This window comes from Chanodichthys erythropterus, chromosome 10 (assembly GCF_024489055.1).
Source record: "Chanodichthys erythropterus isolate Z2021 chromosome 10, ASM2448905v1, whole genome shotgun sequence".
Lineage (NCBI taxonomy): Eukaryota > Metazoa > Chordata > Actinopteri > Cypriniformes > Xenocyprididae > Chanodichthys > Chanodichthys erythropterus.
Window position 1 is genome coordinate 53,856,188 of NC_090230.1, and position 62,091 is coordinate 53,918,278.

Genomic DNA, 62,091 nt, shown 5'->3' on the forward strand with positions numbered 1-62,091 from the left:
GACCTGCTCAGAGGGTAACCTGGAAGCATTTATTTTATGGAAAAGATGTTTAGTTAAGTGCAGAGCTGTGGTCTAATGAGGCTGGACTGGGTTCTGTGATGAATATGATTGGTGAAAGCTCTGAAGGCTGGTTCCTGAGTCCTTCCTTCCTTGCGCATCAGGTTACAGATTAGTAGACTTCCTGTCCACTCCATGCATTTACCCTCGAAAAGACAATCCTTTTTAATGAAGCTTATCATGTATTCGACTCAGATGCATTAATCCTTTTTTGTGACTTAACGTTTGATAAGAGGGGCTCTGTAACGTATCATGAGTCTGCTCTCTGATGTCAGGAGCACATATAACTCATTAGCATAGCATATAGCATTTTTGTAATATCAATTAATTTATTCAAATATACATTAAAAAAAAAATTTATAGATAAAAAAAACTTGAATACATCTCTTCTATTAGCATGTATCAAAAAACATCATTGATACAACCATCCTTTATATCATAATGAAGAAAAACAATTAAAATAATCAAATTCAGTGCATTCGTGGTGTGAGGAAAATTTTATTTTTTACTTGATGGTTACACCACATGATATTTTTAGTCATTGTTGGAACATGAATATAAAGAGTATACATTACTAAGCACTTGGCACTTAAAACTGGATTTTTAAAAGACCTTTCCAGACAAAAATTTTACTTGCGAAATCTACACATTTGTGCCAGTTTCTTCCACACAAATATTAGTGCCACACCATATTTAAAATTTTCCCACAATGGTCAATTATTTTCATGTCATTTATTTCAGATGAACCTCCCCTGAAAGACATAAAATTTATGTGGTTGGTTTCTTTACTTGTTCTTGTGTAAGTAGGCAGATCTTGACCAGAATAAGGTACAAACCCTGCATCCGAAATGTAATACTGCCTTACTATATAGTACGCGAAAAACAGTACGCTAAAGGAGTAGTATGTCCGAATACATAGTATTCGAAAAACAGTATGTGAAAAGTTCCTACTACTTCCACTGAGATTCTGAAGTCTGCATTCGATGTACACTTTACTATATCATGAGGCCACAGGAGAGGATTTATGAAGCGACACAACTGACTCTGGTAGTCTACATCACAGTAACAATATGGTGGATGCAGTACGTCCAAATTTAATTCATACTACCCATATTCATACTATATAGAGTGTGCTTTTTTAACGGTTGCGAAGTAAATTCAAATTCAAATGTAGTACTTAGAGAGTATGTGATTTTGGATGCAGCAAAAGTTGACCAGACTTTATGCCACTCGTCTGTCTATATGTGAGACTTCTACCTACCACTCTATAAACTCCCGAAATAAAAAGTGTAATTTTACATGCTACTAAATGAAAAATGGATGCTTTAAAGGGTTAGTTTACCCAAAAATGAAAATTATGTCATTAATGACTCACCCTCATGTCTTCCAAACCCGCAAGACCTTCGTTCATCTTCGGAACACAGTTTAAGATGTTTTAGATTTAGTCCGAGAGCTTTCTGTCCCTCCATTGAAAATGTATGTACGGTATACTGTCCATGTCCAGAAAGGTAATAAAAACATCATCAAAGTAGTCCATGTGACATCAGTGGATCAGCTAGAATTTGTTGAAGCATCAAAAATACATTTTGGTCAAAAAATAACAAAAACTACGACTTTATTCAGCATTGTCTTCTCTTCCGGGTCTGTTGTATATATCTGCTTTCAATCCACAGTTCTTCTTCTTCTTTCCTGTTTTACAGCGGTTGACATCCAGCTTATTGGTGCATTACCGCCCCCTTCTGCTCCGGACAGTGACGCTGATGACGTGTTATCTTGTGCGCCCGAGCTTCGTTTACAGTCTGAGAGAGATGCATGCTGTATTCAAGCTATAATACATTGTTTGTATTTTGGTATTGCTATATTTTTTAAAATGGTGTGTATGTGTGCATGTCGCAGATGTCCTAATTGCATCACAGTCCGGAGCAGAAGGGGGTGGTAATGCATCAATAAAGCTGGATGCCAACCACCATAGAAGAAGAAGCAGCAGCGTCACTGTTGATTGAAAGTGGATATACACAGACCCGGAAGAGAAGACAATGCTGAATAAAGTCGTAGTTTTTGTTATTTTTGGACCAAAATGTATTTTCGATGCTTCAACAAATTCTAACTAACCCACTGATGTCACATGGACTACTTTGATGATGTTTTTATTACCTTTCTGGACATGGACAGTATACTGTACATACATTTTCAATGGAGGGACAGAAAGCTCTCGGACTAAATCTAAAATGTCTTAAACTGTGTTCCGAAGATGAACGGAGGTCTTACGGGTTTGGAACGACATGAGGGTGAGTCATTAAAGATATCATTTTAATTTTTGGGTGAACTAAACCTTTAAAGGGGCTATTCAAATGCAAGATGCAGGTGGAACAACAACAAAAAAACCCTCAGTCTATAGAGATGCAAACTTGAGCGCTGCGCTTTTAGAACGCCGGGTCAGGCATGAGACGCTGCAAAAGATGTGAGCGCAATGGTCAAACACATCCATCTATAAAAGTGTATGCTTACATAGTAAAACAATGGGAAAGCAACAAAAATGGAATACAAAAACGTGTTCTGTGTGAATGGCCCTTATGGTAGTCACACCGCTACCCAATCTTTAAATCTGTTTGTGAAACAGAACTGTGGTCCACTTTCATTCCCTTCTGTCACTTGTGATCACATGCTCAATGAGAGGCCTCTCACCCCAGTCGCGTGTCCCTCTAACTAACTTGCATGGCAGGTGCCTCCCTTCTCGTTTGTGCAGTAAAGGCTTATGAATAATATGCGCTCAGCACAGACAGCTTTGTGCATGTGCACATGTATGCCATGACCCGCACTCGCCTCATCTTGCATCTCTCTGTGCTTTGAGCCGTTGATTACAGTCCTCCCGGGGGGATATCACAACTCCGTGGAGATGGGGGTATCTAGTGCTCCAGTCACTTAGGATCAAGACAGGGGCAGGAAATCGCTACGGACTTAAAGCTAAATATATAATTCCTCCCGTGCCAGTAATCACAAGGTCCAGACGATTTGAAATGACAGTTTAACCACTTCAAACTCAAAGACGTTTCTGTTCAATAGGATTCATCTAATGACTGCACCCTGTGCCGGGATGTAATTGCATATATAGCAGGTTTAGGTCGTTCAGGTTGGATGGAGGGCAACCGGAAGGAAACTATTTCCACAGAATAAATTCCCAACTAACAGATTTCATTTTGTATTAAAAACTAGATTCGTATTTGTAGTGCAAGACAGCAAAATGTTTAAGTTTTAGCTAAGCTAAATTAAAATACATTTTAAAAAATTCACTTATTTCCACTTTATATTTTATTCAATATTGATGACTCATTTTGTCCTATCAGATGCCCACAAAATGAACATGTCATTCCCTCTAATGCCACCTGAAGCTGACTAGCAACAGCAAGTAGTAAACCATGGGCTGTGTTCGAAATCACCCCATATACACTCATTCACTATTTCTTATACTCCACTAATATAGTTCACTTGAGGGAGTCCATGAAAATGAGTGAGCGAATTCGGACACTTAATGCACCAGAAGGGCTGCCTCTTTTGCGTAGTTTGTGCTTTCTGTTTTAAAATTATTTGAAGCTTATAGCAAAATGGTACAGTACTGTGCAAAAGTCTTAGGCACGTCAGTATTTTCAACCCCCCAAATAGATTTTAAGCCAGTTATTTATATCTTTTGCTGTAGTGTGTCAATAGGAAATATCCGTTCACATTTCCAAACATTCATTTTGCCATTAATTGTAATAATCCAGTGAGATTTTTGAATACACAATAAGACTAATAACAGAGATCAGAGTTCACCATCATCAAATCCATCTGTGATTACATGAAGAAACAGAAGAAACTGAGACAAACCAAATCCAGAAGAACTGTGGCCATGTCTCCAAGAGATTTTAAGAAATCTGCCTCCAAAGCTACCTGAAAAATGATGCCCAAGTGTACCTGGACAAAGGGTGGTCACACAAAATATTGTTTTGATTTAGTTATATTAGTTGATAAATAAAATCTGTTTATAACAGTATTTTTTAAAAACATCCTCACTTTACAGCATTTTTACACAAGTGCCTTAAACTCTTCACAGTACTGTATCTTTGCAGGCAGGTTTCTTCAAGCATCTTAGAGACACGGCCACAGTTCTCCTGGATTTAGTTTGTCTCAGTTTCATCTGTTTCTTCATGTAATCACAGACGGATTCGATGATGGTGAGCTCAGATCACTGTGTGGAGCACTGGCTGTTGTTAGACTCCTTGTGTATTCAAAAATCTCACTGGATTATTACAATTAATGGCAAAATGAATGTTTGGAAATGTGTACGGATATTTCCAATTGACACACTACAGCAAAAGATATAAATAACTGGCTTAAAACCTTTTTTGGGGGGTGAAAATACTGACGTGCCTAAGACTTTTGCACAGTACTGTAGCACAAGTAGAAAAGATTTATCTTGAATTATGTCATGGAAACTATGTAGGAAACCTTAAATGTGCCCTAGAACTTTTTTTAAAAGATGTAATATAAGTCTAAGGTGTCCCCTGAATGTGTCTGTGAAGTTTCAGCTCAAAATACCCCATAGAGTTTTTTTTTAACTGCCTATTTGGGGCATAATTAGAAATGAGCCGATTAAGGGTGTGTGGCCCTTTAAATCTCGTGCTCCACGCCCCAAGAGCTCGCGATTGCCTTAAACAACATAAAAAAATTTCAAACAGCTAATATAACCCTCAAAATGGATCTTTACAAAGTGTTCGTCATGCAGCATGTCAAATCGCGTAAGTACAGTGTTTATTTTGATGTATACATTGATTCTGAATGAGTTTGAGGCTATGCTCCGTGGCGAACGGCTAATGCTACACTGTTGGAGAGATTTATAGAGAATGAAGTTGTGTTTATGAATTATACAGACTGCAAGTGTTTAAAAATGAAAATAGCAACGGCTCTTGTCTCGGTGAATACAGTAAGAAACGATGGTAACTTTAACCACATTTAACAGTACATTAGCAACATGCTAACGAAACATTTAGAAACACAATTTACAAATATCACTAAAAATATCATGTTATCATGGATCATGTCAGTTATTATTGCTCCATCTGCCATTTTTTGCTATTGTTCTTTCTTGCTTACAGTCTGATGATTCAGCTGTGCACATCCAGACGTTCTGCCCTTGTCTAATGCCTTTCATAATGTTGGGAACATGGGCTGGCATATGCAAATATTGGGGGCGTACACCCCGACTGTTACGTAACAGTCTGTGTTATGTTGAGATGTCTTTTAAACAAATGAGATTTATATAAGAAGGAGGAAACAATGGAGTTTGAGACTCACTGTATGTCTTTTCCATGTACTGAACTCTTGTTATTCAACTATGCCGAGGTAAATTCATTTTTTGAATCTAGGGCACCTTTAATTAAACAATTTAATAATTAATTAAAAAGGAATTTATACATCTATAATATTACACTGTGACTGTACCCACATTGGACCAGCGGTTTGGAAAATGGATGGATGGATGATTCAGCTTCGGGCTCCGGCACATGACTCTCACAGTGGTTATTCTCTAGCTGTTGGTTGATTGGTTTTAAGCCGGCTACATTAGTTGTACACTCATGAGCACATTTGATAATGTCCACTATGGTTTCGGACACAACTATAAATGGCTGTCCCCTCTAGTACCCTATTTAAGGGTATAGAGGGCGATTTCGGTCATGTGAGTGACAGGTTGTCCCGCCCTTGCGCCAGTAAACACGTCATCAGGGTGAGAAAAAATGCTGCAAGAGGGAGGGGAAGCCACTTGAATTGAAGATTAGGAGAGCACAGAATTCTCAAATTTCTTTAAAAAAATAATTAATTAATAAATAAAATAAAAACAGTTTACAAAAACACTGCAAATATCCACAAAATGAAGGGAGACTCGTTTAGAGATTCGAGTTTAATTGCAGAAAACTAAAGCAAGTAAAAAATAAGTCAGACAAGAGGGATTTCAGTATACTGTGCTTTATCGCAGGCAGCATAATAAATGATCACGGAGGAAAAGTTTGTTAGGCTGATATCGAATAACAGCAGCAAGCTCGAAGTCCAATTCAAGTGTGAAGTGACATGAGCATGCAGCGGTTAAATCTAACCGCACATTCATATGCTAGGCTATCATCATGCCTACATTTCAATGCGTTTCAAAACCAAGCCACATATTAAGTTGTGTAATTCTTTAAAAAGCGCTCAGATTGACCTGAGATCAAGAATGAATAATGCATTCGGTAGAAAAGGCTTCGTTCTGAACTCCTTACACGCTCCCCTGATATATGCATGACTATCAGAGGGAAGAGAATCCGTGCTAATTTCCCTTCCACTTTGCATATGCAGTGATCATGCCCTTATGGCACCGACATCCCGACGGAAAAGCTCTTTTCATCTCCAGCGAAGTGCATCTCGCGCTTAAACTGATTGGATTCTTGATGAGGCGGTCGGGGTGGCTCACGCACTTCAGGCGAGGACGCGTCGAGCTCGCGGGAGCCAATTCGGTGCCGCTGAAGTGATTAAACGCGCTCTCGAGGTCCCCGGTAACTATCTCCGCGTACGGATGCGTGCGTGGACCGTAATCAGCGCACGCGGACAGGCAAAGTATAATAGCGCTGCTCTGCTCCCGGAGACCCCGTTGTCTGTAAAGTACTCATATTCCCACCTAACCAGCATATCAGTGTTCTAGCATTGTCACAAGAGTGAGAGGATGAATAATGCAGTGCAGTCCTAAATCATTTGCATGCAAACTAGGCAGGAAATGTGCAAGGTTTTCACACATTTCCACATTGCAGGACAAAAAAAGACCGCTGGACACTTTTAAGTCGGCTATTATCAGATGCATTGTTGTTTTGATTTTGCGCATTCACTGACCCCTTTCTGACCCAGGTCAAGAGGTGACGGTCCACAAAACGTAGAGTATATATTTCTGCGATGCGAGTTTACTGTCAATCCAAGAGTTTACAGAGCCAATTTACATGTATATATTTCCAGTGACACAGAAGGAAAAACATTTGGTCTCCCTGCTGCTATCGCAATCCTCTCCATCATGGTAGTGGTAAACAGAGAAACACACAGTAATCCACTTGATAAATGTCAAGTGAAATGAAGCTATCAGCTGAAAGCAATTTTCGGGGCAATGCGCAGAGCCAGAGACTCGGGATTTTCACCCCTCCATCGATCATGAGCCTCTCTCTCAGGCCAAGGTATACAATGCCCCCAAATTGCTGACATATGGACCGGGGGAAACCTGCCCATTTCCTCTGTCTGCGAACTAGCTCCTCTAAACTTCTGTTTATTTAGTGACCCCATGTTTTCATCCATTAGAGACAATGCTTTTTCCGTTACCAGCACTAGCATGCAAGGAACAGTGTTGGATATGTAAGGAATAACTGACGACAGAATGTTGTATTATTAAAAATTAATGCGGCCAATGCAACCACAAAGCTGTAAGACCATAAGTGAGTTCATTTTCTTACACATTAGAAACAGCCGAAGTACATGTTTACTAGTCACGTTATTGCCATTTTTGGTTTTCAGCCAAGTAATTGAGAAAAAAAAAAAATCTGATTTTTATGGTTCAAGTTAATTTTAAATTCTGCATGAAAGTAAAGTTGCGACGGTCTTTTCTTCCCTATTTAGTGAAATGGCATCTCAAACAAGAAAAATTTTCTTGATTTTGTTCATGGGGAATTGATTGGATGGTTGGGGATTGCTATTGGTGGATGTCATGTGAGTGACAGGTTGCCGCGCCCTTGCGCCAGTAAAGGTCATCAGAGAAGAGATGCTGCAAGAGGGAGAGGAAGTTATTTTGATTAAAGATTATGAGGGCACATGAATTCTAGAAAAACGATGTGCAGAGATAAGTCATTTATAATAAACACTGCAATCTTCCGTAAAACAAAACAACACAAACTAAAAAATAAAAATAAAGAAGAATTGTCAATTTTGATTTCATGGTGACTTTAAACTGTAACAACTCAGAAAGCACATGCTGAAGTTATATGAAGTCTAAAAAGGTTAGCATCTGATTCCATGAAGAACCTTTCAAATCCATGGAACCTTTCATCACTTAAAGGGATAGTTCACCCAAAAATGAAAATTTGATGTTTATCTGCTTAACCTCCCGGGCATCCAAGATGTAGGTGACTTTGTTTCTTCTGTAGAACACAAATGATGATTTTTAACTCCAACCGTTGCCGCATGCGCATGGCATCCGGTGTGCGAGGTGTGTAACTCTGGCATAGTTTAAATATGGTGCCTGTAGTACAACAGTTGTTATACAAATGGAAGAAAACCACTAAAAAACATGGATTTATTACATCAAAACTTCATTTTATTTTGTTACTTTTAGTGAGGGCAGCTTTACAAATAAAAAGGACACATACAAAGATCTTGTTCACATACCTCAGTTGGATGTGGAAAAACCATAGGCACAGCTCGTGAGTCGTACGTGATCCTCTCCTGGGTATGTAAAATCATCAGGGGAAAAATGATCGCTGCAGACCCTCGACAACTTTAGTACGCTAATGGGTGTGTTGATATCCAAGCCGAAGAGCAATCAACCATAACTTCAGGCGAGCAGGCTCAGAAGTTGGGAATATGTGGAAAGTCACCACTCCCGAATGAGTTTGAGTGAGAGAACGTAATCTTTTAGTTTTAAGTCGGTTTGAACTATCCGGATAAGCTCAAGTAAGTACCATTTTGATTAGTCGTCGTACCTACAATGTTTGTGTACTGTGTAAACAATGAGTGATACGCACAAGAGATAAAGGTAAAAAATTATATAAATACTGTTTGGTTTCTCACACAAACCGATCGTTTCATGTCTTAGGACATCAATGTGTCGTCACGAGCCGCAGGGTTTAATTTGGATTTGTCTGTGCATGTTTTTTTTTACTCTCATAGATTTTGTTACCATTGACATGCATTATACAACTGACAGACGGCAACGGTTGGGAGTTTAAAAAAAAAAATCATCATTTGTGTTCTAGTGAAGAAACAAAGTCACCTACATCTTGGATGCCCTGGGGGTAAGCAGATAAACATCAAATTTTCATTTTTGGGTGAACTATCCCTTTAAAAGGTTCTTTATAGTGGAAAATAGGGCCTTTTGATTGTTAAAATGTTCTTCACACTCAGAAAAAAAGGTTCTCATGAACTGTTCAGTGATAAGTGAAAAGCTGATGGTAGCCAAAACACCTTGGAATATTCGTTAACCAAATCAATAATTCAGCATGGAAAACTCAGAATCGTTGTGGTAAAATAAAGCATATTCTAATTGCTATTCTAGAATAATCTTACGCATTCAGTTTCAACATAAATAAATAAAAAAAACAGCGGATGTGGAAATATGATTCAAAAGACAAAATGCACACACACACACACAAGAAACAGAGTGGGCTACAGCACCAGAATACTAACCAATGCGTTTTATTCGGTTTACATTGCTAGATCTGACTATATAGATGAAAATAATGACTATTTTTAGCTTGGTGGCTGCAATAGTGATTGGGAAACAAATGTTGGCAGCATTTTGCCTTGTGCACTCTTTCTCCACCCTGTGTGACTTTCACCATCCTGTGAAGACCACAGAGTTTACATTCAGTGCGGTGCTTTTTACATAAACACCCCGTTTGTGGCATCGCTTTGATTAGGAGGAGTACCCCAAATCACATTAAAACTTCATTTGTCCTCCGTTTGTTTGTTTGGAGATGTGAACACAAGGAGCACCATAAGCCACTGGCGTGCCACGCCAACATTTGTTTATGCATGAGAAAAACACCCAAACACCATCCAAAACACCACCTTCAGTGCTTCCATCACCACCATCATTAACTGTTTTACTGTTTGGGGGATTTTTGTTCCAGTCAACAACAGCTGACTCCTTTTGACCTGCGCGAAAAACAGGTCAGGAGCGTTAGTTTGGAAGGCCTTGTTGTCATCCAAGTAACTCCTTGGTTTTAGTGGCCAGCTGTTTGTCAATGTCTGCTGCATAACCATCTGCCATCTGTTGAACCTGGTGATATTGGACAAAACAAATATATATTGTGATATGTTATACATATTTACTTTACAATATTCACACATTTACATGTTCATGTAACTGCAAAAAAATACAGTGTGGATAGTTATTTGTTATACAACAACAATAATTATTAATAATATTTTTATCATTATTATTAATACTACTACTACTGATAATAATATTTTATTATTTATTACTACTACTACTACTACTACTACTAATGACAATACTTTCAAGAGTTAATAAATTACAATATTATAATTAATAGTTTTTAACATAAAAGTTTGTGTATATATATGTACACACACATTATATATTTACAAACTTTTATGTTAGATGCAATTAATGTATTCTGTCATTTTGTTGTTATTCTACATTTATTTATTTATTATTAATTAAAAACTATTATTTTTATTATTAATACTACTACTACTACTAGTAATAAATTATATTTATTTATTAAACACTGGTGTCTATTAGATTTCTGTCACTTTGTTGTTATTCTACAACAGTATTTTCAAATTAGTGTATTTATTTATTATTAATACAAACAATTATTAATATTTTATTAATAATACTACTATTACTACTACTACTAATAATAATAATTTATTATATTTATTTATTAAACACTGGTGTCTTTATTAATTTTTTGTTATTCTACAACAGTAGTTTCAAATTAATATTTATTAATATTAAAATATATTATTTGTATTTATTATTAATACTACTACTGTTAATAATAATTTATTATATTTATTTATTAATCACTGGTGGCTTTATTGAATTACTGTCATTTTTTTGTTAGTCTACAACATTTATTTAATTATTTATTTTTAATAAAAAACAACTATTATTTTTATTTACTACTACTACTACTACTACTACTACTACTACTACTACTACTACTAATAATAATAATAATAATAATAATAATTTATTATATTTATTAAACACTGACATCTTTATTAAATTTCTGTCACTTTGTTGTTATTCTCCACCAGTACTTTCAAATTAATATTTATTTATTTATTATTAATAAAAACAATTATTATTATTTTATCATTAATACTACTACTATTAATAATAGAAATGTATTATAGCATGTAAGAATTTTTATTCTGGTGGCTTTATTGAATTTCTGTCATTTTGTTGTTATTCTACTGCACTTTCTAAATACTTCATCACTACTCCAACTGATAAATCCAAACAACTTTTTCTATTGATCCTCTTTTGTTTGACCTGTTTTTCAATCAAGTGAATGGTATCATCAGAGACGCCTTCTTTGGATTTCTTCACTTGAGTGATGGCGTTGGACCGTACTCTCCTCAGCGAGTCCTTGGCCTTGTTACTGAACTGCTTTGCCAGTTTCACCAGATTCTCCCGGTGTTCTCGCGTCACCCTGGCAGACAAATACATGGTTAAACTAACTCAGTACACAACTCATTTTAGAGCATAATAATTTTCTGAAGATCAGACTTATATTTTTAGTCCAAAAGACACCAAGAGGAAATCTGACTGTCCAGACGCTTATTTACACTTTGATATTATGGCGCTTATGATAGACAATGTGTGTTTATGAAATGGTTTCAAGCCAGAAACAGCTACAATCTCTTTTTTAAAACAAAACAAAAAAAGTTTGACAATCAACAAACTGTTGTTCTCGCCCAAATTCTGATGTAGGTGTAGAAGTTTCCCCATCTTATAATTGGCATTTTGCTGCCAGCCATTTGCAAACAGTCCAAGAGTACTGTCTGTTTACTGCAAACAATGTTCATAATTACTGATTCCGAGCCAATCAAGCCTCCCGCTCTCTTTAGAAATGCAAATGCATGCGACGAGGCTGCGCTGATTACGGGCGAGACGTTCGGCCCCTCCATACACGCTGCCAGACAAGCACCTGCTGCTGTAGCTGTAGTGCGGCCTCGTAATCAAAGAGTTTTGTGGTTTCTAGAATGAAGGCCGTGCAGTGAGACTATTTGGCTTGGCAGAGAAAAGAAGCGGTGGTCAGAGATTGAAGACCACTGAGTTTTCTTCTTTGCATCAAATATAATAGAGAGAGTATGGAGCACAGAAGGGAACATGAAAAATAACAATACAATGTTACCTTAAACACTAACAGAACAGACAACAGATCCATTTTGAATACATATTTCAAATTTAAAAGAACAGGATACGACTGAAATGAAATAAACTTCAAGAAAAGCATGCAACCCTTGCTAGAGTGTTCTGGCTGGTTGTAAGGTGCTGATATGCAGTTGACAGAGTGTTCTAGGTGGTTACTAAGGAGTTCCTATGCAGTTGAAAAGTATTCTGGGTGGTTGTTAGGGTGTTACAATGCTAGGTGACTTTTGTTAGCGATTGTTTACTGCCTCAAGTGAAAAGAGGCCCTCCTTCATTAAAGGTGCTACAGAGGATCTTTTCGTCGTCTGAGAAACCAAAGACTGTTAGTGAGTTTTTGAAATGAGCGCATGCGTAAGAACAACCCCCCTCCTTCACAGCTCATTTCGTGGGAACGGTAAATGAGTGTTTACCAACGGCTCTCGCTGTGTCGTGTTAGTGGATTCATTATGTCGGACTCACCGCAGGTGACTCATAATCTGCAGTTGTTACTCCTGTCTCCTGACAAAAACATTGCATGCAGCGCCTGTGGAGTGTGGAAAGTTACTGGAGCGCGCAGCCGCACACGTCTCTCACAAGGAACGTCACGGCAGTGATTGACAAGCCAGAGGGCCAATCGTTTATGCGATGATCACGTAAACGATTGGCTGATGTTTTTAAGGCCCTACCTCGTGCACAGATGATGTATATTAATATTATTATATTAATAATTAATATTAATTATAATAATTAATATTATTCCTTTCAGTGCACCTAATAAATAGTCTTTTATCAGTTAGTAAAGACAGTTTCAAGTAATATTGTATAAAACAAAACATCCTCTGTAGCACCTTTAATATAACTCAGATTGTGTGTATCAGAAAGAAGAAAGTCATATACACCTAGGATGGCTTGAGGATGAGTAAATCTTGGGGTAATTTCCATTTTAAAGTGAATTAATCCTTTAAGTTAAAAAGACAAAAGACATTAGCACTGGTAAAATAGCATTGAACAGACAAACAGGAAGAGAGTGAGGTGAAGTGAAGTGAAAGCAAACATACTAGAAAGTGATGTTAAAAGGAAAGGTGAGAGTGGTCATGAGGATTCAGGCCCTGGGCGGTAAAACACTCACTTGGGAACAGGCACCCTGATGATGGTGCCCTCCACCTCTGGGTTGAGTCCCATGCTGCTGTCTTGCAAGGCACGGGTGACGGCTGCCGTGGCCTGAGGACACATCACACAAACACACACACACACATACACATCAGAGTTAATGACAGCCAGCTGGGCTTGCGGTACCTGCTGCAAACTTTCACGCACCCTTTGCATCTCTCCAGCCCTCATATCTCACTAGACCACCCTCTTCCAGATCAGTGGAGTACCCCGACCCCAGGCCCTTTGATCCAGAAGGAGCTGGGCAGCATCTCCCCATGATGGAGCTCCAGAGAGAGGGGTAGAGGGGTGGAGTGTGTGCTGTAGGAAGCGCCGCGGGGTGCTGTCAGCACCAGATCCCGTGGGATGGAGCTGAGAGGTTGCAGTGCAGGGCATTGACCCACGTGACCCTTTGTCAGGGGTTTCTGCCTGTTCACCTCATAACCTATTACAACTCCTGTGGCTAGCCTGAGATTACACTATGAACTTGTGTGCAGGCAGTCTAGTATGTATACATTATGGGGCCGCCCGGATTCACGAATAAGGATTTAGGCTGTTTGGAATACTAGTGTACTGAAATATATTATTTATACATATTTATACATATATTAAAAACCTTATAATATTAATTGGCCAAAGTCTGCAAAGCTTTTTGTGCGTCTTTATGTAATTTCATCAGATATCATCTTAAGAGTGCACAACAGTGTGATTTCTGATTAGTGAACAAATGATTCTTATGAAAAGATTCTTTTTAATGAGCCATTAAAAAAAGATTCACAAAACTCTCACTGAATTGTGTCATTTTTTTCGGCCTTTAGATTCATGCAGTTTATTTACTGACTGGTTGTTCATGACAATGTGTAAATAAGATACATATTCACAACAGAATTTTGTTGTATAAATTAATAATGGAATACTAAAAACATTCAAATATTTCACAAGAGAATTATTCATTACTATCCAAAGGTAAAGTGGAATCATCTGTAAAGGAATCGGTGTTTGGAATGCCCATTGGAACTATAATCAACATAACATTTTACCTTTACACACACGCACACACATTGTTTTTTAAGCTGTACACACATTCCTCTTATGTTAAATGCATTTCTTGTGAGGTCTGACTCAGTGACTCACAGCCTTTGTGTGCGTGTGATTCCTCTCTGAACGTCATCCATCATTATTTCCTGGTGGTTCAGAATTTTACGGTAAAACCAGTATTGTTCTGGTTAGGAAGTAAAAATAAAGTCCAGATACCCTCTGTAATTGTGATTAAAAAACAAAAAACAAGAGGGTTCAAAGTCAGCTTGAGAAACAGTGGGCAAAAAAAAAAAAAAAAAAACACTTTCTTAATGATTCTGGATACCACACAGGCACACGGAGATCGAAAGCTAATGACTGCCGTCTGCACTACAACACATAACAGCCACTGGGGTTTCTCAACAAGACTGGACCTTCTCTGGCCCTTGAATGAATGAATGGAAAACAACGGCGTCTTCTCAAAGAGTGTGTAATGGATTAGAACAATCATGAAGCTGTTTATTTCTGGGCCAGGCCAGTCACCTCTGTGTTGTTTTTTGCAGGCCTGTTAGGTAATGGCCAGTTTTTCATGACACCCTAAACGGCCGCATCTGGCATTATGGTCATTCGAGCATGAAAACTGACCTCTTAATACTGTGCAGGGTCTTTTTTGTATTATATTAATATAGAGGTGATGAATAGAGGCAAATCCATTTGCAAATGGTTAATTATTATATCAATAACATAACGTGTCACCCTGACCGCTGTTAACACAAGGAAAATTACATTTGGTCATATTTCTGTATTTATTACATTTATTGCATGGACCATTGCAGCATTCAGCAGCTAAATATTTTTATATAATGACTACTTACAGTAACTGTATATTTCAGTCTGGTTATGCCATGCAATGTAATGTAATAAATGAACACTGTAATATTCATTGAGTGTTATTGATTGGCTAATATGTTGTAATGGACTATTAAAAGAATATTTAAGTCAAAGCTACAAGTGAGAAAGTGTCATCAAGGTGTATTTTGCAATAACAGCTGGCTGACTGTACATGAACCCTTACATGCTTTTTCTTGACGTCTCTCAGGATGGATGATGAAGGTAGATTGGTGGGTTTTAGAGCCACCAGGAAACTAGAGCCTTTGGTATTGAGTGGACATAGGCCAAGAGGAGAGAGCATTAATCTCATTAGGGTTATCTGAACATCACGCAGAAAGAACTCGTATATATCAGCGGAGAGTGTGGTGACGGGAGAAGGAGGAAAGGAAAAACAGAAAGACAGCATGTGTGGAGAGGCAAAAAAGACACAGAAAAGAGAGAGAGATATCACACATTAACTCAGGTCTAAGTTCCAGAGGGCACTTTGCGGTCATTTCCTGGCCTGACAGCTAACCACAGACTCTTGGCCTACGTTTCAATCGTTCTCCAAGAACAAAGGGCTTCCCCCAACAATCAATCAATTTCTCTGAAACCAGGCTGGAAAGAGTCCATCACACTCAGGTTTCAGAAGGAGAAAGAGTTTGTTTTTGGTGTGTGTGCTTGACTTTGCATGAAACAGTATGAACTGAGAAGTTCTGCTAGGAAGCCATCTGTAGTTTGGTTCCATACCTCTGGGAAGCCAGTCATGTTGACCACAAGTAGCTGAGGAGACTTCATGGATATCTGGCCCAGCTGGTTGAGGGGAAATTTGCCATCTTTTGTGGTGACTATAATGTGGTCCAGCGCACCTGAACACAGAACACAATCCTTCCTTAATCAGTGGTTTTCTCCACAGTTATTAGGAGAGTTATTCAAAAAACGCATAGCAATAAAAATTGCAATATGCCATATAAAACACCATAAAGAATCATAATACCTACTTCTTACAAAACATGATAGGAAAAGTTATTTTTCTGTCCTCAATGAAAGCAAAACACATAAAAATCAGAAAATGACAAAATCACAATCAATCAGAGAAGAACAGTTATTTGCCATGGGATACTGGAGCAATGAAATTTCACTGTGGTGTGGAGTTATCTAGTGAGTCACGACAAAAATGGAACGCAAGAAACCAACAAGACGTCTTGCTGCTCAGTGCTGCTGACAGTTATAGCTAGTTTGTCCAAAAACTCATTTGAGGGGCATTCCTGCAGCTTAAAAAGAAAAGCATGGTGCTAGCAACACCAAGGTTGTGGGTTTGACTCCCAGGAAATGCATGTTTCTGAACTGAAGAATGTTGCAACTGTTTTTATCCTTACAATGAAAGTCATTGGGGCCCAAACAAACACAGAATCCCATTGTACATAAAAAAGCTGAAGCATTCATCAAAATATCTTCTTTTTCCATTCTACAGAAGAATGTTTTACAAGTTTAAGGTTAAATTTCCACTCTTAAGTGAACCATCCCTTCAAGAAAAACAATGGAATAACTACTTTCACTCTGTCTGAGAATTAGACATTTGCCTGCATTCTGTATCTTTTCCCAACTTGTCTCAAAAAATGAAAGGTTGCAAAAGAAGAGGCACCTTTGGATGACTGTTGTGACGACACGTCTCGCTCTCTTTGAGGGATGAAAGCACCCTCTCCTTTCTCTCCAGACAGAAAACCAGAACATTTCACCAGCATGTCTCCTTCCCTCATCTGCCTTACCTCACACAGCAATGTTTCTGTCTCCCGCCCTTTGTCCCCGGTCTTACCTTACTTTATCCCACACTTCTGAGAGGCTGGAGAACAGCTGAGACGCACTGTACTGCACTTTGATCTTTCACAAGAGAACCTGCATGTGCCTTTTTGCCCAAAGAAAACACTCAAGAACTTCAAATTCTCCATATATGTACCATTTAGTCAGCAACATCTAAGAAGATCACACTTTGCAAACCAGCTTCTGTCCAATTTCTGATGGGTTCAACAGTGCATAAGGGACTTTGACCAAACTTCGACCAACATCTTGTCGTGAGCAAAGGTATGGAGAGATCTGGCCCTGGAACCCACCTCAGATTATGTGTGTGCTACCTGGAAGCGTTCACATCTGCTAACGCTTCCATGGAACATATTGCTGTTTCCTCCACTAAAAAACCTTGAAGTTTAACAGGGAAGTTATTAGCCAAATGGGCTCTTCCTGGTCATGGTACCAATTGTTGCCCTCTCCATTTCCAGAACACTATGGTTAGTCAATATTCAGAAGCAAACTGGCTTGAGATTTACTTGCTTGCTGAAGAACCATCATATGATGGCTGTTTGAGCCTTCTGTTTTGAACCACCGAACTTGAGATGAGGTGTTTGGAAAATACAAATGTTTTTGTGAAGCGATGTTCTCTGACAGCAGATTTATCTGGAACAAGAGAATGTACATTTGCGGAGATCCAAGCACAAGCGGTCTATCCTACAGATGACAGACCGACAGGTCGTAATCCTCGTGTAGTGTGCCCAGACACTGGGTCACCACATTAATCCTGCACTCCGCAACCTGCTTCCCTCAGCCAAGGTGATTCTCCTGTCCTTCATAATCAACTCGCTGCTTAATTAAATCCAGATGATTCGATCATTTGCTTAAAAGAACGTCATGCCATCTCACTAAATTTCCATATTCATTCCATGGAGCCAAGTCCATGCTGGATCAAGGAGTAGAGAGGGAAGGACTAGCAAAGGTCAGGAGGTGAAAGTGAAGAACATGGACTCCACAACCACAAGTCCCAAATGCCCAACTGCTGGGTCTTTAGGGACAAGGTTGGAGTGAACGGGGTCGACCTGGATGTACTTCAGGAAGTAGGATTGCAAACAGGGTGACCCCACCTTGTGGAACAATGGTCATGGCCAGAACATGTGCAAACGTGGATCGCTGTGCATTGATCCTCATGGGAGGACGAGGCAACACAATACTCTTTTAGCCTTGTGTAACCTCAGTGACACTGATAATGTTGATCAGGGTTCTTAAACTCCAGTCCTGAAGAGCCAGTGTCCTGTTGAGTTTAGCTCTAACCCTAACCAAACACACCCGTACAAGCTAAAAAAAGGTGTTCAAATAGCAAAATACAAACCAGTACTTTAAATTACATTAAAGTCTGCTGGAAACTGGCCCTCAAGGACTGGAGTCGAAGAGCCCGGATGTAGATGATGTGGCACACCAGGGTTAAAGTCATTGGCACCAAACACAATTGGATCTTGTGTCTTGTAACTCAACGTGATGCACAAGTTTAGTGTATATACGAAAATGTGATCATCTGGGGGAAGATTTTCAGTGAATAAAGCTTTTTATTGCTTCAGAAGTCATATTTATTTCTGTGAGTCAGTTCAAACTGTCCGATTCAAAACTTTAATGATTTAACAGTTTGTTAGCTTTATTTAAAACAGTCCATGGAAGTCTCAATGTGGTATTTCATTTATTAAAACTTTTAATAATAATAATAAAAATTTAAATTAATTAGATATATTCTTCCTGTGTTCATGTAGTGAAAAAAACGGTGGAAAAAAAAAATAAAAATAAAAGCTATATCAGAGCAAATACATAAATATAAAAAATATAGTAGATATCATCAAGTCTCTTTTTTTGTTCATCCATTTAATTGTCTCTTTCCTATCTTAACTGAATTTAAAGTGTGAGGACAGAATTGCAATTTGAATTTAAGGAAGTGGAATGAAATCCAAAATATATGGTATAACTGTGCTATAAAAATACATTTATTTTTTAAGAATAAACCAGGTTGGCATTTACATAGGTCACATGTGACCGAAACGTTTGCTCTTTTTTTAAGTAAATTTTGTGTTTTGTCTCGCGTTTGATGTTTTTCTTCTTTGGTGGAATGTGCAGACTCTTTTGAAATGATTCATTATTTGGGTATTTTTGTCTACACACCTCATTTGGACTTGTATGAAGGCATAAACACCCATAAACATATCAAAATACATTATCATACATCATCAAACATTAGATATATAATGCATTTTCCAGAATAATAAATAAATGATATCATCAAATGAAAGTTTGAAATTAAATGAAATATGATAGACATGCTGTGGTGCTGCAGACAAATTTAAAATCTGTTTTCATGCTTTGAGAGTATTGAATTTGTTGACAAGCCAATGTATTCTACATATCAGTGAATAAATTAGTCAAAATTAATTATGTAATTCCTCTGTTGTGTGACTGTGCAGAATTATCACTTGCAATTCAGTCAATTCCACTTTCTGTCATTCTAATTCAAATTCTGTGAAAGAGTTCAATAACGCTCTCTAAAACATAACTGAACACTATATATATAATATATAATGAAATATGCATAATTTAAAAGTTGCTTAGAAACAAATGTAATTGTCAGAATAGGCACATTTCTGAATTTTTGAATGGCTTTTAATATGATCAAAGATGCAGCCTGATGATGTAGTAATAACATCCACCAGCAGGGGCTAACTAGTCAAACCTTGACCCAAGCATTGCAGCTTCAGAGTTGCCTGCGTGTCAATGTCTTGCTAGGTCCTGACCTGGTGATGTGCGAATGCTGAGGTTGCGGCTGAAATCGTCTTTCAGGGTAGTCAGGACAGCAGCCATGTCTTCTTTTACCTCCTCCAGGCTAATAATATCCTCCACCAATGCCGCCTTGATGTTCACTTTAGCTGTCTGCCCTTTTGCCTTTGCTAACATATAAAAAAAGCAACAAAGAAGAAAGAAACATTAATGTCTTCATCACTGATGGCTTCAAAAGAAGAGCTGGAGATAGAAATGAAAGACTGTGACCAGCATGCTGGCGGATTGTTTCAGCAATTACAAATGAAAGCAGGATTTGGAGGTCAGACAGGGAAAAGAGGGAATTTCTCCTCCCTTCATATGGGCTCAAAGCCCACTTGAGTGAAGCTAAACAAGCACTGCTACAGAAAACAAATACAACATCCACTCCTACCCCTATGCTGGACGTTCTTTGTTGTGGCTCTGTGAGGGATAAGTAGCCGCAGTCCTCCACTCACCTTTACTCTTCTTTGTGGCATAATGACGGGCATAATTCGGCAGAACCATGGGACAGCTCGCTTCAGGCAGAAAGGAGACTCTTGAACCAGTCACCAGCGGGGTCCTCACAACAGAAGGCAGACATCTGCACAATACTGGCCGCAGGAGGTTCAGATGACTCAATGCCATGTCTGTGGTAACTATACTAAAAAAAGTGAAAGAAAATTATTTAATGCAAGGATGCTAAACAGTCTTAGCAACTTTACATAAAATATGGATTTTGTGATCTGTTAAAAAAAAAAAAAAAATAAAAAAAAAATTGGACATTGGTCACTGTATGCCACCAGGGGGCGTCTCTAAAATCTAAAAAGACCAGTACAGAGACATTTACACTAACATTCATTTAGCAGAGGCTTTATCTAAAACTACTTACAAAAGTGGAATACATCAAGCAATTCTTCTTAAACAGGCAATAACAGGAATGCAAAGTTTCAAACATTATTTTAATAGTACAAGCTAGAACAGGGAGGGATATAAAGGGATAGTTCACTCAAAAACTAAAACGGTCATCATTTACTCACCCTCAAGTTGTTCCAAACTTGTATACATTTCTTTCTTCTGCTGAACACAAAAGAAGATTTTTTGAAGCATGTCAGTAACCAAACAGTTGATGGGCCCCACTGACTTCATAGTATTTTTCAACTGTTTGGTTACATATTCTTCAAAATATCTTCTTCTGTGTTCAGCAGATGAAAGAAATTCATACAGGTTTGGAACAGCTTGAGGGTGAGTAAATGATGACAGTTTTTTTTTATTTTTGGGTGAACTATACCATTAAGAAAATGTGAAAGCAGAGACAAGGCAGCAGAGACAGAGACAGGGAAGCACACCATTTTTTTTTTTTTTTTTTTTAATCAAACGGACAGTCAAAACTGAACTAAAAAGCATAGCTATAGTTTCTAAAATAGTGTCGTTGTTTTAGTAAATACATCTAACAGCAAATGGATAAATGACAAATCAGAGTGTCCAAGATAAAAAAAAGAAACTTTTTTTTAAACTTCCAAGTTAAAATGCATGTGCAAAGTTCTCAGAAGTGAACTCATTGCATTCATTTTGGTTTTATACAGTTGAAAAAACATTCATGTCATTTTTAAAAGAAGTAAATTTAATGACCCGAAAAAAAATCTCATGTAAAAAAATACTTTTTTATATTTTATAATAATTATATTTTATTATTAATTTTAGTAATTTTTTTGTCATAAAAAAGTCAAATGATATTTTAAAAGACAGTTATGAGGGTCTGCAGGAGCTGTCTACATGATATCATTTCCTGTTTGATGTTTTTTTTTTCTGTAAGTTTCTGAATGTTGGTCAAACCACATGACTTTGATTTGGCAGAGAAATGTTTTTCCAGTGTTTATACCATATTAAGCACTTCACTGCTTATTATAATAATAAAAAGAAATTATGCCAAATAACTCAAGATTTTTTTCGTCAAGAATTTCATCCTTTGAAAAATTAAAACCTTGAGGGGTTTTTTTTATAATTATAATATATAGTGTGATATTTATGTCACAAAATGGATTTTAATCCAGAATTTAAAAACAAATGTATCATTAAAATAAGGTTTATTCAAATCATTGCATTTTTAATGCATTTTTGAATATTTGTTTTTTAAAAGATTGGATTTTGTTCCTAATAGATAACATATAAAGACATTTGAAATATTACATAATCCGTGTAACAACTTCATTTTAGCACGTTTTTATCATGTTGCGAGGGTGTTCTGGGTGGTTTCTTAGTTGGATCATGTAAAAAAAAAAAAAAAAAACATCCACCCCCAAGTTTCTATGATATTAGTCTCGGGACTTTCCTTCAATGTAAGTTTATACATTTCCCAATTTGTTTATAGTCCGCCAGGTGAAAATTGTAAGTCTGATGGCTTAGAAAAGTGATAGCACAACTCCCCTCAAGCCACACGATTTGACGTATCATTCATGTCCGTAGCACAAACAGTGCTGAGTTTAATTCTCAGGGTTAGGGCAGTGGTCCTCAATCCTGGTCCTGGAGGTCCCCCAACACTGTCTGCTTAAACGAACACATCTGATTCAACTCATCAGCTCATTAGTGGAGACTCCTGCAACGTGTGTGTCGCTGGTGCTTTATTTCCCCACTGTTTAGTAGCATAAATCTTCAAATGGTGGTTGTTTATCAGCGTATACTGTAACAACAGCGCAGGTGCTCTGGAAAGAGCTACCTCACGGGTTGCTTGCACCTCCGTCAGTGCTTCTTTGTTATGGCTAGTGTGAGGTATCCCAGTAGTCAAAATACAGCCTGGCTTCTGCTTCTCCAAAAGGACAGCGAATGAAAAAAGTTTGGCTGTGTGTTTTTACAGTTGCTGTGATAAAGATAACTCGATGGCACGGGTCTGATAGCAGCCACTACAGCTTTTCCCCAAACACGCACGAGCCGCGATTTTTATCAGCCCTTGATGATGCATGTTGCAGGTTCAATGGGAGTTGCAGCTGTTATGGTTAGATGCAGCTCAAAAAATGAAAAGCGTGACTCTTCTTGTCATCCTTAGGAGATGGGAGTTGTCCAACAAGGGTGTTTTGGTCCACAGGGTGTGGATGGTGAAAAGAGGGTTTTTAGAGGGGCCGTCAAGCAGAAAAACTGTTGCACAGGTGGTCCATGGGTTACAGTGCGCAGCCGTTTGATTTATAAAGGTAGGAATGAGAGCGGTTGGCATACCCTCATTGCGTGAGCTCACCTCATGAAAGAAATGTTTACAGTGCGAACTATTAAAGTCCTTACTGTAAAAACTGAGACAGTGTAGCATATCGGCTTGGTTGCGGTAATGTAAACTAGTGGTTGTGTTGCGTGATTTATTGGCCATTTATTGTATTTCAATACTGGCATAGCTTTTAACCTTGGATTGTATGGAGAAGAGCAGCATGAACATTCCGCTAAACATCTCCTTGTGCGTTTATCAAAATGAAACATGAATAATTCAGGGTGAATAAAAATGACATGTTATTCCTTTTTGTGTGAGCTATGCTTTTAATTAAAAAGCCTTGAAATACAGTTCCTGCAAAAATGACAAAAATATCACAAAATGATTTTTTTTTTTAATTATGATATATGGCATGATGTTTATTTTCCATAAATAGTACTATTAATATTAATTCAGAAATTAAAAACAAATGTATCATATAAGAGGTTTATTTAAGTCATTGTATTTATGTACTGTATTATTAATATATTTTTTAATTTTGAACATTCATTTTTTTATTAAAAGATTTTAAATATGTGTATAATATAATAAATGAGGGTGAATGTTATATGATTTTAAGATTTAAAATTTTCTAATGTATACCTAGTGCAATCAGTTTATTTTTCTACACAAAATCTATAGCTTAACACATATTCTATTTCACATACAGCGATGAGAAGTGAGGCGTTTTAAGTTTATGATCCATCATATATAAGAAGAAAGTGCTTACAAGGGGACATTAAAAGAACAGAAGACTGTTAGTAAAAGTGAAATAATTCTTCATCTGGTAAGGCAACCTAAAACAACACTTTTGCCAGTGATATATGAATATCATATTCTGAAACTAAAAAACAACAAAACATGCTTTACTTTGCCTTCCATTTATTTATGCCCTGTGTCATTAATAACAATGTTTCCAAGCATTAGCCAAGGAATAACTTACAAGGAATACGAATTTTCCGTGATTATTTTCAGCAGTCAAACTGTTGATTTTAACCCAAGTGTGCATTACCACACACTGTAGTAGTACATGACAAATGTACTCCAAGCATCTGTCAGCTGACAAGGACTGAAGTGAAAAACAGCAGTGCCATGATGCTACTGGGCTACCTTGTGAGCAGTACAGAAATCAAACCCACACATCCCTATTCGCTACAAACACAGCGAGTACAAATAACCATGTAATGTAATAAACAATACAAGTCTAATTCACACATACTTACTTCCTCTCACGTAGAAAAATATGTCCTAGCAGGCATGGCTTTCAGTACAGTCACTTTTTGACAACATGAGCAGCTCAAGGGCACATGGCATCGCATTTTTGTGTTTTGCGTCATCAGAACATGCTGTTAACGTCACTCAACGGCGCCGTTGTTGATAGGTATGCTAAGCTAACTGGCTGCACTCAATGTTTTGTCTGACTCGTTCGTGTGGCAGATATACGAGATGAATTTTAGGTTTTGAGGCAGTGCCACCAAATTTTGCATATAGCATCTTTAGTTTAGGTTTAGAGAGAAGAGGAGAGGAATACGAGAGGAGGGTGAGTGTTAACGTTTGTAATCTGTTAACATTGCTTGCTAGTTGTTAGTCCAACAGCCATTTATGTGTATAATTGATTATTTTCGGTTTGGTTTATATTGTTTATCAGTAGCATTTCTTTCTATATCAGTGTTTATGCTTGTTTCTAAACGACAAATGATTTGTAAAATATCATTGATATTATCATCGTATTTATACTGCAATAATTTCACACCAAGAGACCTAAACTGTAACTGTTCAGCCTGCATCTCAATCTCAAGACAGGGTACCTTATTATATGTTTGACAAGAAATTAGAGTTCAGCTCAGTTATGTAAATGTGATCTGTTAAGTGAGATATATATATCTATATATATATATATATATATATATATATATATATATATATATATATATATATATATATACACACACACACACATGCCATGTCGCATTTTATTTCTTCAACCAAAATGGTGCTAAACAGCACCAACAGTGGTTCTTTGGCTCGTAAAGAACCTTTAAAGGGGTTTAATATGTTTTTTGTACGGAAGTTGTGCTATATAACACCTTAACCACCCCAAAGAACCACTGAAGAACCGCTGAAGAACTATACAGTCGCTTAACAGGTTCTGTATGCAGTAGCGGTGCTATATAGCACCTCAGTCTGAAGAACTGTTGAAGAACCACTGAAGCACCAAGACTTAGTGATTCGCCTATGATACGAGCCAAAGAACTACTTTTATTACTATATAGCACTATATTTTATATATACAGCTATGGAAAAAATTAAGAGACCACTCCAAGTTCAGAAATCAATATTAAGTGGTCTCTTAATTTTTTTCCATAGCTGTATATATATATATATATATATATACTCACACACACACAAACATATACATAGTCAGCTAGATAGATATACACATAGATAGACATACACACAGTCAGCTAGATAGACTCATGTTTTCCATAAAAAAATATAAAAATTAAATATATATCTCCGGTGATACATACTTACCTGAACGTGACTGAAACAGCTCTCTGACTTTTCTCAGGACCCTAATGCAGTCTGCATCAGAGACTGTGGAGAATGCCTCCATCCTGTCAGGTGGCTCGACACAGGACGGTCATCGGCTCTGGATCGGCAACATTGACCCCAAAATCACAGAGTGAGTGTTTGCCTGCGCATGAAAACCAATGCTGCACTGCCTCTGAGGCAGACCTGCGGCCCTGCCTGGGTGATTGATTAGCCAAGTGTGTCTTTGTGCTGGAGAATGAGCAGATGACGACAAGGCGTGTTAAAGAGAGCCACTCGGCCGTGGAGACCTGTTTTGCTGAGGGGCTGCCATCATTTCTCATTCACCTGGCGTGTTTACTTTGTGAACCTGTAGCGGCTGCTCAAGGTGGAGAGGGGGTGGCTGGGTGACACGGAAGGGAAGCACGAGAGAAATAGCACACGTTGCGAGAGTGCCCCTGGAAAATGTACGGCTTGCCCGGGCTGGCGTCTAGACAGGCGTTTCCTTCCCTCTCGCTTCTCTGTTTTTCTTTAAATAACCTGCTTGAATGAAAACAGCCGTGATGCCCACAGGCTGGTGATTGGGAAGATTAATTAGTTCACATGCTGGGAGTGTTTGTAGTAGTGAGTTCCACTTCAGGGTCCTGCAGATCTTGCGCACACACACACAGACACAGTCCTGCTATGTGAGGTCAGCGTTCACCCAAAGGCTATTTTTTTCTGGGGTTTCCAAGTAAGTGGATAATTGAGAGCAGTAATTGAGTTGGGAGGTAAAAAGGTGCTTTAGGTATTGCACTGTAGCGGCTGTGGATGGATCATCAGAGAGATTTATGAAGAAACCAAGACGAGAGGTAAAAGCTTTGAGTTATTGGTGTTGATGGGTCAACTGGTTACAGCACAATAACCTTTTGCAACAGTATGGCATTTTGGACTTGTTTTCACCTGTTTGGTGATCAAAACACATTTTTTTGATGGCCGATACCAATTTCTTAGAGAGAAGGGTGGCCGATACGATACATATGATATTTCAATATTTAATTTAAATAACATGCATAACAATTGCTGCAATGAAATTTAGATTAAGGCTAAATTACAAATAAATAATTTTAAAATTAATCAATATAAAAAGTTGATTTTGATTAAAAAATAAACAGATTTATGCTTTGGTATGCTTTCTTGATTTTGTAAACTATTATGGTATTTTGCACAAATAAATATTTGAAACATTTATAAAAAGAAAGTAAGTAATCAACAGTCAGTAATCTGGTAAATTTGTCAATTACTGGAATCATATTTTCTCAAAAAAAAAAAAAAGAAAAGACCGGGTAATGCTACTTTCACACACAGTACACAGTGAAAATGACATGAATCTGAGTGGCCAACTGAATATAGCACAGCATAGTTTGAAATTAAGAATTTAAAGATTACACTTGCATCAGTGCTCAGGTGCTCTTTTTGTCGTTGTCAAAATAAGAGTCCCGTAGCTGTCAAAATAAAAGTGGCTTCAGACAATTATAGTCCAAAAAGAAAAATGTATCGACCTTTGCCGATTAATTTAAAAATGTCACATATCGGTCAACCACTACTAGTCAGTTCTACAGTTTTTAAAAAAAAGCAACCAGAAAATCTTGTAACCACATTGCTTTTGTAGTGTGCACTCTAATCTGTCCTAATGCATCTCAGACAATGAAGTCACCTGTCAGTCAACCATTGCTCTAAAATAAGAGTTTTAAAAGCTTTTAAAAGAAAATACCAGTTTGATGAAAACATTTGGAATATCCCAAACTCATACAGACTTCTTCAGTGTGCCATGTCCAATAGGGGTTTCACCAGCTAGTCTAGTAGTAAGTTATGAAACCTTCCCCTGGTTTCACAGATGAGGTTTAAGTCTAGTCTCAGACTAAAATGCATGTTTGAGCTTTTATTAATAGAAAGCAACTTGCACTGACATGTCTTAAAATATGTCAGTGCCACTGTTTTGTCTCAGTGAACACCAGTAATGTTTTTTTTTCTAGGGCATGTTTATAAAAGGTACTTAAATTCAAGTAAGGCCTAATCCTAGCTTAATCTAAGTCCTGTCTGTGAAACCAGACCCATATTTTTTTTATTTAAGTCTGATCGCAAGTTGTTACAGAGATGCATTTTAGCTGCATTGTTAATACAGAGTGTAAACAGTAATGTGCCTAAGCTGTCCACTTGTGATTGGCTCACCTGAGACAGATGTTGTTTATACTTATACATTTGGCAGGTGTTTTTATACAGGTGTAAGCAGGACCTTTGCCAACCCCATTCACGTGCAGTGTTTGTTTTTGTATAGTAGATAGTAGTGAGATGACAGGACAAGAAGGCAGAAAGCAGCAGAAGGGGATCAAACTCAGCTCAATATGTCAGATCTCAATTATGTCTAGGTTAAATTTCACCCAAAAATCAAAAGAAAAACTTTATAATAATCTATAGCTGTGCAGAAGTGGGTGCTTAATTATAATAAAAAATTGTCACAGTACAAAAAATAATTTTAGTGGCCTAAAACACAAGCTTCATTTCTTAGTGCAAAATATTTGTGTGAAATATGACATTTCTTGACAGTTTTTGTGAAATTTACCCAGTAGTTTTTGGCATTGAACACAAAAACACAATATGAACACTCCATTTGTCTCTCTTATGTTATATATAACAAGCAATTATCATCTGTCAGTTTGCTATAAATTTAGCAAGCTAAAGTAGCATTTTGGAAATTAAAATATAGGAAAAATCAGCTGTGAGCCTTCAAGCCTAGTTTCTGATGTAACAGTAATTCATTTAAAAAAACTTTTTTTCAGTCATTCCATCATGTCACTTTACAAACAGCCTTATTTATTTAATATGATCAATCTTAATACATCACCATTTTGGAAAAGCCTGTGAAGTTCACATTTACAGTTCTGCAAATAGTCACCAACAAATTTCAGTCCTACAAAAAGAAAATCATTCTGTTCTTTCAGTGTAAACAGTCTCTTCTTAGTGCTAATCCATCTACTTTACTGACCGTAAGTTTCACCATCATCATTACATTAATCACAAGCTGTAGCTAGATGGAAAATTACAGTTTCTGGACACATTTGAGCAGTTGCTCAATTCTTCTCATTTCTTTTCCACTGAAACGTGTTATAAATGTATAATGCTGATAGTCAGTGCTTGGGCACCATGACAAGTCACATTGCTGAAATTGCCCAAGTCTCATACTTTCCACCCAACTCTCTGACAAGGGTGTGTCTTAATCTGCTAGTCAGCTAAGTACACTTCCAGAGGAATCAGCCTTTTCTAGAGCTGTCTTATTGTCATAATCATTCTAAAACTGGAAACCTAGTCATCAGTGTCCCGATATCAAGAAATCCCGATATACAGATTTACATCATAGGGAACTAGAAAGTGTAATGAGACAAGGGGTGTGCAGCAGTGCCTGCTTCTGTATCTTTAACAATCTCAAAATTATTTGTATCTATATTCAGATAAATCCAGAAGTGGGCTTGGCTTTGAATAGAAGTTTGTGAAATTACATGCAAAGCCCATTTAAATGAAAATTTGTTCCCTTCATAGTTTTTAACAGTTATTCCTTGAGTAGCTCATAGTTCCTAGAACTATTTGCGGAAGTACCCGCTTGTTGGCATGTTCCCACCACAGGAACTAGGAATGATTTTAGTTCTAGGAACTCATTTTGGGGGAACTAAATTAGCTCCTACTTCAGAGTAGGGTCTAACCCAGCACAATAGGAACTACCAGTGACTTAAGTGTATGCTGATTGGCCGAACACACGCGAAACACGAGCACTCGCCATTTTTTTAAAAAAAAGGCTGTGTACACAAAGATTATAGCCTATATATTTACTCCACAAACTAACTCTACGAACATAGAAAACAGTGATAGATGAACCACTCAATCTTTACACTAAGGAGAAAATCCAATGCAACTTACTAAACACACATTATTCAGACCGTATGCTGCGCTTACACCAACTTTTTAAATTGTGTATTCTTATCAAAGGCTTATTTAATATTTTATGATCTAAATTCTTAATCCTTTTTAAAGCACCTGCATACCAAAGCAAATTTCTTGTACATGTTGTAGGCTACTTGGCAATAAAAGTGGATTCTGATTCTGATACTTTGGACCAAGAAAAACATGCTCAACTAGTGACATTAGGCATTTACCACATGGCAAACGCAAATACTTTTTCATATACCGTCTACTTTCTTTGTATAATAGATCTATATAACATATATTATACAGGACTGAAAACAGATCATAAACAAATGGATAATAGGAGTATTGTGTGCTCAGGCGCTGGCTTTCTCAGCGCCCTGAAAATAAAAGTCCGCCACACTGTCAAAATAAAAATCACAACAACAAGCACAGCCCCAGGACTCTGAACCGGTTCAAGGAACGAAAACGAAAGCTGGAAACGAACGAAATTTTGACCGGAAGGTAACCAGAAACGGAAACGAAATCAAATGTAATCTTACTGAACAGAAACGCTCATTTGAAATGGCCATTAACCGGTTAATAACGTTATTTTATCGTTCTGTTTAATATTTTGATTTGGCAGTCAACCAATCATGAATTGAAGTAGTACAGCCTATGCAAACGTGACGCATCCAACGCAATTGAAATGCCCGTGCTCAGTCTACAGTGAGTGAAATGCCCGCGCTCACGCTCTAAAGTGAGTGAAATACCCGTACTGATGCGCTCAGGCTCAGCTGTCAAGTCATCGTAGGTTAGGCAAGTCACAATGGCAATGCCCTGGCATTAGTTTTTCCGATGATATATGTCACCAACTGTCAAGCATTAGGCCTACATTTAAGTGAAAATGAATGTCAAGTAATATGAAGTTTGTTGTGTGTTTTGAAACCAGAAACGAATGGATAATAGGAGTACTATGTGATCAGGCTCTGGTGTTCTCAGCGCCGTGAAAATAAGTCCGCCACACTGTCAAAATAAGAGTCACAACAACAAGCACAGCCACTGACAGGGCTCTGAACCGGTTCAAGGAGCGAAAACGAAAGCTGGAAACGAACATAATTTTGAACGACAGTAGAACATGAGTTCACACAACGCCACATCACGCAGCTGCAGCGCATCTGTGAACGGAGAAAACAGAATAAAATTATAGGCCTACGTAACACATATAAAATAAAATGGAATATTTAGGCCTATAGGCTACACAAAATATTTCGCTTAAATAATTAGGTCTACAGATTAACAAAACGAAAGTGGTTCATTGTTGTGCACTCCAAAGATCTAGGAAAGGAAACAGACATTCTGCTTTAAGTGTCTTCTGTAAATGTATGAATTATGTCTTGCTTTTACCTGTATGACCATAAATTATGGAGTACAGTTTACTGTCATAGAAGGGAAAAATATTCTCACACGCGCAAACAAATTCTTGCATTGCTTACTTGATATCGCAGCCTGTTAAATATTAAAATAAAATACAATCAACCAAACATATAAAACGCTAACTGCTCAATTCAATTCTGTAATACGATCTGCCGTTTACCACCTGGGACCACCGCCTGACTGTGCTGTTATGTGAAGGATGAGGTCGATACTGCGAGTGAAGTACAAAGATTAGATAATAAATAATAGTTTAGCGTTCGTCGCGAAAATGGAAACGGTGCCAAATGAGAAAGGTAGGCTTCAGATTCACTTTAAATTAATTCATTTAGCGTCTTATTTAGTTTTATTTATAATAAATAAACCTGTTTCTCGCCTTGAATATAGCAATAGAAGCTGGAATAGTGTTAAAAAAAAGAAAAGATAATTTTAAAAAAAAAATTGTTTTGGCTTGACATATAAAGCCTGAATAGGCCAATTGTTAAATTTAGAGGTTTTGTGGTAAAATAAAATAGGGCAGTTTTGTTCATATGTTTACAAACAAGCAAAGCTATATAGGCTAGGCTATTTGTAAACATTTTATTACCAATAAATTGCATTATTTCTGAATGTAATAATAAAATGCAATGTGTATGTGACATATCTTTTTTCCTCTCAGGAATAGCGTTGGTATTTTTAACCATGCAGCAAATGGTTTTATATCTTGAAGAAATACTTTATAAACCATTGATAGTTTTTCCTTTCATTTATTAGGTTTACATTTGGACAGAATCTCGTTATGAAAGGTAATTGTAGGCCTATTGGCTAAGATGGTAAATACTCCCTTTGTTTTTTAATAAATATAATGCTGTACATATTATTATTATTATTATTATTATTAAGTAGGCTACATGCAAACAAAAAAAGTAAAAAAAAAAAAATAATAATAATAACGTTATTAACCGTTTATTTTTTTTCTAAACAAACCGGTTTCGGAATGTTAATAATACAGAAGGAATGCTGGAACAGAAACGTTAAAATACCGATCGGAGTGAAATGATTGAATTTTTTTTTTTTTTTATTTTTAAGCCCTGCAGCTTACATCACTTCAGAGTTCCTACTGTCGGTGCGATTGCACCCAGGAAAACGGCCCTAGGGCAACTATTAGTTCTCGGGGAACCACCCTGGTGGCTAGTTCCTAGAACTACCCAGTGCAAAAGCCCCTACTGAAGGTGCCAATATACTCATGGTTCTTTTTTGTTCTTTACTTAAGAGTAAAAAGAAGTTTTAAAAATTGCATGAGCTCTACAATTCACCACTTCAGTCTCATCATGTTTATTTATATAGCACTTTATACAATAGACTGCTTTAAAGCAAGCAGCTTTACAGTTTTAAACATGAAAACACAGTGTCAGTGTTTTTAATTAAAGTACTTTTAATTAGAATCAAAACATCATTTTCTAATATAGAGCAGCTCTCCAGTGTGATCATGTTTTTACTTGCGTCTGACCTCGATGAACTGAACAGAAGTGAACCAGAGGAGATGTCAATGAAGGTGGAGCCACAGTGCCACACCTATTACATAATCGCCACGGCCCAATGGTAGCCAGAGCAAACTTTTCTAAAAAGTTCATTTTGGTGAGCCGTTTTGAACTCCTGGCTAAAACGAACTCCTTTGTGTTGGCCTGATTTTGTTCGGAATGACATCAGACCAGCTTGTTCTTCAGTTTCGCTTGAAGTATGTCGGGGCCTTAATCCTGCAGTTTGAGTGACATTCTGACAGCAGGTGCTGAAGATTGACCGACCCATAATGAGGACGGCGATGACATTTCTTCGCATTTCCGTCTAATGAAAATATCCGTCAACATTTACGGAGCTCCACCCCATCATGCATGCACAGCCTTTCTGACACAAACATACAAACTCTTTATTTCAGGGTTCGTTTCCCACAGTTAAAGCCTGTGGTGGACGCGACACGTTCACACAAAGCAGGGGCTGCTGTCGTAATAACAGGTTGACATATTGACCTGTCCATGCTCCGCTGGGGCCCATTTAGGGCCGGTGATGGATCTACCATGTGCCGCAGGTTGTTTGTGCTTTTGGAGCTCTGCTTTGCATTGTCTGTTACGTGGGCAGCAGGGAACAAGAGGCCCTATCCGATGGGACGGCCGAGGAGGAAAACGGCACTGGCCTTAGACCACACCCTTCAGTCATCTGAAATAGACACGTGTCTGTTGGAAACGCTCCTTGACCTTGATATCCGTGCTGATTTCTTGATTCTGTGCTGCAAAGTTTCTCAAGGTCTGCAACTGCACACTGCGATACTGAAACGGGAGACGTTGCAGGTGGGTGGGCAGCGCTCCGATGATTTTGGCCCAAACAGATGACATGCTTGGCTCATGTCAACACTTACTCCATAATACTCCAAGCTCCTTGGACAGACCCCTTCTTCCTCCCAACAGCACATTTTATGGCCCTCTGGGGATGTGCATTGTGGTCTGAAAAAAATCTGCAGGTTGTCCCTTTGAGTCAGGCCACTATCAAATCTTCAATCTGCGGCAAGTCAGGAAGATCCCGTGGCCCAAGCCTGAGAGGGTGGTGGCTGGGAAAGTGCGAAATACTACTTGGAGAAAAGCTCCTGGGAGAGAAGGGGAAAACATTAATACTGAAGCCAGGACCCCCAGTTCTATCTGTGTTCCTACCTTTCCAGGATTAAAAATAACCTCAACCACCCGAAACAATAAAGAAATCCCAGGCATCTCCTCGTCTCGGTATAAGAGGCTACTCCCAGACCACTCTGCCTGTCATGCTAGAAGAACAACAATATAGCTAGTAGCTCCACAAATGTATTGTTGTTTATCCTTAGCACGTCTTTTGCACATTCCTGACACAGTTTGGTAGCTTTCCCAGCATTTTGTCAGCTGAAGGAAATGCTTGTATGCCTTCCTGAGCTGTATTACTGAATCTTTAGAATTTGGTCTGGGGGATGCCCATGTTATGCCACATCATCATCCTACGTCAAGATAAATAATTGGAGACACTGTCGACACTAGTGAAAAGATAATTCATATTTACTTGAGAATAAATGACAAGAAAGAGCAGCTAAGTTAAAGACTTACTGACCTTGACACAATGTCATGAGGGTGATATCCTGTTTCCCCCCCCCTTCATGTTTCTGCACACTGGTTGCACCACATGACACATGAAGGTTTTTAAAATTTTATAATTTCAACAAAACTGCTTATTTTGTTTTTGGAATTAATAACAAAAGATGCAAAACTACTTATTCTTTTCAAGAATTTGACCCTTTTAATGATGCTTTTTAAAGTAAAAAAAAAGTAAAACATTGTGTGAAAATATTGCATTTTTTAAATGTGATTTTGAATAAATTAATAGACAAAAAAAGCATCATGTCATTGACTGTTGACATTGTGCTCTTTAAATGTGGGTTTGCCAACAAACTGAAAAAACTGTGGGTGCAAATAGAGTTGTGCTCGTGCAGCATCAAGTCACATTAAATGTCAACCGTTTGGATGACGTACAGGTGAACAAGGGTGCAAATGTTCTCTCTTATGTATGGACGGCATGCTAGACTGCTCTCGAATGCTGTGGACATGGTTGTTTGAAGAAGCCTGTTTGTACTCTCTCTTTGTTTGAATAGCACAGGTTCAGCGTAAAGTTCTCTTGGAAAGAAATTCATTACTCTTGTTTTACAAGCGCTTTCAGTTTTTACTTGTACTCCTAGCTGCATCAAAAAATTGACCGGTTGCTTTTCTTTCATAGAGTTATTTTTTAGTAAACGTCACCAAACCCTCTATTTTTTATTTATTTATTTATTTATTTTAATCTTTTATTCAAATAGAGACCATGCCCAGTCGGCTGGCCCATTCTGGTATGCAGCACCCACTTTTCACAATTAAATCAATTCCCAATGGATGCACTTCCCAATTTCCCTTGGAAAAATGGCACATTTCAGAAGTAGAATGAGTTGCGAATTCCATTTCATGTTGACGTGTTCCGACACATTGAACTATGTGATCATGTGGGCATTGTGAATTTAAATCTGGCTTGCAACATTTCAAAGTTACGTCCCTGTCATCCCAATCGGTTGCTTTATATATTTTGAAGAATGTTGTATATGTTTGTCTAGTGAATGTCAATGGGGCCCATAACAAAATAATCAGTAAATGTTTTTGGCAATAATAAGGTGCTTAAGGCGAACCAGTTATTTCCCATGTCTTCTATTGGCTATTACCGGACGGCAGGTTATAGAAGCTGCACTCGTCGTAATTGTTTGTCTTAAATTAAACTCTCGAGGGAATTTAGTCTTCCGCTTTTTTATGTCCTCATTGTCCCCCTGATGTATCCTTTGTATTGTGTGAATAAAAGATTTACAGCAGCTAAAAAGGTGTAAAGAGACCTGTCATTCTTATCAAGCCTTACTTACAAAGAATTATGATTCCATGACATGCATTTTTCCCTTGTGGCCTTAATAATGGTTATCACTCATTTTTTATTCTTGGTCAGTACATTTATTTATGCCATTTGCTAAAGGAAGCATCATGAATCTCATCATGAGTGCCAAACCCCTATTTATTGTAGGTATTTTGCAAAAATGTAAATAGAATTCAAAGTAAAAATACCTCACTCTCTGTTCCTGCAGGTACCACCTAGTGAAACTCCTGGAGAAGTTTGGCAAAGTGAAGCAGTTTGACTTCCTGTTCCATAAGTCAGGTCCTCTGGAGGGCCAGCCGAGAGGATACTGCTTTGTCAACTTCCACACCAAAGAGGTTCTGTTCATTCTACTTTACAACATATGTGAATTAAAAACCCAAAATACCAAAGGAAGTGTCAGTTTTGATCCAGTAATGATATGCAAGTCCTTAAGAGGCACCCAGACAGCTTTTGAGATAAGGAACTGTTCACTCTCTGGAGTGTAATATGAGGCAGTCCCAAGGGTGTTGTTGAAGGGGAAATGTGTGTTTACAGATCTCATTCACACCCTTCGTAAGAGCTTGGAAAACTAGTGATCCATCATCAGCCATTATTGTTCCCTATCATTACACCATGCTTCCAGCAAAGCCGAAAGTAGCAAACAAACACACAGGAAGGATTGGAATCCAGAGACTTCAGAAGAGACTCTTCAGAGACTATCTTTGAGCAGGACAAATGGTGGATTTCAAATGTAGATGGATGATCAGGAGTGAAATAATTCACTCTTGTGTCAGACAAAGTATAGTGACATGTTTATAGATGCATGCCTGATGGTGATCATCATAAAAGCATACAATTTTTTATTCTGTCCATCACAGGAGGCTGAACGGGCTATTCAGTGTCTGAATGGAAAATTGGCACTTTCTAAGAAGTTAGTGGTGCGTTGGGCTCATGCTCAGGTAAAGGTGAGTGTCACAAGTCAAGTATCTCAAATTGCAATTACTATTGTTCATACTATAGCTTAGTAGTTAGTTAAAATCTCTAACCCATGGTAACTCATTGTACACTGTTTTTGCATAATGGATGACATGAAGCATTTAATTTTCTAAGCAATCAGACTTTAGATTTTTGTCTGACAGATGATAAAACGGTACAAAATCCAATAGACTTATATTGAAGGAAGGCCATATCTAGAAGCCAGAATATAATAGGTAGGCCATGTTCAGAATACAGATTGTTCAGATTGGATTTTTCATCTTTTGTTGTTTGAGATTTTAATGGCTGATGCTGATGTCTTCGAGAACACGGTGGATGATAAAGCTTGTAAATATATCACGCAATTTAATTTAAATATAGTAAATAACACATAACATTGCTGAAATAAAACATTTATTTTATATAATATTTGCTTCTTACTTCTTGATTCTATTTTGTAATCATACTTTATTACCTGTTTTTTCACAAATAAAGAAATTGTTAAAAATATACATTTCCATTTAAAAGTTTAGGGTCGGTAAGTTTTTATTCATTTATGTCTCTTAAGCTCACCAAGGCTGCTTTTATTTGATCAAAAATACAGTAAAAATAGTAATATTGTAGAACATTATTACTATTTAAAATAACTTAAATTACATTTGAAGATATATTGAAATATTATTTCTCTGATGTCAAAGCTGAATTTTCAGCATCATTAACCCAGTCTTCAGTGTCACATGATCCCTCAGACATCATTCTAACATGCTGATTTGATGCTCAAGAAACATTTCTCTTTATTATCATTGTTGAAACAGATGTGCTACTTAATATTTTTTGTCGAAACTGATATTTTTTTCAGGATTTTGTGATGAATAGAAAGTTCGAAAGAACAGCATTTATTTGATATAGAAATCTTTTGTAACAGTATGGCTGTTTCTCAATTTCAAGAACTCAAAGAACGGACTTGTTTTCTTGTGGTGACTGGTCTTGCCAGTCTATCTTGACAGGACAAATTCAGAAGGATGCGAGGACACAGAACGCATCTTTGTGAGAATTGAGATGTGCTTTGGTCTTGTTGCTCAGCTGACCATCCCAGCATATTAGAAGTAGTGACTAATGCACAATAAATACAACACAACATCACAAACAAATTTCAAAACCTTTTTAAAGCATTTCTTTCATATTATTATAGACATTATTTGCATATTTTATATCATTTTATTTATGCTTTGTCAATGTAAAATACTGCAGGCTTTCTCCAGGTCTTTATCACTTTTTAAAATGAAGGAAAACAAAGCAAAAAATGTTTACTTTCACAAGCCGTCACATATTTGCGAATTTGCAGCGGAAATCTCTTAAGTGAGAAAAAGATGTTTAAAGCTTACAGGCTTCCGTAAGTCATCTGCCTGCAGTGTCTTCTGGGATTTCTAACCAGAGGTGGTCTTATTATTGGGAGATACGAGGGTCTGTGGCTCTACCATTGGAGAAAGCATAAAGGCTAACTCTGATCACGTGTGCCTTGATAACCAATCACATTATGGCCTTGACGTCATTGAATTTCATTGTGCGACAGTCATCCACTGTTTGAGGATACCATAGAAATGAATAAGTGCCGTAAACTGAACACACCTGTCGTGTAATTCTCCATGACTTCTCTTGATAGATAAATCCAAAACAAATGTTGAAGATTAGCCAATGGGATATCGATTCATTAAATAAGCTATTTCCTCTCAAACGCAGTTCACTGAGCGTAGTGAAGCCTCTCCTCCATTGACATCTATTAAAAAATGGCCTCTTGTCTCCTTCCCTGCAGCGTTAGCAGGCGTTACACATTTTTCAGCTAAGCTTGCAGGCTTGCCTTCAAGTGGCTTTGTTCAAATGGTTCGATTCTCTCAAGTCTGCACTCAATGCATCCTCGATATCAAGAACACATCCTAGTACTTTCATGCGTCCTCATTCTTGCGTTCTTGAGTATTGGAATTGAACTTTGATGGCTGATGATGTAGTATGAGAACTCAAGATTCAAAATCGCTTAAAGGTGCCATCGAACGTTTTTTTTTTACAAGATGTAATATAAGTCTAAGGTGTCCCCTGAATGTGTCTGAAGTTTCAGCTCAAAATACCCCATAGATTTTTTTTAATAAATTTTTTTAACTGCCTATTTTGGGGCATAATTAGAAATGCACCGATTCAGGCTGCGGCCCCTTTAATTGCTCGCGCTCTCCGCCCCCTCCCGAGCTCTCGACTCTATCATTGCATAAACAAAGTTTACACAGCTAATATAACCCTCAAATGGATCTTTACAAAGTGTTCGTCATGCATGCTGCATGCATGAGTCGGATCATGTGAGTATAGTATTTATTTGGATGTTTACATTTGATTCTGAATGAGTTTGATAGTGCGCCCTGGTTAACGTCTAATGCTACACTGTTGGAGAGATTTATAAAGAATGAAGATGTGTTTATGAATTATACAGACTGCAAGTGTTTAATAATGAAAATAGTGATGGCTCTTGTCTCTGTGAATACAGTAAGAAACGATGGTAACTTTAACCACATTTAACAGTACATTAGCAAACATTTAGAAAGACAATTTACAAATATCACTAAAAATATCATGATATCATGGATCATGTCAGTTATTATTGCTCCATCTGCCATTTTTTGCTGTTGTTCTTGCTTAATTACCTAGTCTGATGATTCAGCTGTGCACAGATCCAGACGTTAATACTGCCTGCCCTTGTGTAATGCCTTGAACATGGGCTGGCATATGCAAATATTGGGGGCGTACATATTAATGATCCTGTACCGTAACAGTCGGTGTTATGTTGAGATTCGCCTGTTCTTCGGAGGTCTTTTAAACAAATGAGATTTATATAAGGAGGAAACAATGGAGTTTGAGTCTGACTGTATGTAATTTCCATGTACTGAACTCTTGTTATTCAACTATGCCGAGGTAAATTCAATTTTTAATTCTAGGGCACCTTTAAGAGTGCATATTAAGAAATGGCCTAAACTTCTCTTTACAGTCAATTTTGATCAATTAATGTGGCCTTGCTGAATAAAACTGTTACTTACTGACTACAAAACCTTACTGACCCCAAACTTTTGAACTGTAGTGTATGAATAAAAAAAGATAATTGTAACTAAACAGTAATTGTAACTAACAGTAATATGGAAAATCTGGAATCACATTTTTAAAAATAAATACCAGGCAATGTTAATAAAAAAAACAGGCAATACTAATTACCTTCCCACCAATCTTATTTCTTACTTAACAGTGGTACCCCCTTTGACAGCGGCAACAACTATAGGCCAAAGTTTCCCAGTTTTTTGTGTATATGTTTAAATACTGCAGTCATGAAAAGCGTAATCAATGGAAACATCATCCATTGCTAAAGTGTCACGCACGGTGAACCTAAACAGGTTAGCATATAACTTGAAGAGTTAGAAGAGTGAAGTCTAGAAGAGTGTGAACAATGCCATATAGTCCTGGGGGTGGGCTGTTTTGACTTGGGCCAGTACGGCCACCTAGTAACCACTCAAAACATCCTAGCAGCAAGCTAAAAACACTCACAGCACCTTAGCAACCACGACAACTATGCGTCATGGCAGCCAACTTTTCATGTGCACCACTCACATTTTTTCATCAGAAAATGTAAATTTCTAGTCTGTACTGTAACTTCTGTCGATCCTGGACATTCATTTATGCTTCTAGTTGTATAGCTTGTTCCATGGAATATCTGGATGCTGCTACAACAAAACATGAACAGATCAGGGATCATCACACCTATAGTTAAGCTATAGAGAGGGGCTCTTCAGGCTTCCCTGCTCCTTAACAATAGGCAGCTGCCGCTGGGAGTGAGGAAATCCTGTATGGTTGAGAATCACGCCCCTTTGCCCCTCCCCGTCTGAGGGGAAAGGGACACCAGGTTGGGGTCAAGGTCAACAGTGCAGAGTTGTTGACGACAAGCAGCAGCAGACAGGTCCTCATGACCACCTCCACCCAACATTGTGCTTATTGTGAGGCTGGTGAAAGTGTTTGTGTGGATCCGTTTGGCCATCTCACTGACAAGACCTGTGATATATACTGTGTTTATATTAGCCGTGCCCTTTGAAGCCCCTGAGTTCACTGTCTGATAAATGTACGAGAGCACAGTATAGTGATCTAAAGGAAAATAAACAAAAGGAAAATTATGAACTGTAATGTAATGTAATGTATAGGATCAGAAACTGACTGTAAAAACTTTGCTTTTGCTTTTGCTTTTAAATAAATAAGAAATCAAAGTTTACTTTGATACATATTCCTGGTCTTAGTATGCATTATTTTACAAGAATTTTGTGCTTAAGTACCAAGAACTTGAATGTTTTTTAATTTTCTAGAAGAAACTGCTTACCCATGCAAAGTACATTGTCATGTTGCGACTGCGCTGCTGTCTGAATGCTGACCAAAAAAAAACAAATAAACAAACAAAAAAACACACTCTTGTATATATGCCAGTCACGAATGGGAGAACAAATTTACAGTGAATAACAACGTGAATAATGTGAATAATTTTACAGTGAATAATTTATTTTTAGTTTTTGTAATTTAATAAAAAAATTATATTTTTTTCTTTTTTCTTTTTTTTTTTCAAAAAGTTAAAACTGAAACAGCATGCAGTTTTCATTGTTTTGTTGTCAATAAAAATATTTTATTTAAAAAAAAAATGTTTATCTGAGGAAATAAAGCCAAAATAAATGTTTATTCACATCAGTTTTTCATTAACTGAATTAAAGCTAAATTTAAAAAATATTTAAAATGTTTTATTATTATTATTATTATTATTATTATTATTATTTAATTTTAGGAATCATATGGTTGCATGATTGGGTTGTGCCCAGGTATTCCTACGTTCAAACGGAGGTGATATTGATATATTTGATATTTTGGCCCCTAGATGTGGTCATTCAATAAAAGTCCATGTTTTTTTGTTTTGTTTTTTTTCTCCTGTTTTATTGTCCACCAGGTCTGATTGCTTTGAAAAGTAATAGCCCTGTTCCAAATGAATGTTTGAAGTATTATTCATGTATGTTCAGCCAAAATTTACTTTTGAAACGGCAAGCACTTATTAGCAGCATTGGCTAACTGATCATGATCTAAACAAATTGATCCCAACAGATAAAATTCCCGTTCTAAAAAGAAATAAGTCCCAGCCCACACCATTTGCAAGCTGATATTCAGGTTAACTTAATAAATGTGTCACGTTTTGGAAGTTAAATGCTTTGCAAAAGCAATTTCACAATGTATTTTATTGTATTTTATATATAATATGTGGAATCCAAAGATTGTTTTAGTTAATAATACAGATATTTTCTTGCCATGTCAAATTGTTTGAGCGTGTCATTCTGTCAGTTTTTCTTTTTCATAACTGCTAAACATCACAAATTTTAAAGCATTTTCTAAACAGTCTTTGTTTTTATTCCCTACAGATTCCCATGAGCTGCTATCATCCTCATGGTCGCAAGGGTGGTTGGAGGGACATTTTTGAGTGGAATGAATGTTTATGACGTTGCATAGCCCAACTTTTCCCACACTATTCCAAGGGAGCATATGACTAATAAGCAGCCAACTCTTTGTTTTTCTGGTCTCTAATGCAACCAAATGTGATTGAGTTACTAAAGGCCCGGCAAGTTTAACCAACCCTCAGTGCATGTTGTCCCAGTGTCTCACAAACTGTCTTGTATCCATCCTGGTGTGTGTTTGTTGTCTTTCAGAAATTTGAACCCTTCAGAGGAGACAAAAATCTGCCAGCCAGTTTAGAGCCTTCGTCCAGTGAAGCAGAGGAGATGCCAACCACACTGAGGTTTGGGACATTACCGCTCTAAACCTCTCAGCTTCCTTTCATTTTTCCTATTTCTCTTTTTCCTTGTTTCAAATTTGTCCTTCAGTTTCCCTCCTGTTTTTGTTTTTGTTCTCATCTACTCCCTTTCCAAATGGCCTTGTGACTAAAGTGACTCATTTGAACTGGATAAGAAGGTTTCCTTTTCTCTTTCCTCTGCTGTTTAAAGTGTTAATGCGAAGATTCGTGCCATTGAAGCCAAGCTGCAGATGATGGAAGAAAACCCAGATGACTACTCCGGACCCTCTGCTTACATCTACAACAAGCCCCCTGATAAGAGAGACAAGAGGTCCCAGCCCTACCACAAGCAGTTCCGCAGATTCAGGAGATGACCTCTCCAAAAACTGGCCAAGTGTCGCTGAACCGAACGGACTGTGAGATGTGCGGAGATAAGCTGTTCTTGTCTCTTGGCCAGTGTGGGACTGTAGGATGTCATGAGAAGAGGGACTCCAACACCTTTGATTTGTAGTGCTGTTCTGTTTCTCGGCCAGCGGAAGGAGTCTTTTTACTGTGAAAGACCGCTGATGTAAGCAGAACCTAACCACAAGATTCTAGTGAATTTAGTTTTTTGGATATTGATGTTGCCCAAGTAATTTCAGCCAAAAGATCAACATTCTGTCATCATTTACTCATCCCCATGTGGTTCCAAACCTGTAAGAAGATATTTTGATAAATGACTGTTGTTGTTGTTGTTTTTTATGTCAATACAATGAAAGTTAATGGGGTCCAATGTTGTTTGAACCCCAACATTGATTTGTTGTACAGGTCTGGAACATCATTTTTGGCTGAACTACCCCTTTAAGTGTTTTGCACCTTTTCAAACATCTCAATTTACACCCTTTCCTTGATATCCTTCCAGAATATAGTGTTAGTTGGGTTTTTTTATCCACTTGTAAACTGCCCCATGTGCTGCTTGCGAAAGTATTGTTGTGTGTTGTGAGTCTTATGAATCTTATCATCCAAAATCTACTTACTACTCAGACTTTGCCATTCTTTGTTACACTGTTGGAGTCTAAGGAAGCACAATATTCTGCATTGTTTATTTAACTATTAATATCTTGCCTTTTTTAAGTCTAAAGCGAAAAGGGCTTTTATCACATGATCTGGAGAGGGGCATCACAACAGTGGATGTCATCGACAGTTTGATTCAAGTGTAAATATCCAGGTATTTTGATAGATTTTGCTTCTGTCCTGTCCAAAAATAAATGAAATGGTCCATATGAGTCCAAACTGGATTCTTGTGCTTTCACTTAAAGTGGGTGTGTGTGTGTGTGTGTGTGTGTGTGTGTGTGTGGGTGTGTGTGTGTGTGTGTGTGTGTGTGTGTGTGTGTGTGTGTGTGTGTGTGTGTGTGTGTGTGTGTGTGTGTGTGTGTGTGTGTGTGTGTGTGTGTGTGTGTGTTTAAATCACAGTAAGGCCTGCTGTGTTGTTTTTGCGTTGAACTGTCTGTAATGATCGATAATAGAACCTATAATTTTAATACGTTTATTAGACTGCGACCGTTTTCAATTACGAACAGGCCTAGTGAGTACAGGCTACGGTAGTTAATCTCTTGCCATACGCAGAATTAATTATTTCATTATCAATTTAACCCTAAAATCATTTTTCTAGATTAATTAAAACCGGTTTTAAATTCGAATTAACACGCGTCATTAGCGTACTCGCGAATTTGACCCCTGTCCATTCAATTTTATGCTGCTCTCTTTTGTTTTATTTGTTCATTATAGCCTATTATTTATTTATTCTTAATTTATTGGGTTCATTTAATTTTCGACACCACCATTATTCCTGTGTGGAATAAAAATAAATCGGTCACATCGAGGCAAGTTTCCTCCGTGTAATCTGTCGATATGGTGATTACTAAAGTGCGTAAGGTCACTATTATTCCTCTTTTATCCTTATTCATTTCCAAACCTCGAAGAACAATAAATTCAAATGAAAGAGACTATGTGAGTTCTATAACTGCTGTCCCCATTGAACCTGAACGCCTTCCTTTATAATCTCTACATGCAACCCTTCATTTTAGCAGTCTCGTTCTCGTAATTCAACTGTTGCAAAAGAGAAAAGGTCTACGCCGCTCTACCTGAATATCGAATGGATATGTATTTTCCTCTCTGTTTCTCCCCCACATAATAACAGCATGACTGTTTCAGGCTTGGTAAAGGTATTTTTATCTCACATGCCCATTTTAAACCAATTCAATGGCAGATGGCATTGTGAATGCAAAGTTTGCGATAGAATCAACTGCATCAAAATATGGTGATTAGATTGGCTATGTAGCCTAAAGTTTGGTTTTTAAATATGCTTAACGATTAACACAATTTTGTTGCCATAGAAGACAGATACGACACCCTGTTGCTTGAGTGGACTTCTTTGCAAATAAAATCAATAATATAAATAATCAAAATGATACGTTTGGACAGTACGCGAATAGATGAACTGCATCAGTAAAAAATGTAAATACATTTTAACTATAGCTACAATTAACAAATACGACCAAAATATTAATTTGGAGCAGCCTGGTGTTTAAAAGAGAAAATTGTTCAAATAATGATTTTTTAATTAGGCTACTTTTTTAAAATGGAAAAGTAATTAATTTTTGGTTTCTAAATTTTATGTTCTATAAACTGGAAGATCATGTTTATTCTGTATCAATTTATGAATCAAATGTAACATGAAATATTCTTATACTATTAAATTTCAAACAGTTTTAAATATTTGTAATTAAATCATAATGCGATCGATACCAATAACAGACCAGTTAAATATTGACTTAGCATCCTGTTATTATTATTTAGCCTATTATTATTATTTTTATTATTTTTAAATCGCTAATTTGTCAGACAGTTAAAGCCCAAACATCATGCAAGGTTTCAGCAGCATCACAAAATGTCGATACATACTCAGGCCACATCTCTTCCCTCCCCTCTGATCTGTAAACTTTCAGAAGGTAGGCTGTGCTCTGACTGCCTATGAGGAGAGCAGGAGCAAAACCTGCCAGCCCCTCAATTTTCTCCACTTCCTGTACTCAAGCAACTGCATCCCAAAAGAGGGAAAAAGTAGGAAATATCCTGCAAACGGTTTTAAATAAGGCTTCCCGACGAACCGCTCGCGCTCGGCGCGTCTGCTACCCGTTTACTGACCTATCACGAATGTGGAGACTTATTTTACACGGTTTTTAAAGAGATTATTGATCGTTATTGTCGTTATTGATTGACTGTACAAGAAGAAACGGCGATTAGGGTTCATATTAGACCGAATTTTACCGGATAGGGCGCATGGGATAAGGAATATTTAACAAACAAACAAACAAAAAAACGCTTGAAGCAATTTATATCTAAAGAGAAGGTTAAGCCGTCAAATGTATTGGAAAAATGAGGTTTTGGCCCCTCTATCAGAGGGAAATCAGTTTCTATCCGAAGGAATTCCCTCAAAACAGGTAAGACATTTATTGCATCTCATTCACGATAATGCAGTTATGTTGTTTTTCCATGTAACTGCACGGAAAGATAAGGATGGTTTCACTGGAGAAGTAGCCTAGCAGCTATTAAAAAAGTCCTGTGTATCATCTCCTGCAGCCTGCAACATCTTCACCTTAAAGTGATGTCATGAGAATCAGGATCTATTCTGAATAGTGTGATTTGCGGTCCATCCTCTTCACATGCCAAGTCTGCTGAGGAAAAATTAGATTTTAATTACTGCCATTAAAAATCAAATTTGCAATTCTTTGGGTGGCCCGTTGCTTTCTCTGATTGGCAGTTGAAATTGACACTCTGGGGTCCTCTTATCGCGAGCATTTCAAGCTATTTGTAATTGCAGGTAGTTTATTTTTTTTCAGCTCCCTGGATTGCGTGGAAATACGATTATGGGAAGAGGCACGGGTTAAGTGTGGGGAAAAAAAATCAATCCAAATTGAAATCGCTTCATTAAAACAGGGGCTTTTGTCGCGAGGCTCTCAATGCACAGTTAAAAGCGTTTTTATTGTTTTGGACGCATATATAGTGCAGGGAACATGCCTGATATGGAGCACTGTGGCTTGACTGTGTTGTAGGTGATCTCTCCAGACTCGCACAGCACACCGGGAGCATCGCGCTGCGTGGACGGACAACACGGACACGCGATGGTGAGCGCGCGGGGCGATAATGCTCCTTTATTGCGTCTCTGCTTATAGATCGGTGCGTTGAGCTTTCGCAGAAAAGGCCTACAGATAAAATACAAAACTCTGTACTGATAGAATGCATTTTTTTATATTCTTGTATTATTTTAGTTTAGTAAATAACTTTTGCGCTTATTAAATGTCAATAAATTCCCTCGTAGACTGCAAATATTCATAATTATTAGGCTATTTAAGTTTACTCGACCATTTCAGACTTTACTCAATTAGTTTGAACAGTTTCTTTCTAACTAGCCTAAATGTTCGAAAAAAGGCCAGCAAATCACTGGAGCCTGTGACTTAATTTTTTACCTTTTCAGTTTTAGTGGGTTGAATTATTTTTTCACAGAATATTCCTGTCAACAAAATAACATTATGCATCATATTTATTGCGTTATTTTCAATGCCGCACTTGCAGTCACAGTCTGACGGAGAATCTCACAGATCTAATATGGAGAAAGACGACACGCGCTCTTCGCCCAGTCCGCCTTCAACTCCGTCCATCTGCTCGCCCACGTCCACCGCCTCCTCCGTGCCGTCCACCGGGAAGAACGTGTGCGCGAGCTGCGGTCTCGAGATCCTGGACAGATATCTGCTCAAGGTACGAGGGCGTGTGTGTGCGTTTGTGTGTGTCGTGTCTCATGTGAAGAGTGAACTGACTGTGATATAATATTATGTTTTGATTTGAGCCTCTGGCAGACTTTTGTAAAACTTTTGCAAACAACATTATGCAGGTTGGAGTGATTTAGTCGGCTGAAGAAGTGTTGCCTTCGTTAGGTTATATTCATTTTTTAATGATTGTCTGTATTTTTAACCCTCATGTTTGGGAACTGATACGTTTCTGCCTATTGAATAGATAGAATATAGCATGCAATGATTGACTAAACACTTTAACATTTGTGATTTTTTCGTAATCTTATGAAAACTGATACTAAACAGAATTTTGATCAAACGCCTTAATAAAAATGTTAGGTTATATATGAGGATACTTGTGTTTGGTTATATAAATAGATAAATATCCTACAAAGAGACTCGTAATTTATTTATTTTTAATGTTAGGCCTGTGACAATGTGTTTTTTGCTGGGATCAAATTGATCACAAGCAGAAACGTAAACTATATGTTTCTGAACAATGCACGTCTACTTTGATATAACAGATTGGTTAAAGTTTCTGTAATATCTGCCAGTGTTTTGCTTAGGTCAGAGGAGCATGTTAAAATAATGTGAAGGGGAAAAGAGGTTAATTTGAAATTATTATTATTATTATTGCACATACATCATAGCCTATATAAATAGTAGGCAGACTAGTCAGTTTCAGCAGAATGTGATGGTTAAAAATACTGCGAATATTTTTTAATCTACAGGCTATCTATATAATCTATAAAGTTCGATTGCTATTTTTTTTTTTTTTTTTACGAATAATAGTTGGCTGCAAACATTTAGGCCTAAAGCCTTTTTTTAAGTGAAGATGTTGACAGTATCGTTGTCCTCCCCGCTCGCGTGCATGTGCTCTCGGGCTGCTTGTTTTTCAGGAAGTGCGTGTGTTGCGCGCGAGGATCTTTAGAGCGCGATCTATCTGCTTGTGTTTTGCTTTTTTGCGGAAACTAATAAAACAGTCCGTGTGAGTTTATTACAGTTTGGACTCAGGATGAACGATCTCAGACCTCTTTTTTTGTAAGTTTTCGCTCAACTCTTAAGGTGTAAGAGTCTGAAAATGTGTCACAAGTAAAACCTTCAAACGCCAGCCTTACACTTCTTCTTTTTCCGTCAGAATATTTAAATAAACATTTCCGTCTAAGATGCATCTCACGTGTGTCCTAAATGTTCCAAAGACAACATTAAAAATCACACATTTTAGTTTCAAATATCAATAATCAGGTTTAAAATATTAATATACATTTCTGGACAAAATATGACGCAGGTTTCATTAACATTATTAAATTATTATTATTATATATTTACTCGTGCAATTCAACAAAATATGCTACTTAACATGCGTTCATATACATCTATATTAAACAATTTTGTATGCAACGCAATTCTAAGGAAATTACAGAAACAGTTTAAATTACAACTTTAATTATAAACAAAACATTTTATTGAATATTTTGTGTGATTTTGGGATTGTTCAAATAAGTCACGTGTTAGTTTCGACCTAATAATTTTGATGCACGTTGACATTCATTTTAAAATACGATTTTTACGAAATGCAAAAAAATAAAATAAAAATAATTAATACAAAAAATAAAAAAAAAATAGGCTACAAGTACCACTGTGCATAAATGTAGCATTTTAAAAGCAATATAATATTTTCATTAAATTAAATTATTATTATAATTATTGTTGTTGTATTTTCATTTTCGCCCTTCTGTTTGTTACAGGTTAATAATCTGATCTGGCACGTGAGGTGTCTGGAATGTTCCGTTTGCAGGACTTCACTACGTCAACACAGCAGCTGCTACATTAAAAATAAGGAAATCTTCTGTAAAATGGATTATTTCAGGTAGGGTAAGTTTTTCACTTTCTGTCCTCAAAAATATCAGGTGTGCGCATAAACGAGCCTACCGCGTAACTATATTTTATGGTTGAAAATGTGTTGCGTGAGTGTAGCGTGTTATGGTTTAATGCTAAAAATAAGATGTCCTTACGCTAATAAAAAAAGTATCGATCTAATTCTTACCACAACAGAAGGCTGCATATATTTACACAAGACGCGGTTTATAATTGAGTTGAATTGTGTAGTGACGAAGTGAGTGTTAAAGACTTCATTTACGTTAACAATTTAAAATCATAACATCATAATTATTCACGACAATCGACTTATTTGAAGTATTTCGTTTGTATAGCAAATTTATTCATCAGTAAGAGATTCCACAGGCTACTTGTCTTCCGTTTAATAAAATAATTTAATCTGTGGTCAAAATAACGTTGTGGCTTATTGTAAGTAAATATTTTACAGCTGAAAATAATTCAGTTGATGTTTCTGATTCAATATAAAATAATATTTTTGACCAGTTAATTTAGATGCTATCACATGAAGCACATTTTGTGCGATTATGAAAAAAAAAAAGGTCAACAAAAGGAGATGATGCCAATAGTAATATAATGAGAGGTCTAAATAGTACTTGATTACTTGATTATTAGTTGAGTTAAATTTGCCACTATTCCCTTGAATGCAGTTGAATAGTGTCAGAAATCAAACACAAGTTAAAGAATTCAAGATCTCAAAAGTATCAAGCTCTGGTTGAGATCCAGTAATATGCTCATGGGAAGGCATGGAGTGAGGGAAATCCGACAGGGAAGCTGTGAAATAGCATTGAGGGTACAAGGGCTGCGATATGGCATGATTGCAGAGCACTCAGCAAGGCCTGTGAATGGCAGTATGATATTGGCCAGCCTTCCCTGCTTATTGCCCGTCAATGTGAATGACTGGCCCCTTTAAAGTCAATGCTGCAGGAGAGGGTTTGTTTTCTACGTTAAGGCCAATAATCTGAAGAGATGCTCCACAAGATGGTGAATCAATGTCTTGATCTTCACTGAGCAACAACGGTTCAGTTGAGTCTCGGGCGTCAGGATCTCACAGTGGTTGGTGGAGCTGTTTATACATGAGAGATTTCAAGAGGAAACTTTGCCACAGAGGATGTATGAATGCAAGAGAGCCTGCCACAAAAGGGGATTATTGTATGTTGTAGATCTTATTCAGGATGAAACCATATTCTGAAGATGGCGAGTTGTGGTTTAGTACAATAGAAATCTGAAATGAGAGGAATGCTTTGAGAAAAACTCACTGACGACTGTTAAATGAAATAGACGAGGGTTTTGCAAAGGCTTCCAAGTGATTTAAATGTGTATTTATTTTTTTTAGCATTAAATATTATAAATATGCCAAAGATATTCACATTTCTTCTAATTGACCTTGAAACTTGAAGTGTGATTTTCATGTGATTTGTAGCTTGTAATATTTATTTAATATTTAATATCTATGTACATTGCCTTCAAACAGTATTTTATTTAGATTTCATATTGTTCTAATTTTTTTTTTTGTTGTTGTCAAAACAGCAACCATATTGGTTTATGTTGGTCTCTGCATAACAAAATACAGCCTCAGCTTTTTCCCCCCCCTAATTATGCAAGTTAATCAGGATGGTGTATACATTTTTCTGACATGGAATCACACTGCAGGAACCCGGCAGCAGAATAGTGGCTGACTCTGCAATGTATTCACGTTTGCCTAGTAAAAGAGACAGTAATAGCTCCAAGCTTGTGGAGTCGAGATCAGTGATCTGAAGTAGACTGAATGTATGTTTTTCTCCGTTGGCACTGAAACATCCCTCTTAGCAAGTCCTCTGCAAACAGAAGTGTTTTTGGTATGCCTATGAGCCATTTTAACCCTTTTTTAGTCTGTTTGAGCCTTTGAACCCAATTATATCTTTCATATAAAGAAGTCAAGATCATAACCCCTTGCTTGAAACTGTGCATTTAGCTCCAAGAAATGTATCTGTAAAGGGTCTTATCCTGCAGTATGTTTTTTTTTAAGATTATGTCATGCAGTCAAATTATTGTATGAATCAATAATATGAATCGTTTGTGTACCTTTAGCACAGGTTCATAAATGCAATGCCATGTTTGTTCTTTGGCAGCTGGATTGTTTCGCTGGTGCTGCACAACACCATTAGAGGACAGCCATCATATGCTTGAAGGGAAAAGGATCTCCATTGATTTCTTTCAAGAAAGGAAACCAAAACACAAGGAGATATGTTTCATTTGTGTTAGTCTCTCATCTGGGCCAGATTGACAGCTGCTCTAATAGAGTGTAATTACAGGAAATCAAAGTGGGTTTGCTCTGTGTGCCGTGGGGTGGGGGTATATTTGGCGGTAAGGGTCAGAGCGGAGACTGTACCTACACTAAAGGGAAACAGCCACAAAGGCACGAGCATCAGGCCACACAGGAAGTCAGAGGAGGCTGTTAATCAGAGGAACCAAGGGATAAGGACAGGGTGATGGAGTAAGGCGGTAACCCGAGTGGGTTTGTGCGGAGCGGAGATCGCTAGATTTGGAGGAGATGACGTACTGTAATGGCCATATGCGTGTGCAAGACTCCTTGTGTTTAAATGCAAACAGAAGTAAACAAAGCTTGTGTAACTTGGTGGAAATTATATGAGTGACTGAAATTACTTATTTCATTTTTTTTTCTAGTTAAGAGAGATAATATATCAAAATAAAGGCTCCCACATATTTGAGAATAAAAAAAATCAAGAGAAAGATATTTTCTGGCCAGAAAGTTTGCTAAATCATTAGCTGTGAATGGGTGCTAAGGTGTTGCTAGGTTGTAAGAGTTAGCAACCAAACATCCAATGCTGTGAAAAGCTGTGTGAAAAGTTTGTTCTCTGTGTGAGTAGTATGAATGAAGTTTGCAGATATCTACCATGTTGTCATAGTCATGTGACTTACGACGTCAGTTGTAGCCTCATGGGATAGGAAAAGTGTCCATCGTGCACACTTCAGAATCTCGCCGAAAGTAGTAGTTGATCCGGCTACATTTCACTTACTGTTTTTCGAATACTATGAATTTGGAAATACTACTCTTTTTTTTTTTTTTTGTTTAATATGGAAGTAGGCACATTCAGATGCAGTGCAAGTCTATATCCTAGTCTCTAGACATGGTTGAGTCCCTCCTTTGACTTAAGACTACTATTTTTCTCATACAATTAATCACCATTAAGGAATGGAGCACACCTCAACAAGTCGCAAGATTTGCGGTATCATTTATGGCCGTAGCACAAACTGTGGGATGGGATGAGTTACACCAAATTTAAATCTCATGGGTTAGGGTTTAAAAAAACCCACCATGAGCAACAGTAATAGCGATGCTTGCCGTAGCAAACATCACTAATAAGTCTCAGCAGTCTCTGAGAGGGAGATTATAATACTCCAAGACTATATCAAATTTAATCAACTGAATTTGTACTTCCACAAGCTTCTCTTTTCCAGCCAAAGGTGAATTTCTTCAGAACTGAGGGAAACGCTTTGCGGCTGTAGGAATTTTCCCTGGCGAGTTATGATATGCAGGACAGAAATAAATCCAGTATAAGCACAACAACGCACAATCAGACGTGCGGCAGATCTGAACAAAAACAAAACCCCCTTAAGATCTTTATGGCTTTTCTGAAAGGCTTTGCGGTAAATGAACTGCCATGACGGATTACGGCTCCGTTCCACAATGTTTCTCCTCTAAACACACGTCTGAAATGCATCATTACTCAAACGTTGTATTCTTTGTCTGGAATGATGCTGTCAGAATATAGTGTGCAGTGTACACAGAAAGCCCTTTGCATGCTTTTTGCAGGCATTAATACGTGAGGCGTGTTTTATGTATTGATACTTTGCACATAAGTGGACTGTAAATATTTTTTGATTCGGGTTTGTTTTTGCTTCTTGGCTCATCCTGCTCAAGTGCTGATTGGCAGAAACAAATTATTATACATGCACACAAGTTTCCTGGTTTGTTGAGCCCAGTGGGGCTCCCTGGTGGGCTATGATGTCATTTCCAGTGGATGAACCCCCCGAGGGCCCCGCTGCAGGGCTTCGGGGCCGGTGTCATCATTCTTCAGTAGCGTATACGAGGGAAACATGGCTATCTTGATATCCCGTGTTTCTTCGCAGTCAGAGGAGGTTGTGTATGACACTTTGTTTACACAAGAGCTCCCAATGACAGAGGTGTGGTGGTGGAGGGGGGCTCAAATTCAGGCCAAGAAAGGGCCGCGACTGGCCATCTGCAGAGCATTAGTCTCTCCTAGTCCTCTCAACACCGGAACCCTCTCTTTGGTCACCCAAATGTGATGTCTGGGTCAAAAACACACGGCATGGTCAGCCCCGTCCAGTCAAAATATCACTTCATTATATAGCAGGCTCAGTGTACTTGCTGTTGGTTTGTATCGCCGCAGGGTTGTTTATCAAGTCCTGTTGATCACAGAATAACAGAAGAGGTGCTGTAAGCAACACGGCTGCTGAAAATGGCAGTGCTAAATTAAATATGGAATGTGTAGTTGTTTATAAATCACAGTTGGCTGAGAATGTGATGATTAACATGTAACGTCAGCAGTTACATCAATAACATCTTAACTCCATTTCTGCAGGAAAATCAACACATAACTTTGCAGTGTATTATATAATTAGAAATAATTATACAGATGCGAGAAAGAAAAGACTAATTACTATGTGGTATGCAAATAAATGCAAAAAAAAAAAAGGAGAACCAATCGAAACCAAATTTCAATGACATGTCGGTTTGAGGCAGTTATTCTGGCAATGCCAGTCAATGGTAGAATGAATGAATGAATGAATAAATAAATAAATAATCTTACATTTATTAAAAAATCTAGTTAATAATAAAAATAAAAAAAAACAGAAAAAAAACAAGTTTGAATTGTGTACATTTAAGCAGTTTGACAATATATTGCAGAAAAAGCCTGATAATTACTGTAAAATCAACTGATATATATATATATATATATATATATATATATATATATATATATAAAACTAAAACATTATAATATATATATATATATATATATATATATATATATATATATATATATATATATATATATATATATAAAACTAAAACATTATAATATATATATATATATATATATATATATATATATATATATATAAAACTAAAACATTATAATATATATATATATATATATATATATATATATGAAGACTTCAGATGCAAAAGCCTCTAAGTGCCATCTGACATTTTCTTCTAAAATGAGCATTTTTATCAAGCTTGTATGTTTACGTTCAGCAATTTCTCATTAATGGCAATGAAAATGACCTATTAATTGCCATTAAAGTGAAATTACTGAACCTAAACATCAGTGTTATAAGTGTAATATTTGGATATGTCAATACATTATAATTGAAGTCCTTCACACAAAAGAAAAAGTGGAGGTGGTTTAAAAATAGATGTCTTACATGCATTACACACTTTGTTGGATAAAATCAAGAGTTTATGGATCCTATCAGAACAGTTTATCAGCAGACATTTCCTGTCGACCTGCAGCTCAGAGTATTACTAGTGGTTTGTTTGCGCTGAGAGTTTTACAGCCGTGTCTGACACGTTTAGTGGTTATCTTTTGGACACGGTTCAGCCTATCTGTATTCTGTCTTCTGCTGGCGAGATCTTTCTGTGGAGAGAAAAAAAATACCCGCTTAACTGTTAAACTGAAGTACATGTTATACCATTACACTATGAATTCCAAACACGCAGCATAATTTAGACAGTAATAATAAGCACATGTATAAATGTTTTGTTTTTTTCGGAATGAGTGTTGATGCCCAAGCTCTTCTCTGTCTCACAGTAGGTTTGGTACAAAGTGTGCCCGCTGTGGCCGGCAGATCTACGCCAGCGACTGGGTACGGCGAGCCAGGGGCAATGCCTACCATCTGGCCTGCTTTGCCTGCTTCTCCTGCAAACGTCAGCTGTCCACAGGCGAGGAGTTTGGGCTGGTGGAGGAGAAAGTTCTTTGTCGGATTCATTACGACACGATGGTGGATAACCTGAAACGGGCTGCTGAGAGTGGTGCGTGTGTTTTGGAGGCATTACACTTTAAGTATCGATGATCTGTAAAGATTTCCTAACCACTTTTTACCGGGTTTTCATGCAGGAAGCGGACTCACTCTGGAGGGGGCGGTGCCGTCAGAACAGGATAGTCAACCAAAACCGGCCAAAAGAGCACGAACGTCCTTCACTGCGGAACAACTGCAGGTAAGATTATCAAACACACAATGGCATGTAAATATCTGGAATGAGGGCGCAAAGTGCCTTTTTTGGTTTTGCTTTTGTCCAATATGAATTCATTTTTCAGTTCCATTCGATGTTTACAAAGCTTTCAAGATAAACGCACATGGAGCAGCATTTTACCTTTCACATGGCACTATCAGCAAGCAACCAATACTATGATATTAACACTAGAACTACCAAGGCAGTCATTTTGACCGTTTTAAAGATTTGCAATGTAATAACTTTGTTGAAATAAAACCCATATAACTACAGTTCCATGACTTTTCTTAAATTAATGTAAATTTTATTTTAACATTGTTATTTTATTAAAATTTCAAAACACAAAAGAGTTCTGAGTATTTCTACCTTGAATGGCCATAGCGGTCAATTTGACCGCACATATTGCAGGCGTTGTATCTCCTCAACGCTTTTTTCCGCCGTTAAAGATGTGCTTAGCTGTTGCCTAGCAACCTTTCTCTGGCAGTTTTGTATGCTTTTGATAAGCTAAAACTTAGCTTTACCGTCAAAATGGCAACAAGAAAGAAAATGACTGTCACTGAGGTTTTATCCTTGCTTGAGAACATTGATGATGCAGAGTCTGATGGAGGAGCAGAGAGCGATGTCTCTTGACAGTTCGTCTGACACTGATTCTGAGGTTCTGAGTCCTAATATAACAGAACTATTTATTCATTCTAGATTTCATTAGAGGCTGCATAAAATTGTTTCCGATTCGTGTGGTCCAAACATTTCCGATAATGCTAAAGCATTGTAAACTCCAAAAGTCAAAATGTATTGAATAAAGACAGATGTAATCATTTCCAAAATTCACAATATGTTTTTATCTAACGAAATATTCTGCTTCATTTTATATTTGTTGACATTTTGACTTTCAAAAACAACATTTTAACTGCGGTGAAAAACTTTGATCTCCAGCTTGCCGGATGCAAATTGCAGAAAGCAAATTGCGGCATGCACTTTTGTGGGAGGTCTAGTAGCTCTTACACAATAATATCACGAACATATTATATTATGTATGCTTAAATTACCCCACATTTTTCATTAAACATGACCATAGAAGCTTTGAAGTAAATATAACATGAAAAAAATGACATTCACTGCTGTCTGGTATGAACAGTCAAAATGACCGCTATTGGCAGTTCTAGTAGTTATGGAATTCCGGTAGTGCTAGTGTTAATGTAAATACTCATTACAGAAAGTTTGGAATGGAAAAATGATGATTTTTAAAATATTTTTGAAAGAAGTCTGTTATGCTCACCAAAGCTGCATTCATTTGATCAAAAATACAGTAAAAAACTAAATAAAAAACAGTATTACTGTGGAAATATTATATAATTTTTTTATGAAGTTTTCTATTATAATATATTTTAAAATGTAATTTATTTCTGTGTTCAAAGCTGAATTTTCAGCATCATTACTCCAGTCTTCAGTGTCACATGATCCTTCAGAAATCATTCTAACATGCTGATTTGATGATCAAGGAAACCTTTCTGTTTATTATTATCAATATTGAAGTTATGTTGCTTCATTTTTCTTAAAGAAAGCTTAATACACTACCATTTAAAAGTTTGTGCTAGGTTTTTTTCCCCCTGGGGAAAAAAAAAAGTATCACGGTTTTCAACATTGGTAATTCTTGAGCAGCAAATCAGCATATTAGAATGATTTCTGAAGGATCATGTGACACTGAAGACTGGAGTAATGATGCTGAAAATTCAGCTTTGATCATAGGAATAAATAACATTTTATACATAAAATATATTGCAATAGAAAACCGTTATTTTAAATTGTAATAACATCAATATTACTGTTTTTACAGATTTTTTTAGTCTACTAGATGTATGTGTATGTGTGTGTGTGTATATATGTATAGTATGTACAGTATATAGTATGGATTATTTGTATTAATTGTAATTATTTAATTTTTTTTGTATTTTATAATGTTAATATGACACTTGTTTCATGCACAGGTAATGCAGGCGCAGTTTGCACAGGACAACAACCCTGACGCTCAGACCCTGCAGAAGTTGGCGGACATGACAGGATTGAGTAGACGAGTCATACAGGTGATCAAACTCTCATATTGCCCCACTTAATGCTTAATCCATTTAAATTCAGTAAATAGAGATAGCTTGTCTTAACAATTGGTTGTATTTTCATAGGTTTGGTTTCAAAACTGCAGAGCGAGACATAAAAAGCACACTCCACAGCACAGCGGCCCACCTCAAGCTCACCCGCAGGCCCGCATGCCCCCCTCGCTGCCCGACGAGCTGCATTACTCCCCTTTCGGCAGTCCTGAGAGAGCGCGCATGGTGGCCCTGCATGGGTACATCGAAAGTAAGGGTTTCCTCGAGTACTACTGTTATTAAAGCATAAGAGAGAGAAAAAATTTACTGTATATATATACATATATATATATATATATATATATATATATATTTATAAATATATATATATATATATATATATATATATATATATATATATATATATATATATATATACCAAGTCTGGATTCATTTGATCAATTTAATTTCGATCTATTTAAACATTTTAAACTATAATTTATTCCTGTGTTCAAAGCTGAATTTTCAGCATCATTACTCCAGTCTTCAGTGTCACATGATCCTTCAGAAATCATTCTAATATGCTGATTTGCTACTCACTTATTGTCAATTCTTATTGGTGCTCAATTATTAATAATGCCTTTTATTATTATTATCAGTTTTGAAAACTTAATATTGTGTACTGTATGTTTTCATGATTCTTTGATGAATAAAAAGTTTAAATGAACAACATTTATTTGACAGAAATATGTTGTAACATCATAAATGTATTTACTGTCACTTTTGATCAATTTAATGCATATTTGCTGAAAAGTATTAATAGTTTAAGAATCTTAACTCAAACTTTCGAATGATAATGTATCACAGTTTCAATAAAATTATGCAGCTCAATTGAGTTTAACATTGATATTAATAAAATAAAATGTTCTTGAACATCAAATCAGCATATTAGAATGATTTCTGAAGGATCATGCGACACTAAAGACTGGAGTAATGATGCTGAAAATTCAGCTTTACATCAGAGGAATAAATCACATTTTAAAATATATTACAAAAGAAAACAGTTATTTTAAATTGTAATAATATTTCAAAACATAACTGTTTTTACTGTATCAAATAAATGCAACCTAGATGAGCATAGACTTCTTTCAAAAACATTAAAAAATCTTATTCCAAACTTTTGAATGGTATTGAATGGTAACTAAATTGGTGGCTTTTTAAACTATTGTGTTCTCAGACATGAAGATATTTAGAGATCACTATAGATAGAGATTAATATTAGTATCTGTTTATATTGTTTTGGTTTGGCAGGTCATCCGTTCTCGGTGCTCACTACACAGAGCCTCCCTCATCAGGCCATGGCGTTGCCGCAGCTCCCTCTCAGCCGCTAACGCCCCCACCTCGCACTGACCCCTGACCCCTTCGCCCTGACCTCCTGCTCCAAACTTCCAATCACTCCTGCCCCGACCCCACAGGTCGGATCTGGCTGAAGGAGAAGGTCACGGTCCCACTTGCTCTTGACCTCTGAACTCACAAGGAGAGAGACTGTTTCCTCACTGGTTCCGCTGGACAGGATTTTACTCACCTGCATCTAGTCACACATGGTTAAGGGAAGCCGCATCTGTGACCTGTGAATTAAGGACTTGCGTCACCAAGACCAGGATCTAGGCTTCTGGACATAAAAAAAAAAAAAAAAAAAAAGACTCGAGCACACACTGTAACAGACTAGCGCTCTTGGTTTGGCCCTTCTCCTGATAATTCTCGTCTGACTCTTGTTCAGCGTTTGGAGACTCTGAATGCAAACAAAAGGAATGTAAAGTTACCAGCATCAGTGTTAAACATTTAGGTTGAAAAAGGGAAAAGCACAAGAGATGTGGATGGGAAATAAGTGGCATAGGACCAGGTGGTAAGACATATTTTATCTCTTTTTCCTCACCGAAACATGCCATGATTGAACATGGAAGTTGTACTAAGCCAGTGAAATGAATTTATGCTTCTTAAAAGAACTTAAGTTTACTTTGCTTGCTGTCTTGTTCTTACACCCATATGCAAAGCATCCGTGTTTTCTGGGACCTAAAAAGCCAGCAAGGCTGATTTTTCCGCAGATTTCATTTTATAAATAATAATATTGATCTTAAATCTTAAGTCCATAATTTAATTGTATAAATAACTGCTAATTATAATTGCCGACATCTTGTTTTTAAAACAGATAGTTTGTTAGAAACTGATTGTTAGACTGTTTCATTTTAGATCCAAGTGGCACGTTAAATAATAATTTCTATAGTCTGTTTAATTTTTAGGTCCTAAGGACGTCTAAACCTTCCCTAATTGTATTATTTTCAAAACTGCATTGCAATAACTGTTGTCATATCAGTTTACATGCAATCATAAACTACAAATAACGTTGATCTTAGTGTGAGATTATTTCAAATTGAAAACAGTGCTCTCAACATTTTTACTAAAAAGAGAGAAAGAAAATGTCAAACATGAGGATCAAGAAGGGATTTTCAATGACAAACAACAATATTTTGTGCAAAAGACAGAAAGGAAGGAGAAGACTGAGACTGAAAGAGCACTTGAGTAAAATGTAAAGATAGCTACATGTAAAGAAAAATGTACATGTAATGTATTTTTATTTAAGCAGTGTCCTGAGACAAATGTGTCTGTGTTTCATTGTTTTCTTCATACATGTGTGCCGTATATGCCTCAGCTGTGACCAGAGAGCGGGAGTGTTAGGAGTTAGGAGCTGTGTACAGGTCTGAAACCGGGGGAAAAGTCTGAAATTGTAACTTAAATTTGAGAAATACATTCTTGTGTTCTGAATGGGGGACAAGGCCTCTACATTCTTGTATTTATTATGACAGGTAGCCTGTAAGCACTTTTCCCCACTTCCACATGTCTGTTTTGTAAAAAAGAAATAATAAAAAAATAAAATAATGAACTATTTCTATGGCTGTGCATCATAAATGTTTTTTTTTTTTTTAAATAAATGAATTTAAAAGCTTAAAAATAGCGTAATTGCTCCTGTAAATTAGATTAATAGATTTTTTCTATCCTATATTGAAATCTATCCTTTTATTTATTGTCTCTCTCACTCTCATATATATATATATATATATATATATATATATATATATATATATATATATATATATATATATATATACTGTCAAACCAAAAAATATTCAGGCATTTTTGATATTTTTGATATATTTTTACTAGTGGGTGCAGGACACTATAGTTAATTTATGTAAGTGAGGATAGCAAAATAAAGTAAACTGTGAGATTATTATACCCAAAAATTCTTCATACAGTGGACTACCAGTAAAATTGATAAAAATTTGGAACCAAAAATTATTCAGACACTTTGACCTGACTATGTTTTGCCAAAGTGTTATCTGACATAATTAAGATTCATTTTTTCTGACACAGTTTAACTCTGAGTTCTTGTCATATTTTATAACAATTTGTTTTAACTATAGTGAATAAACTGTATTAATGAATGAAATGTTCAAGGTGTCTGAATAAATTTTGGTTTGACTGTATATGTCATTTTTTTAACTTTAAGACATAAGGACAAACACCAGACAGCATGTCAACCATATATATATATATATATATATATATATATATATATATATATATATATATATATATATATTATATAATGTTATGAACTTTTAGGCATTTCAAACTATAAGACATAAGGACAAACATCAGACAGTGTGTCAACCATTTATGGCAAATATTTTAATTTAACAAATTAATCTACATTTTCAATCAGAACATCTGTTGTATTAAAATACAATACCACGTTTTCTTGACTAATAAAAACATTGTTTTTTACTTGTGCTAGCTTTGATGATATTTCTTGAATATATATGTTTCATTCAGTACCATGGTATTACCATCTGATACCAGCACAGTATTTTGTCATAAAAGAGAAGAATTACTCTTTTATAACATGAAACGCAGATTTTATATCTGACTGCTACTGATATTATGACATGTATGAAAATGACAGATAACAGATAATTTAAACATATATATCTGGATTGTTTTGGTCATTTTCAGTGTTTTTTTTTTTTTTTTGCCCTGAGACCTGGTTAATTTCTGACTGTGGTATAAATGCATGGGCCTGTGTGCACGAGTGTAGCAGGAAGCAATCACAGGCTGATGGAGGAGCTGGCAGACCCTTCACGGGTCAGTGTGTGCAGTAATGACTCCATCACTGATTCCATCAGCATCACATACAGGAATTCCCTGTCAGGCCACAACACAGGATTGATCTCGTATCCCGTGTTCTCTTTCAAAAGACACGCTGAGACGTAATCTTTGACTAACCTTTTCTCTCTGCACTCAAGCACACACACTTTTTTAAGTGCAGAAAACTTTGCATCTCATTTCTTTCAAGCTGAGCAAGAATCTGACTCATTTACATCAACAGAAGACTGAGCTGTATTCAGCTGTTGAATGTTAGTGTATCGTATACCGATAGACAGAATACAGCAATGATGTAACATTTCTTACTTGAGTTTGTACCCAAACCCCACTATTATCTTGGAAAACACGATTTTGTCTTTAAAATAAACTGTATGACCTTAAAACGTAAACTCATTTAATGATATTCGTCTGATTTGATTCTTTTGTGGTTTGTTATGTAGCTGTTCAGTTAAATTTTTCTGGTTGGACACTTTTACTTCTTAAGATGATAATAATAATAATAATAAAACAACAAAATGAAGTACAGAACACTTTGAACAATAATGCTAATTGTGTAAAAAATGTAAATCTTTTTTTTAGTTGCTCAATATAGAAA

The 62,091-nt window shown here is 36.9% G+C and overlaps 3 protein-coding genes across 3 annotated transcripts; 2 read left to right on the forward strand and 1 right to left on the reverse strand.

Moving 5' to 3' along the window:
- Positions 1 to 9,330: 9,330 nt before the first annotated feature.
- mrrf (mitochondrial ribosome recycling factor) lies at positions 9,331 to 24,401 on the reverse strand. The gene is made up of 7 exons (XM_067398203.1): positions 24,299 to 24,401; positions 20,323 to 20,507; positions 19,843 to 19,995; positions 15,995 to 16,113; positions 13,338 to 13,429; positions 11,348 to 11,507; positions 9,331 to 10,096 (listed from the first exon to the last, which is right to left on the reverse strand). The coding sequence occupies exons 2-7, from the start codon at positions 20,489 to 20,491 to the stop codon at positions 10,019 to 10,021; spliced, it is 771 nt and encodes a 256-aa protein (XP_067254304.1). The 5' UTR covers positions 20,492 to 20,507; positions 24,299 to 24,401; the 3' UTR covers positions 9,331 to 10,018.
- A 46-nt stretch (positions 24,402 to 24,447) lies between these two features.
- On the forward strand, positions 24,448 to 43,475 carry rbm18 (RNA binding motif protein 18). The gene is made up of 6 exons (XM_067398205.1): positions 24,448 to 24,615; positions 25,648 to 25,761; positions 35,620 to 35,746; positions 36,269 to 36,349; positions 42,122 to 42,210; positions 42,416 to 43,475. Exons 2-6 carry the CDS (start codon positions 25,655 to 25,657, stop codon positions 42,576 to 42,578), a joined length of 567 nt encoding a protein of 188 aa, XP_067254306.1. The 5' UTR covers positions 24,448 to 24,615; positions 25,648 to 25,654; the 3' UTR covers positions 42,579 to 43,475.
- Positions 43,476 to 45,605: 2,130 nt separating this feature from the next.
- Positions 45,606 to 58,722, forward strand: lhx6a (LIM homeobox 6a). Its single transcript, XM_067395662.1, has 9 exons — positions 45,606 to 45,683; positions 46,296 to 46,367; positions 46,816 to 46,998; positions 48,779 to 48,900; positions 54,770 to 54,990; positions 55,076 to 55,176; positions 57,177 to 57,272; positions 57,369 to 57,543; positions 58,584 to 58,722. The coding sequence occupies exons 1-9, from the start codon at positions 45,606 to 45,608 to the stop codon at positions 58,661 to 58,663; spliced, it is 1,128 nt and encodes a 375-aa protein (XP_067251763.1). The 3' UTR covers positions 58,664 to 58,722.
- Positions 58,723 to 62,091: the final 3,369 nt, after the last annotated feature.

What these genes read in the sequence shown, in the direction of transcription:
- lhx6a (XM_067395662.1), top strand. Translation starts at nt 45,606, where the DNA reads ATGTATTGGAAAAATGAGGTTTTGGCCCCTCTATCAGAGGGAAATCAG. An exon ending in GACAACACGGACACGCGATG is followed by an intron (nt 46,368 to 46,815) that starts GTGAGCGCGCGG and finishes CCGCACTTGCAG; the next exon opens with TCACAGTCTGACGGAGAATC. An exon ending in TGAGTAGACGAGTCATACAG is followed by an intron (nt 57,273 to 57,368) that starts GTGATCAAACTC and finishes GTATTTTCATAG; the next exon opens with GTTTGGTTTCAAAACTGCAG.
- rbm18 (XM_067398205.1), top strand. Translation starts at nt 25,655, where the DNA reads ATGCAGTCTGCATCAGAGACTGTGGAGAATGCCTCCATCCTGTCAGGT. An exon ending in TCAACTTCCACACCAAAGAG is followed by an intron (nt 35,747 to 36,268) that starts GTTCTGTTCATT and finishes TGTCCATCACAG; the next exon opens with GAGGCTGAACGGGCTATTCA. An exon ending in TGCGTTGGGCTCATGCTCAG is followed by an intron (nt 36,350 to 42,121) that starts GTAAAGGTGAGT and finishes GTTGTCTTTCAG; the next exon opens with AAATTTGAACCCTTCAGAGG.
- mrrf (XM_067398203.1), bottom strand. Translation starts at nt 20,491, where the DNA reads ATGGCATTGAGTCATCTGAACCTCCTGCGGCCAGTATTGTGCAGATGT. An exon ending in ACATGACTGGCTTCCCAGAG is followed by an intron (nt 13,430 to 15,994) that starts GTATGGAACCAA and finishes ATGTGTCCTCAG; the next exon opens with GCCACGGCAGCCGTCACCCG. An exon ending in ATCAGGGTGCCTGTTCCCAA is followed by an intron (nt 11,508 to 13,337) that starts GTGAGTGTTTTA and finishes TTTGTCTGCCAG; the next exon opens with GGTGACGCGAGAACACCGGG.